The sequence below is a fragment of the Polypterus senegalus genome, chromosome 16 (assembly GCF_016835505.1).
Source record: "Polypterus senegalus isolate Bchr_013 chromosome 16, ASM1683550v1, whole genome shotgun sequence".
NCBI classification, from domain to species: Eukaryota; Metazoa; Chordata; class Cladistia; order Polypteriformes; family Polypteridae; genus Polypterus; species Polypterus senegalus.
The window spans coordinates 38,201,656-38,273,744 of NC_053169.1; the positions used below are offsets into that span (position 1 = coordinate 38,201,656).

General features: G+C 38.9%; 1 protein-coding gene across 1 annotated transcript; it reads right to left on the reverse strand.

Moving 5' to 3' along the window:
• Positions 1-39,276: 39,276 nt before the first annotated feature.
• On the reverse strand, positions 39,277-40,760 carry LOC120516675 (zinc finger BED domain-containing protein 4-like). Its single transcript, XM_039738528.1, has 2 exons — positions 40,292-40,760; positions 39,277-40,086 (listed from the first exon to the last, which is right to left on the reverse strand). The coding sequence occupies exons 1-2, from the start codon at positions 40,592-40,594 to the stop codon at positions 39,637-39,639; spliced, it is 753 nt and encodes a 250-aa protein (XP_039594462.1). The 5' UTR covers positions 40,595-40,760; the 3' UTR covers positions 39,277-39,636.
• Positions 40,761-72,089: the final 31,329 nt, after the last annotated feature.

Below are 72,089 nucleotides of genomic sequence, written 5' to 3' on the forward strand. Positions count from 1 at the left end.
GGCTCGGAGGTACATGAGGCCTCTACGACAGACGAATATAAATGACGGCGTTCTTTCTGTGTCGTCGCGCCCGAGTTGGTGGGCGTGGCTCTACGAGTTGTCGTTGTATCCAATGGTCTTGGAGTTGGTGGGCGTGGCTCCTCCCTGCGTGCGCCATAGGTATCTTACTTGTCGGCGGCTTAGTGAATCCACGCCCCTTCTGGCGTGCTTTCCATGGGTGTCTTACCTTAATGAATTATCTATACTAATAAAAGGCAAAGCCCTCACTCACTCACTCACTCACTCACTCACTCACTCACTCACTCACTTACTCAGTCATCACTAATTCTCCAACTTCCCGTGTAGGTAGGAGGCTGAAATTTGGCATGCTCATTCCTTACAGCTTACTTACAAAAGTTAAGCAAGTTTCATTTTGAAATTCTATGCGTAACAGTCATAACGGTCTATAATGTCCGCCATGTTGAACTTTCTTATTTATGGCCCCATCTTCACGAAATTTGGTAGGCGGCTTCCCTGCGCTAACCGAAACCAATGTACATACTTATTTCGGTGGTATGACGCCACTGTCAGCTACCATATTGAACTTTCCAACGTCACTAATTCTCCAACTTCCCATGTAGGTAGGAGGCTGAAATTTGACAGGCTCATTCCTTGCAGCTTACTTACAAAAGTTAAGCAGGTTTCATTGCAAAATTCTACGCGTAATGGTCATAACGGCTGACAACGTTCGCCATGTTGAACTTTCTTATTTATGGCCCCATCTTCACGAAATTTGGTAGGTGGCTTCCCTGTGCTAACCAAAACCGATGTATGTACTTATTTTAGTGGTATGATGCCACTGTCGGCTGCCATATTGAACTTTTCAACGGTCTTTGTTACTTATGGGCCCATCTTCAAGAAATTTGGTACATGGGTTCCCAACGCTAACTGAATCCTACTTACGTACATATATACATTCATAGCCTGCAACTTGGTCACCGTGTGAGGTGCCGTTGGGTCCCGCACCCCAACGCCGCCCACGTTGTTGGCTGCCTGCCTATATAAGGCCGTCCGTTGCTCCGGTCTCTACATTCCCTTCCTTGCTTCGCCACGGGATTTACGTCTCCCTGCTGATAACTATAGCCTTTTTATTAAATCCACGGCTTCTCCGCTGTTTTATTGTTCATTTATTACGATTATAGTTATTGTTTAGGTATTTTAGACTTACTTTACATTGTTCAGGTACCCATTTCCTTTATCATTCCAACCGTACCCCTATTAACATGAGGTGATCACCATTGATTAAAGAACTGTCACTTACTGAGTGGTTTCCATGCCCGGAGATGGCACCTACCTTTTCCATTCTCTGTGTTACATATTGCATGGCCATATCAGGCTCACTCTTGATATCCGGAGGAACATTGTGTCTTATGTATTGAATGACTGGGACAGGTTCAAGGTGTGGACTGATGATGGTACAGGAGATAATTATACTACACAGGGGCTTAAGCCCTTCACCTATGGTTCTGCATGTGAGTTGATGGCTGCCGCTGAATTTGTCAGTTGTCGCTTTCAAGTGTACCGAAATGGCCAAATATTTTACACCTTTCGACAACCGCCCGTGCCTCTTAAACATCTTAGACTCACAGGTGACGATTTCAGTAGTGGACACTTTGATGTTTATGAATGTTTAAACTCTCAAAAGCTGGATGTGATGTTATCAATGAAACCATTTGTTTGCTTACAACGCTTAACAGATGCCGAATGTCACTTCAACACAAGTCCTGCAAATACTGTCGTCATTGAAATAAACCATGAAACTCAAACCTATTATGACAGCAGCAATCCAAGCTGTGAGATTTGAAACAAGATTACTGTACTGTATGTTGCATGCTCAAGAGTAAGCTCCGCGCACAGCTTAGTCATATTACAATTGGAGGGCTGAATTCACAATGTGGTATACAAAGAGATCCTTAACAAATAATTATTGGTATATTTTCCCTCAGTTTAAAAAGGTTTAATTTTCTTCTTAATAAAAATTTTAAGTCAGTACTTCACCGCTGCGAAGCACGGATATTTTGCTAGTATATATATATATATATATTGAAAGAATCTCTTTGTATCATCTTTTGCCTTTTGTACAATATTTCTCTGAAGCTGCCTTTTTAGCTTTCCTAATGCCATTTTCACCATTGCCATCATATTTTCATATGTCCTACATTTCACATTGGATTTATTAGTTTTGAGTTTTTCCTTTCTAAGTTCTGTTTTTATTATTATTTTTTATGTAAAAGGATACTCTAGCACAGGGTTCTCTTTAGTTTCTTATGGCTTATAAATTTTAGAATAAACTTGTCCTGCATTATATCTGAATCAATTTTAAACCTGATCCACATCTCCAAAGGTTCCCCACACTTAAAAGCTCATTCAAATTTATGTTACTTCGGCTTTTAACATATGCTCATAATTTCCCTGCTGAACTAAACTGTTTTAATATGCAAATATGCACTGTGCCAAAACACTGTGAAATTTATTATATTATGGTCACTAGATTCTAATGGTTCAGTCTCCCCTACTCCTGATTATTACAGAATACTAAATCTAGACATGTCCCCCCCCCATCTGTGATTTAACATACTGTGTTAAAAACAGTCACTAATTATGACTAAAAACTCTTGTTCTTATGTTGTGCTATTGGTAAGGCTAGCCTAGTTAATATTTGGGTAATTAAGTCACCCATAACTATAATATCCTCCTCTAAACTTGCCTTTTTAATATTATTGAAAAGACTACATTTTGGTCTCTAACACAGTCCTAATATGAGGCCTTGATCACTGATGCTATCTAGTTGAATCCAAGCAACATGACAAACTGTAGCTCATCATCTAATTGAAGAAGATTTGTTCTCAGATTCTGAAGAAGTAACATTATAATACTGGTAATAAAAGATTGAAATGTGTGAAGAGTAATATTTGTAAACAATAAAAATGAATGGACAGGATTTAGAAAATATCTTACAAAGTTTTATAGTGTGACATAGCACAGTTGTACGTTTAGCCCAAATTATTAGCATTTTAACAGATAAAGTAGAAAAAAATAAACTCACTGAGAGGGAAACCATTGAAAAATGTTTTAATGTTTGGCTGCTCTTATAAAAACTTTCCTCAAACACCACACCTTTGCTGTAAACCCTCAAGTTGGCTTTCTGACCTTCAGCTTCCCTGCTATTATCATGCTCCTTTCTCTTTTCCTTTGAATTCCTTTTGGGTGGGATTAAAGGCCTGTCTGCATAAGATCAATGCAATAGTAGTAGTAGTAGTACTGTCACATGTACAGAGTACAGTGAAATCCTTACTTGCATATTCAATCAACATACAACACGTTGCCACTCTCCAGTGCCATGGTTAACTTCATTTCATGCACCAACATACATTTCTGTTTCAAAATGTTTTTGGAATTATATTACTGTTGCTTTTTTTCTTAAACTGAAAAAGGTGGTGGTTACTAAAATCAATCCATCAATGGCCAGATCTGGTGAATCTGATTCAGGGTTGGGGGGTCTGGAGCCTATCCTAGCACACTGGTCCCTGTGTTCTATTACCTTCCATGTGCCCACAGTTATACAGAATCATATGTAACATTGTGTCATGTCCAGAATAGGTAGTGGCTAACTTTCACATAGCAATAGTACTAAAGTTTAATAAGTAATCCAAAGTTCTGGAGTTTTTATAGGGTGCAAGCCCCATCGCTGGCTCACTCTATAGCCTTGAGGAAGTCACTTTAGCTGTCTGTGCTCCAACTAAAGTGTAAATTTTGGGTTGAAATGGTATTTAGGTATTTAAGTTAGAAATGAGTAATACAGAGTAAAACTTTTTTATGTACTCAAGTTCAGCAGCCTTCTCTTAAAAGTGAACACGTGTTACGTGTTCCCATAATATGAAAATAAACAGAAAAAGTCTGTGCAAAAAATGTCAACTGCAATGTTATATAAAGTGAGACACAAATGGCCAAAGACTATCTTTTTAAATGATATAAATGAAACAGCAAAACACTTTAAATAAATAATGTCATGGTGAGCAAAATACATTTAAAGCCAAAGGCGAAAGCAGCTGTGTCTAGTTTATCTCCTTAGTATTTAACCCTGTCAGGCCAGATTGTTAAGAATAAGAGAAACTCACAATGCCCTTGACCCCTGTTTCTCCACAATTGTTCATGATAATGTTTTCCTGTTATTTCAGCTACTTGTTTCTATTTTCATTATTATTCTCTTCATTATCTTAACACAATATACTGGACAGTTGGCTACTTTAAAGTGTGCATATTTTGGGAAACAATATCACCCCTTAGCAATGTTTCTCATATCTAATTACACAAACTACTTGATTATGTTTCGTCTCAAACCATGGAGGAAATTTACAACATGATACAAAAAAGTAAATGAGCTAATTTTACAAAAAGTACTTATGCCAAACATAAAATAAAAATAACTAGTAGTTCAAAGCAAATGTACCACTTTTAGGCCAACAGTCTTCATGTGCATTTAAAGCAGTAGAGTAGGCTCAGTTATTATGAAGTCACACGATGTTTGCACGACCTAACATTCGGGTGCGTTTGGCGACTAAGTTAACTGATATGAAAGTTGGAGCATTTCAGATTTTTTTTTCTTACTTTATCCATGAGTCAGTTACTGTTTTACAATTTTGCTTATTAAATTGGTTTGTAGGAACAAGTCATTTCAAAAGTAATAGCAATAATAGAATGTGTGCCTTTTAACAGTACTTTATAATGGACTTAAAGAAGGAACACAAATAGGCTTGTCATGGCTTAATAGCATCCATACACAGCAGGTTGCAATTCAAGTGCTGTGAAAATGGCATCGATTGATGTGTATTAGTGGTGGAGGGTCTGTGACTAATTGTTGTTTAACTTTTTTAAATATAACATGTTTAGAAGTATACCCAATAGAGTAGTATCCAATAATTAACAATTGAAAAATATCTATTAATACAAAATGATAAATGTTAGCATATGATCACTGACATTATTACCCTATGAAAGAAGAAAAACAACTGAAATATGTTCTCCATCCAGCTATTAATATTAGTTAAAAGACAGTAATTCATTCAAATTATACAAATAAGTAAGAACTTGGAAAGGAACTGATTTATTGTATAACAGGAATAGAAATAGTACATGATGGGCAAGAAGAACAGGGTTTTGCCGCCATTGTTTGTGTACAGTATATCTGGGACTGAAAGATCACGGGCTTACCCCACTGAAGCCTCCTACCTCTTGATGGCACTGTTCAATTTTAAGCCGTCCTATTTTTATATCATTTATGCAGCTGCACCTTTTGTGTGTTATTAATTAGTTCAAACATCATTTAGCTGCAGATGTATAACTTCAATTCTTTACAATAATAATCTGCAGACAGACAGTTAATTTAGTCTTATATGTATCTGCATAATTGGTTTCCCCTTCCATTTGCACTCGATTCATTTTCTTACCTAAAGCAGCATGAGAAAGGCACTGCTATGTGAGCTGTTGTTTGACTCACTTGCATTGGTCATCCAAGCAGCTGTCAGATGAGTAAAACAGGACAATATACAAAATATACAAGTTCAAGCAAGATAAAATTGAAACAGTATAATGGACTGTAAATAAAAAAAAAACCTTTTGAAAATTCAATCCACATCTCTTAATGATTGTGACTCCAAGCAAGTTATTCAATGTACCTGTGCATCACTTGTGTAAATATGGGAACATTTTTACTAAGTGTATGTCACTTGCAAATGTCAAACTCCCTTTGATCAATATACTGCTTTTATCTATCCATCCAGTTTTTCAACTCACTTGTAGGATCTCAGTGAGCCAGAGTCTATTATAGCCACAGCCGTTACAAAGCAGTAACTAAACCTGGAGAGAAGACCAGTCTGGCACAATAAACTGCATATCTTTTGAATGTCAAATGGAACCAGAGTACCTGAAGAAAGCACAAGCAGAGATATGGATAATGCCCCAAAGTTGCAGAACAGTAACATTAAATACTTTGCCAAAGAATAGCTGAACTAATGAAGTAAATAAAAGTGCATTTAAAATTGAAATATTATTCTACCCATTTTCTAAGTGTGTTTTTTACTTTCTCATATATGAAGTACAGGGAAAGTATTGTAATCGTCCAAAGATTTGATGTTGAGATTTTGATGAATTTTGACGTTTTAAACTTCCCTGACTTTCTCGTATACAAAGTATAGGGAAAGTATGAGAATCATCCAAAAATTCCATTTCAAGATTTTGATTTATCTCAATGTTTTAGACTTCTCTGAGTCCGAAAATACTATCTTTGGAATTATGTCTTTGTGTCTGTCTGTGCGTGTGTGTTGTCACAAATGTCTGGGGTTCTTACCTGGCTGGGATGCCTGGAGGGACCGGAGAGAGACATTCCAACTTGTTGGGACCCGTGGCCACCGCTAGTAGAACCTGGGAGAACTTTACTTCCGCCACACTTGGCAAGATGGCGGAGGAACCTGCCAGGGACGCCCGGAGTGCTTCCGGGGCAAAGGGCAGCACTTCTGCCACACCAGGAAGTGCTGCCGGAAGTTAGATTCCAGCCACCTGGAATGTATCAGGGCAGGAATAAAAGGGCCCGCCTCCCAACAGTCGAGGAGCTAGAGTCGGGAGAGAGAGCAGGACGAAGCTCCCCTGGAGGAGACAGGCGGCCAAGGACTGAGAGAGAGAGAGAGAGAGAGAAGCCCAAAGAGGGGTGATTATTGCTGTGAGCATTGTGTGATGTTTGGGACTGTATTTATTTTATGTTTAATAAACGTGTGATTTTTATAAAGATGTGGTCTCCGACTGGTGGTGTCCGGGCAAGTCTCACAGTGTGTATGTAAACATGATAACTTGAGTACGCTTTAACTTAAGTCAACCAAATTTTTGCGTACAAGTATTAAGTACAAACCGTAGATTTTTATCAACTTTTGGGCTATTTCCATTAATTGGATGTGGTACTTTACCTTTTGCTTTTGTAGCTGCATGATTTATTTAACTTTACTTTTATAATAGTTGTTTAATATATTATTAATTTGATTTGATTTGTTGTTGATGGTTCTTTAATGTACATAATATACAAATATAATCATTGTCTTGTGGTTTACTCCTTAAATATCCATCCCCCCATCCTCATATCTGAGTATGAGAAAGTTGAGGGTAGACCACTCACGATTTTTCTGCTACAGAGTTGAAGTAGCCCTAATCAGCCATGAGTTCACACTAAATTACACCTTTTCAATCTAGAATCTCTTCTTCATCCAATCGAATGTCCTGGAGTGTGAAAGATATAGGAACATCTGGCAGAAGTCCTTGCAAAGAGGAGGATAACAGAAAAGAAAGCCCAAGAAATCAAAGTGGATCCTGAGAAAATGCTTGTGCATATCTGTGTGTCACATCAAGCGGGTAGATCTGCAGAAAGACATAACAGAACACTAAAAATGTGCCATGTAAAGTGTTGCAGCTGTGATGTCCAGAAGCCCTACCCATTGAGGCTCCACCCACATGGCACAAGGCTCAATATAATTTAAAACAGAGTACACATAATAAAAAATATAACTGTTAGTCCACACTGATTAAAGGTATTAATTTATTGAGAGACTAGAACAAAATATGTCATTTTGGCCAAACTGGAAATCTGTCTTCCACCAAGTTGAATATCCATCCATCCATTATCCAACCAGCTATATCCTAACTACAGGGTCACAGGGGTCTGATGGAGCCAATCCCAGCCAACATAGGTTGCAAGGCAGGAAACAAACTGCGGGCAGGGCACCAGCCCACCACAGCCAAGTTGAATATGCTAACCAAAAATCAAGAACCAGGATATGTTGCACTTAGTTTGGAAAGCAGTAGAGTATATAAAGGAATAATGCGAACAAGGTTTAAGATCATCCTCAAACTCAGATGAAGCAGCAAATGCATGGTGTGGCCTTTACCCCAATGAGATGACATCACTCATGGCGTGCTTCTTGTTGTTCTCCCATACATATCACTACAACAACCACTACATAAAAATGGCATCATGAAACAACAAGATGCTGTCTAAAAAAAGTTTGTAGTTCAAATTTCTTACTACAAAATGAACATGAGAATTACATTCTCCTTGGTAAAATCAAAAAGAAAATTATTTGACTACCTTTCTGCATTTAGGAAAACATCAAAGGACATATTCCTTTTACAACTGAATACCTTTCTATATACAGAACATACATTTTTCAACTTCACATAATTTTCTCATCATGTCGGCACACATTTCCCAGGAACTTAATATTAGCTCAGTCAATAGGGTATCCTTATTGATTAATGACCCACCACAAAGAGACAAAGTCTGTAAAGTGATAGATATTCATATTTCAGTAACACTTCAGAATAGGTACACCTACTGTAAAATGTATGTGTTAGTAACATACTGCTATGCAAGAATTTTTTTAATCTTTATAACATTTAAAAAGCATCAATAAATTGGTTACTTATGCCTGTGCAATGTAGCATAAAAATAACTTCATGTTGGTGACTTAAAACAAGAATTACCGAAGCCTATGAGAAAACTTGTACTCCCTGCCCACCTTAAATACCTTCACACATCTTCATCAGCATCTTTTGTTTTGTAAATGTGTTGATCAGCACAAGTAGCAAGCAGCCTGCTGTCAGCTCTCCCAGCTCAAGCCAAGGTTCCTTATCTGCATGTGAGATTCCTGAAGTTGTATAGGGTAAATAATACAGTATATTATTATTTGAAATACATGCATTTTATGTGTGTTCCCTCTCTGGAAAGATTTGGGTAAGTGTAAGATGAAAGGGAATGTGAAGTAAGAAATGCTGAACACAAACCTAAAGTGTTATTGTGCATGATGTGTGGGCCTTAGTGAAGAAGGCCCAAAAGAGACTCTACTTCCTGAGGGTGCTCAGAAAGAACAACATCCCTGATAAACTGCTGGTGACCTTTTACCAGCTGCACAGTAGAGAGCATCCTGGTCAACTGTCTCTGTGTGTGGTTCTCCAGCTGCACAGTAGCACAAAAGAAAGAGCTCCACAGGGTCATTAAGGTCACCCAGCGGATACTCGGCTGTCCTCTCCCCTCACTAGAAGAACGACATAGTTCCTATTGTTTCAGGAACATCAAGAAAATTCTTCAGGACCCATCACACCTAGGACATGCATTGTTTGAACGCCTGCCTTCAGGCAGACGTTTCAGATCCATAAAGACTAAGACAAATAGACTGAGAAACAGTTTCTATCCTTCAGCCATCACCATGCTGAATGTTGCTAAGTGGTCAATCTGACTGAGTGCACCTTCATTCTAAGTTAACATTAGATAAGAGACAAGTGCAATATAATGTATGTATGTGGAAAACATTGTTCTGCTGTTATGGACAATTTTGGATACTTATTTTATTCCCTTATTTTAGTTGTAACTTGAGTAACTTTGTTCTTGTTTTTATTTGTGTTTTGTTTATTTTAGGAAATCATGAACACATACCTAAAGCAGAAACTTTACCATGTTAATAATAATTTTTTTTTAATTTTTATTTTATTTTTTCTGCATTGGAAAATTGCACCTAAAAATTTCATTGTACAATGACAATAAAGATTTTTGATTTGATTGATGATACTGAAAATGCAGACAGAGCGGAGTACAAGTAAGATCGAAAAAATGCTATGCTATTTGAACATGAGTTGTCATATGAATATTTTGTTTTTTTTTAATCAAATGATTTTTTTCTTTAGTTATATTCTTGAATAAAAGTGCATGTGTTTATTTGATACTTGGACTAATGTCTTCACATGTTATACACTTCACGTCATTATTATCATACCATGGAACAAGTTTCTGCTTTAGGTATGTGTTCAGCATTTCTTGCCTGGCATTCCCTTTCATTCTACTTTTACCTAGATCTTTGTAGACATGGAACACACATGAAATGTACTGTATGTATTCCAAATAGTGATATAGTGTATTATTTATCCTGTACAACTCCAGGAACCTCACATGCAGATAAGAAGACTTGGCTTGAGCTGGGAGAGTTGAGCTCCATCAAGGCTGGGAATGGGACAGCAGGCTGCTTGTGCTGATCGACACATTTACATTACAAAAGATGCTGCTGGAGAGGTGCGAAGGGATTTAAAGTGGGCCAGGATTATGGGTTTTTTCATATGTTTCGGTAATTCTAGTAACAAATGGGTGACACTGTGTTTCTTAGTATCAAATTATTTAGTATAAAGCTTGTGAATACTTACATAATGCTTAATAAGACCAAATGAAGCACTCATATCCAACCGATCACAACGTATCTACAGTATATGTCAAACTGCACTTAGATTAATTACCAATTTACTATTGTTTTGTAAGTTTTATTAAGACTGAGGAAATCTTTTTTAAGGTTGTGTTACCTAACACTACATGGATAATGCATTCATTATACAGTAGCATAGTACAGTGATACCAAACAGAAGTGAGAGACTTATACTATGGGAATATGGAGACATTAGCAAAGCAAGAAAAGGAAATTAAGTTTATCAAGCCAAATTCATACCAAGGAGCAGTAAAGAATGAAGGCCAAAAATAAAAAAAAGGTTAAGCACAAAACTGGAAAAACTTTTACAATGTTACTAAGCAACAATGTAAAATGTAAATGGCAATTAAGAGGTCAAAACCACTTCATTTAGAGTCAATGGCAGATGCATTGTAAAGACTTATAAAGGAGTGAATTACATTTATGGTCTCAGGTGTACAAAGTGAAGAGAAAAGATGACAGGAGTGTTACTTGTGGTGCTCCAGTGTTGCTCACACAGTCCTTGAGTCTCACAAGCTGCAGTCTGCTCGACAGAGATTCCATTATCCAGGACACCATAGGCTTGTCAACTTGCATATCCTTGAGTTTGCCCCTGAACAGGAATGACTGGATGGAATTGAAGACACTGGAGACAGGAAAAACATAATTTTCGCACTGCCGCCGGTTTTGTTGAGGTGAGAATAAGCCTTGTGGAGTAGATATACAGTATAATTGCACCCTCCATTCCAGTCTTTGTCTGATAGGTAAACTGAAGTGGGTCCAGGTGGTCTACCACAAGAGGACTCATAGTCCAGGACCAGCCTCTGAAAGATCTTCATGATATGAAATGTAAGTGCCACTGGTCTGTAGTCATTAGTGAATGAGACCCCTGCCTTCTTTGAAACAGGAAATATGCATGGTGTTTTCCACAGCAGTGTCACTTTCTGAAGCCTTAGGGACAGACTGAACAGGTGACAGAGGACACTGCAAAGTTGGTCAGCACAGATCTTAAGAACTCAAACACTGATTCCATAAGGTTGCGTAGCTTTTCCTGTGCATGTAGCTTCTTCAGTAGTCTTGTTACTCAGTCTTTAGTTGTGGACAACTCATACTGATTGTATTTACAGCATTTTTTTATTACTCATTGCACACCCAACCTACCTTGAAAGGTGTCTCTTTCTGAATTGCCTGAATTGCCCAAGATTTATTCCATTTTTTTGAGGGAAGGAGGTTTCATGTCTTCCTGGGGAGGCTGTCAAAAACAGGGCCTGTTAAAGCCCATTACAGCACTCCTTGTGTGATTTTGGGATATACAAGAAATAAATTGTTGTTGTTAATGGTCCAAGGTGGACTTGTCACTGTCCATTCCAGTTGGCGTGTTAGGAGTTGTTGATATAGTAGGGATGGGGAGACTGGTCATTGGAAGAAGGTGGCAGTTGGAGGAAAAATCTATTAAAAATGGTTCAGGATATTAGCTCTACCTGTGTTCTAATAATCAATATAGCATATGTAGAATAATTAATGGGACTGAGGACATAACATTTGCTTAATTAAACGTCATACACTCAGATGCATTTATTGTTAAAGTTTTTAAAACATATCTAACAAAGTGGTACTCTTGGCCTCAGTGGCACCTGTATTGTCAACAGTAAGTCACTGAAGGCTGCTCAGTTTTTCCAGTGGAGGTTCTGATTTGTCAAATGTAGGAATGAATATGTAAAAAGAGTGCTGTTTCTCTTCTTGCATGAGATTAAGCCAATAAATTTAAGGAATTTTTTTGAACAAACTCCAATTGAAAAGTACTTCACAAATCGGACAGGAAGCAGCTGTTCTCATTATTTCACACAAGGATATGAGTAATGGGTGCAATGTGCACTCCTTGTTAGGAGAAGAGGAGACAACAACACCCATTCCTGTTAAGAGCTTGCTGATCATATAAGTTTTCTTTGTTTTTCATGAAAGATAAAATATATCATTTGCTTGCCTGCATATTTGGATCAGTTCAGTTGTGACACATTTGCTTAGATAAACAATAAATATTATTGTATCTATCCGTACAATATATAAAGTCAGTTTGACTCACCCTGATTGTTAAAATTTATTTTGAAAACAACAAACCCTAATGTTTAATTCTGTATCTGCAATATAAATCAGTTCTACAAAGGATATTCAGTGATAATGCTCAGTGTTAATTATTTTGCCTTATCTCAGCAGTAAACCATCTGTTGATTATACTGTTGTTTCATAAGCAATGATAGGATCAGCAATTAGAAACTTTCCATTATTGTATGTGCCATTTGTAATATATTATTGTTAAAAATTGCTAAAGCATGCAGTTCAGTGCTTTGATGAAAGACATTTTTTGAATGAGATCAAAGAAAGATATAGATAGAAAATAAAATGTAAGAGTTACATGCCCAAGTCGACATATTTCCTAAACTTCAGAGAAAGTGATGATGATGTTATCACCATGTTTCACTTTTACTCAGGAAGTAAATGTCACATTCACTGATTGCCGATGCTTTTCATTAGTAGGCAATGAAAAATTATCCCATGATTGTGAAGAACTGGAGCACTGATTTTGTGATAATAAACTGGGTCTCATTTCTGTTATACAGTAGATTTGTTTATTGTGTTGCTTTCTAGAGGTGGAAGGTGGTTGCTCCTTATTTCTTTTTTCACTGGTTGTATACAGTATATATATATATATATATATATATATATATATATATATATATATATATATATATTATAAAGAAACAAAGACACAATCATAAAGGTTTGGGGTTTCCGGCCCTGTATACTGTAAAAATCAAAAAGATATTGCAGTTATTCGTCACGGTCAAGTACATGAAATAGTACAGTGTTTGACAGTCCAAAGATGGAGGCGGAGGAGTATTTATGTAGAAGGGGCCGGAAGTAGGTATGCTGGGTAGGAGCCGAGATGGATGATGGGATTGACGACGTCATAGGTAGTGGACAGAGGAAGGGCGGAAGTAGCGTACTGCGGGAACTGTTGAAGGTAGGCTCATGGCGGCAGTGCGTCTTTTTTTCTGTAAGAAACAAAGAGAGAAAGGTTAGTACCCCGCTACTCCCTCCTGGCAAATGACTTTCCGATCTTATGTAGGTCCGTCCGCGGCCCCCTACTCGCATATGCGTGACAATATATATATATACATATACACACAAACACATATACAGTATATATATGTATGAGTGTGTATATATGAGTTGTCATTTGGACATTTTTTTTTTTCAATCTTGCCTATACTCTATGGTATAGCATTTTCAAAAAGTGATGTTTTCATGTATGAATGTGTGTGTGCGTGAGAGAGGTAGAGACAGATTCGATCTCATTCAAGTGGTTTGTGGAATATAAAATACAATTTTTGCAAAGGTATAACGAAACAAGTGTTCTTTTATTCAAGTATAAAAAAAAATTCAAGTGACAACAAGAAACCCGGCACATATGATTCATAAGCGTTTGTTTGTCGGTTTATATCCCTTCAACGATGACTTTTACAGGTAGTAAAACTGGCTGTTACAGACTGAAATCAAATGCTTCTTCTTTCTGGGCGCATACACCATCAGCATGACACTGCCAGATGTAAAGAATAGTGTGGCAAATTGCTTGTTTACTAAAGTGACTGTAGCTGCAGATGGAAGACCCATTTTACTTATGGTGCCAAGCAGAGTTGTGTTGCAGTGCAGCAGTCTATTAGCCAGCGAAAGCGCTGTGAAGAAGTTGTTTGTTGTTACAATCCTGCCTTTGTCCAGTCTGATAGCAGTCACGGGACATTGTATCTTTGATTGCCGGTACAACAAATAGCTCTGAACAGGCATTAGTCACAGTTCCCACTTTGGTCATCGCTGCTCTTGTGAAAAGAATGGAGATAAATGCCATCAACTCAGATAGGGAGAGGCAAGTTTGTTGTACCACGTGAACGTCATGGAGAGAATAAAACTGAATAATAAAAAACAAGCTCTAATTTTTACAAGTAGCCAAAATTTACACTGGGTGTTACAGACTCAAATCAAATGTATGTTTTTATTATATTATATTAATAACTAACAAAATACCTGTGCTTCACAGTGGAGAAGTAGTGTGTTAAAGAAATTATGAAAAAGAAAACATTTTAAAAATAACGTAACATGATTGTCAATGTAATTGTTTTGTCACTGTTATGAGTGTTTCTGTCATATATATATATATATATATATATATATATATATATACACATACACACACACAAACACACACACATATATGTATACACACATCTACACATACATATACACACACACATACATATATACATATACATATATATACATACACATACATACACACACACACACACATATATATACATATACATATATACATATATATATATATATATACATATATACATATATTATATATATATATACTGTTAGACTTGCCCGGACATCACCAGTCGGAAACCACATCTTTATAAAGTTCACACGTTTATTTAACATAAATAAATACAGTCCCGAAACACCACACAATGCACAAAGCAATAATCACCACAATTAGACTTCTTTCTCTGAGTACTTGGCCACCAATCTCCTCCTGGGAGCTTCGTCCTGCTCCCTCTCCCGACTCTAGCTCCCCGACTGTTAGGAGGCGGGCCCTTTTATTTCTGCCCGGATGCATTCCAGGTGGCTAGAAACGAACTTCCGGCAGCACTTCCTGGTGTGGCGGAAGTGCTGCACTTTGCCCTGGAAGTACTCCGGGCATCCCTGGCAGGTTCTTCCACCATCTTGTCAAGTGTGGTGGAAGTAAAGTTCTCCCGGGTTCTAGGAGGCTTACGGCGCCCTCTGGCGGTGGCCATGGGTCCCAACGAGTTGGAATGTCTCTCCTCCTCTCCAGTGGTCCTCTCCTGCTCCAGGGCGGTTGTGTCCTCCTGACCCGGAAGCTTTTATTGCCACCTTCCGGTCCTTTTAGGCATCCCGGCCGGATAAGAACCCCAGCCATCTGTGACAATACATATATTATATATATACATATATTATATATATATATACATATATTATATATATATATATATATACACATATTATATATATATATACACACACATATATACATACATACATACACATATATATATATATGTATGTGTCTATATGAGTGTGTGTGTGTATATATATATATATATATGTGTGTGTGTGTGTATATATATATATAGCTGATTACCCATTGGCTTCGCTCACTGAATGCAAGGGAAAAAAATAAAATGTAGTCTATAAGTTATTAAACAGTAAAACATTAACACAGCACTACTGGAGTGGTTTCAGGTAAAGTACATTTTAAAGACGGTATAACATAACAGGTAAGTAGTACTAACAGCAGCTAAAATGTATATGGATCCTCTCTCGGTAGTAGATCCCTTTTGAAAGGCGCTACACGACGGCTGTGTTATAGAAATTACATTTTCTATGTGAATGTCCAAATTTCTGCCTGTGGTAATATGCCTTACCGGCATTACCAGCAATTAAAGAAAATTTGTTTTGTGTCCTCTGCAGTGTTAAGAGAGAAAGGCTTTGGTTTGGGATAAAAGGAAAAAAGATGTAAAGAAAGGAAACTTGCCTTTTTCTTTTATATATTGTAGAGAGACGTCTTTGCTGACGATATGAGCGCCTTTTGGGGAGCATTGCGGCGGGTCTCATGTAGACTGGAGAGACGGCCCTGCCATTAACCGGCCGGCATGGCACTGTCGGTCCTCCACTCCTGTGCATGTCTTCCGCGACCTGATAATAATATACGTGCAAAAGAAAGTGTGAAGTGCCTTAATATTAGTTTGACGCGGTCTGGAAAAGGGAACCCGTGTTTGCAGTTGTCTGGGCTATAGCTCAGGGGAAGGAGGAAAAAATTAAAAGTGCTTACTTTCACTTAAGGCAGAAGCGCAGTCAGCGTCACAAAGCCCGGCACAGCTACGTGCGCACGCCGGCTGCTCGACTTTTATAGTATTTTTGCAGGGCAGGAGACACCACTTTTTGTAGACACGTTCACGTGATCAAAAGTCTCCGCGCTCTTTGGAGGTCTTGCTTGTTCTCTGCGTACTGCGTTCATAGTCAGTTCACGTGAGCCGCTCAGAGTACATGCATCGAAGGTTCTCAGCTGTGCTTGTGCTATCTCGTGCGATCTTGCGATGTCCACGGCTTTATTTAATGTTAGCTAAGACCCAGCACTTAAACGCGTTTCTCTCGCACTTCGCTGAGTTTGTGCCAAACACTAGTCTATCCCTGACCATCTCATCTTCGTTTGCATAAGCACAGCCCTTCACCCGCGAATATTTAGCAGCAGCGTGTCTATTGGATTGCTGCTGACTGACGGCCTTATATGGGCAGGCACTCAATTACGTGGGAGGCGTGATGATGAGGGATGTAACTCCACCTCACTGCGACCGAGTTGCAGGTTATTGCCGTATATAAGTACATAAGTAGGTTCCAGTTATGACTGTTACATGTAGAATTTCTAAATGAAACCAGCCTAACTTTTGTAAGTAAGCTGTAAGGAATGAGCCTGCCAAATTTCAACCTTCTATCTACACAGGAAGTTGGAGAATTAGTGATAAGTGAGTGAGTGAGTCAGTCAGTCAGTCAGTCTGTCAGTGAGGGCTTTGCCTTTTATTAGTATAGATAATAATAATAATAGCAGATCAGACTCAAAATGCGGAGCGTCTGGGGCCTCATGCATAACGCCGTGTGTAGAATTTACACTATAGCATAGTGTAAGCAAAAAAGCGGAAATGTGCTTACACACAAAAAAATCCAGATGTATAAATCTGTGCAAACACCAACTTCCATGTTGTTCCGCTCCATAAATCCCGGTCAGCTAGAAAAACAACCCTCGTGCACGTGCCTGCTGTCCCACCCGGTCTCCTCCCAGAATTATGTCTTTTTTCAGTCTGCAAAACCAAGCGCAGAACTTGCGTACGCCACGGTATGAGCTACCACGGAAATGTGCGTGGCTTTACTCCAAGTTTAAGTTTTATACACTGCGATTTGAACGTGGAAACGTTCTTACGCAACATTTTGCGTACTGTTTATACATGGGGCCCCGGTCTTAAACCCAGGCCCTTTGGTTTATAAGGCAGCAGTTCTTACCTCTGGACCATTCCAGAACACATGAAAAGTCCATGTCAATTAACATTTGAGCTTGGGTTTTTAACGCATTGCCAGCAACATGTAAATCAAATGCTTTTTTTTTCTTTGGTTATACTGTATTCTTGAATAAAAGAGCACACATATTTATTTGATATTTGCACTAAAGTCTTCACATATTATACACTCCTTGTCATTAATTATTATTATTAACATGGTAAAGTTTCTGCTTTAGGTATGTGTTCATGATTTCCTAAAATAAACAAAACACAAATAAAAACAAGAACAAAGCTACTCAAGTTACAACTAAAATAAGGGAGTAAAATAAGTATCCAAAATTGTCCATAACAGCAGAACAATGTTTTCCACATACATACTGTACATTATATTGCACTTGTCCCTTATCTAATGTTAACTTAGAATGAAGGTGCACTTGGTCAGATTGACCACTTAGCAACATTCAGCATGGTGATGTCTGAAGAATAGAAACTGTTTCTCAGTCTGTTTGTCTTAGCCTTTATGGATCTGAAATATCTGCCTGAAGGCAGGCGTTCAAACAATGCATGTCCTGGGTGTGATGGGTCCTGAAGAATTTTCTTGATGTTCCTGAAACAATAGGAACTATGTAGTTCTTCTAGTGAGGGGAGAGGACAGCCGAGTATCCGCTGGGTGACCTTAATGACCCTGTGGAGCTCTTTCTTCTGTGCTATTGTGCATCTGGAGAACCACACACAGAGACAGTAGACCAGGATGCTCTCTACTGTGCAGCGGTAAAAGGACACCAGCAGTTTATCAGGGATGTTGTTCTTTTTGAGCACCCTCAGGAAGTAGAGTCTCTTTTGGGCCTTCTTCATTAAGGCCCACACATCATGCACAATAACACTTTAGGTTTGTGTTCAGCATTTCTTACTTCACATTTCTTTTCATCCTACACTTACCCAGATCTTTGTAGACAAGGAACACACATGAAATGCATGTATTCCAAATAACGATATACTGTATTATTTACTCTATACAATTCATGGCACTTTACGCGCAGATAAGGAGCCTTGGCTTGAGCTGGGAGAACTTTTTGCCCAAGTTGAGTTCCGTCAAGGAGGGGATGGGACAGCAGGCTGCTTGCTGCTTGTGCTGATTGGCACATTTACTTGATTTGCTTGAGTAATTGTGTTTTGTTTTTGTTTTTATTTTATTTTTTTCTGCACTGGAAAATTGCACCTAAAATTTTGTTGTACAATGTATCATTGCTATAATGACAATAAAGATTTTGATTGATTTGATTGATTTACATAACAAAAGACGCTGTCGGAGAGGGAAAATAGTGGGCCGGGATTACAAGTTTTTTCGTATGCTTCAGGGATTCTAGTGATAAACCTAATGATGATTTGGAGTAAATAGAATTAAAACAGCTGCTTCACACAGTGATTTCAGACAGCATATTATTGCACTCATAGTTGACGTGCACAACTTTGAGCATATGCATGAACCACAGGATTCCTAAATCAAGCAAAGCACCCATGTCTACTCTGTGGATGATAAAATGAATAAATAAGTAACAAAGACATATTCTGTGACACATTTATTTATTTACACTCCCATTCCATGCTTTTCTCTTTATTTATTGTCACTTTTCACAGCACTGTTATTTATTTGTGTATTTATTTTTTTATATATTTGATTTTGTGTGAAATATTCCTCCATGGTAATGGACCCTTAAGGTCTTTATTTTATTATTTCTTTCAGTGATTTTTCACATAAACAGGTTTTATCTATTATTTCACCTTCAGCATGTTATGTATGGATCTGCATTTTTGTGTAGTTTATGTTTTATTGTTTTTTAATTATTATTATTTTACATACTGTTATGTATTTTCCATTATGTTTATATTTATATAATGTGTCTTTAAATGCGATTCCACTCCTTGTACAAAGTACTTTGTGGATGGAAACCACTGGAGGGGAGGCCACCCAGACATCACTCCTGCTGGCTCCTCCCTCTGTCTTTATCTGGATTCTCGAGTGAGAGACCCAGCCAGTTAATCATTGTGAGTTGTTTATTCGAATATTGTAAATATTTTCCTTGATTACTTCTAATGTTGTCAGTTCTAGACTAGTGTTTCAGAACTTCTTTACTTAGGATTGCCTTTTAGGTAATTCCTTTTTTTACATCTTTTTGTTCTTCTGAGCATTTTGTTACATTTTTTTAATTATTATAATAAATATTTTCTTTGTAAAGATTTTTTGTGGTTCTTGTCTCTACTGGTCAAAGTTTTTACAGCTTCTGTCACTAATAAGGCAATTATGTATATTCTGGGACATTTGGTGTCGTTCTGAACATTTAAAACCAGCTTCCCATTTTGGGTCCTGCTAGGCCAGAAGTCAGCAGGTAGTTGTCAGAGCCAAGCTCATCTGAAGTTTGCCTTTTTTGGGCTGGCCAGAGATGAATGTTCCTGATCTGCTTTATGGTCATTTTGGAGGTTTTTGCCATGTCTGAGTCTAAAATCCACAACACAGAACGTTTTGAGTCTTAATGTCTTGTCTGGTATGGAATGGAAGGGCCAAAAGGTCACAAAGAAACAACCTCCTGTATCACAGAATAATCTGGCAACCATGAAGAAGATGGCATTATGAGGGAAAGAAAAGAAAAAGAAACACTAAAAAGGTGAGCAACATTTTCTGAACTTTTTTCCTGCTTGCGATACTGAAATATGTCTGTGTTCATTTTTTCTTTGCAACCTTTCCACTAATAAGTGAAAAGACTTAGCCTGTTCCCATTTTATTTGCCTGTTGCATGACACCACATTAGAAGGGAAGGCAGGCCATCTCATATCTATAATCAACAGAGATTTGGGGAAAAATCAATGCAAATAACAACAACATTTATTTATATAGCACATTTACAAAATGAAGAACAGAAAAATAAAAGACACAGTAAGAAAATAAAATAAGTCAACATTAATTAACATAAAATAAGAGTAAGTTCCAATGGCCAGGGTTGACAGAAAAAACAAAAAAAAAAACTCCAGACGGCTGGAGAAAAAAAATAAAATCTGTAGGGATTCCAGACCATTAGACTGCCCAGTCCCCTCTGGGCATTCTGCCTAACATAAATGAAACAGTCCTCTTTGGATTTAGGGTTCTCATGGAAGGACTTGAAGATGATGGTCACGTAGACTTCTGGCTTTTAATCCATCCATCATTGTTGGAGCATCATGATGTTTGGAGTAGGTGGTGGTGGCGCAGGCCACCTGAAAAAAACGGAAAAAGAAACAGAAGACAGAGTAGGGGTCAGTACGGATTTTAAAGCCACAATGAATAGTTATTATTAAAGTAATGTGTTTTCAGCAGTGTTTTAAACTGCTCTACTGTATCAGCTTGGCGAATTCCTTTTGGCAGGCTATTACAGATTTTAGGTGCATAACAGCAGAAGGCCGCCTCACCACTTCTTTTAAGTTTTGTTCTTGGAATTCTAAGGAGACACTCATTTGAGGATCTGAGGTTACAATTTGGAATATAAGGTGTCAGACATTCCGATATATAAGATGGGGCGAGATTATTTAAGGCTTTATAAACCATAAGCAGAATTTTAAAGTCAATCCTGAATGACACAGGTAACCAGTGTAGTGACATCAAAACTGGAGAGATGTGTTCGGATTTTCTTTTCCTAGCTAGGATTCTAGCAGCTGCATTCTGCACTCGTTGTAAGTGATTTATATCTTTTTTGGTTATTCCTGAGAGGAGTGCGTTACAGTAATCTAGTCGACTGAAAACAAATGTGTGAACTAATTTTTCATCATCTTTCAGTATAATAAGAGGTCTAACTTTACTTATGTTTCTTAAGTGAAAAAATGCTGTCCTAGTGATCTTATTAATATGCGATTTAAAATTCAGATTAAAGTCAACAATTACCCCTAAGCTTTTTACCTCCGTCTTGACTTTTAATCCTAATGTATCCAGTTTATTTCTAATAGCCTCATTGTATCCATTATTGCTAATCACTACGATTTCAGTTTTCTCTTTATTTAACTTGAGAAAGTTACTATTCATCCATTCTGAGATACAAGTCAGACATTGTGTTAGTGAATCAATAGAATCGGGGTCATCAGGTGCTATTGATAGATACAGCTGTGTGTCATCAGCATAGCTGTGGTAGCTCACGTTGTGCCCTTGAGATAATCTGACCTAACGGAAGCATGTAGATTGAGAATAACAGCGGACCCAGGATAGAGCCTTGTGGAACACCATATTGGATATCATGTGTCTTCGAGTTGTAATTACCACAACTAACAAAGAATTTTCTCGCTGTCAAGTAGGATTCAAACCAATTTAAGACACTGCCAGAGAGGCCCACCCATTGACTAAGGCGATTTCTAAGAATATTGTGATCAATGGTGTCAAATGCAGCACTCAGATCTATGAGGATGAGAACAGATAAATGGCCTCTGTCTGCACTCACTTGCAAGTCATTTACTACTTTAACGAGTGCAGTTTCTGTGCTGTGATTTGTTCTTAAACCCGACTGAAATTTATCAAGAATGGCATGTTTATTAAGGTGGTCATTTAACTGCATAATGACTGCCTTCTCCAGAACTTTACTTAAGAAAGGCAGGTTAGAGATGGGTCTAAAATTTTCAAGAGCCGAGGGTCAAGATTATGTTTCTTAAGTAGGGGTTTAACTACAGCAGTCTTAAGACAGTCTGGGAAGACCCCCGTATCTAATGACAAATTTACTATGTCAAGAACATTATCAATTAGCACGCCTGATACTTCTTTGAAATAATTTGTTGGTATTGGATCAAGGACGCAGGGGAGGATTTTAATTGAGATATTATTTTTTGTAAATCAGGTAAATCTATCCTAGTGAAAGAGTTTAATTTGTTTATAACAGGATGCTGGGGTTTAGGAGGATCCTTAGTGTTGGAGGGATATACTATGTTATTTCTAATATCATTAATTTTTTGATTGAAAAATACAGCGATAGCCTCACAGGTTTTACTGGAAGTACTTAGGAGGCATTCCTTTGAGTTACCTGGTTTAGTAGGTGATCGATTGTAGAAAATAAGACTCTGGGATTACTAGCATTGTTATTTATAATCTTAGAGAAATAGCAGCGCCTCTCAAGACGGACAATTTTGTTGTATTCTGTTATTTTAACTTTTTCAGAGTGGATAGTTAGTTTAGTCTTCCTCCATTTACGCTCAGCTATATGGCATGTTCTCTTTAAATCCGACACTCTTTGGGTCTTCCATGGTATAATAATTCTAGAAGATTTTTTAACTGTCTTTTCAGGTGCAACTCTGTCAACAGCAGCTCTCACTTTAGTATTAAATCTTTCCACCTTACTATTTACATTATCCTCGCTATTATAGGTGGCACTATAAACGGACTGATTGCTTAGCATGTTTGTAAGTTTTAAAGCTGCTGCTGAGTCAAAGAAGCGTTTTTTAACAATATGCTTCTCATGGGTGTTTTTTTTATCATTATTTCTATATTAAAAAGTAGAAGAAAATGGTCTGATAGACCGATATGAATGACCTGCTTTATATCAACTTTTAGTCCTTTAGTAATCACTAAGTCTAACGTATGACCTGCTTTATGTGTAGGCTGATTAACAAGCTGTATCAAATCAAAAGAGTCCAGGAGGTTCATAAATTCTTTTACTTTTAGGTCACACTGATTATCTATATGAAAATTAAAATCGCCAACTATTAGAAGTGTGTCATAGTTCGTAAATTAAATTTGACATTAAGTCAGAGAATTCCTCAAAAAAAGACTCGTTGAATTTTGGAGGTCTATACACGGATAATACTAGAACTTGAGAATCTCCATGGATAACAATGGCGAGATACTCATAGGACTTGAACTTACCAAAACTGATATCTTTACATTTTAATCGGCTCGAGTAAATGTTTGCCAAGCCGCCCCCCCTTTTCCCCTGGCGGTCTGCACGAGTAAAACTGTAATCCGGAGGCACAGATTCGATTAATGAGTTTTACAATATTTTTCATCATGATATATGAGCAATACACCAAAAATAGATATTGATATTTATTTTTATTTTTGCAGCATTTGCAGCACTTACATCAAAATCTGTGCAGCAGTGTTAACATTTGTAGTACAGTGAACCCTCGTTTATCACTGTTAATCCATTCAAGACTCTACCGTGATAAATGAATTTTCGCAAAGTAGGATTCTTTATTTATAAATCGAATATTTTCGCAGTTAGAGTATAGAAAACCTGTTTACGACCTTCTAAATATGTTTTTTTAACATTATTAGAGCCCTATAGACATGGAATAACACCCTTTAGTCACCATTACACTCGTATTACCCAATATATTAGACAAAATAAGAGAAAATAAGACATATTAGACGTTGCAAATATCATATTATTACTAGGCTCACCCGCCTTTTAAGGCGACCGACTTTTATCCTTAATTTGTGTGCGCTCCATGTGTACATCAGGTATGTAAGTGTAGAAATGAGAACATTAAAGTGCCCATTCATAACATCTCCCGAAAACCTATGTTTTTTTTATCCCCTCGAGTGCCTGTTCAAAGACGTACAATGTCAGCCCGAATCTGTACCGCTAAAGATGGAGTTTCATGCACTAAATAAGCTATAGATGAGAATAAGCAAGCACCATCTCCCCTGATATTTACTACGCTGTGAGGTATTTGTTCTCCATCAACATTAATTATTTCCAGAGACATAATTTTGTCTATTTTTCCAGTGTATCGCGCACAAAAGCAAGGGAATGATGGGAGCACCAGAACTCTGCTCACATCGTGTCGCTTCATACTGCAAGCCGCAAGTAGTAAGTCTGTGATAAGCGGAATACCGCTACGCTTTGCACTCACGGGAAGGAAGGACAATCCCGACCGCTTTTATATAGTAGATTATTGTACTGTACATTTAATTACACACGCAGTTCTTACACACAACCACTAATCTATGAAGGCACGACCTCAGTAGGAGAGTCTTCAGGTGGTGCAGTATCTTCAGCAGGTGCATCGTTGTCTTCTTCCACTGAAGGAGTACTAGGAGTAGACAGTGGGTGTCTGGGTGCGCGGCTGAAGAACATCTTGATAGGCAGTTGCTGGCGTTGTCTTTTCATATGCATGAGGAGGTTTTTGTAGGGTATTGCCATCTTTGATCATATCCAAGAGTTTCACCTTCTCCTGGATAGTAAGCATCTTCCTCCGGCACTTAGTTTCATTGTCAGAAGGCTTAGAAAAAGCAGCACGTTTAGAAGCCATCGTGGGGCTTAGATAAATGTTCTCAGAAAGCGCATGCGTAGTGACGTAAGCATGTATGAGAAAAAATCGCGATAGAGTGAAGCCGCGAAAGTCGAAGCGTGATATAGCGAGGGATCACTGTACACCTTTTTTGGAATAGAAAAACACCATTAAATATGGTGAACTACAAACATTAGTACTGTTGCAAAGGTCACTATGCTATACCAAATGCCACATTTAAATTTGGGATAATTGTGGTTTTCCATTGTTACAGTACAGATTAATATGAAATATGTATTTTGTAAGCATTGTTGTTTTAAAATCCAGTACTCCAAGACGTTGTAAACAATTTTTAATGCCTTTAAGTTTAGCTGACTGGAGCAGAGGAATGCTGATTTATAATGAACTTTGAATTCACAAACTGATGTAATCAAAGAAAAAATGGAAAGGCAATAAACTTCAGGTGAAATTATTCATCATGTATAAGTTCGAGAGGGAGATGCAATAAAGCTTGACTATCAAAAGAAAAAGAGACCAATTTCCTTCTGTGTAAAGCAGATCATCACAGAATTTTGTTACATACAGGTATATCTCATTGCAACGTACATATAGGAAGCACCTAAAGTATTAAACACACATATTCAAATAATGATTTAAATCTAAAGTATTCTAATGTGAACTATTTGTAGACAGCACCCCTACAAACATAAGTGGTGATCTCACAAGGACTCACCCAGCATTAACGTCAGATTATGAACAGATGTTTGTGTTATGGATTGTAATTGAACATTTCCAGTCTTACTCTGGAGGATACTAAGAAATTCATTTCTACTATTCGAAAGAAAAAAAAGTGGGATGAATGGAGTCAGGAGTTTCCAACAAGATACTTGGTATATATATAATTCTTACGGTTATAATGTAAAATAAATAAATAAATATACACCTCTAAGCCAAGACTGGCCAGAGCATTACCTCCCCCGGAGCGGTAGATGGCAGCACCACTGGGTTGCAGTGGTGCCTAGGACTCCCGCAGGGCTCCATGGGAGTTGGAGCTTGGTGTAGCCCTGTTCGGATCTGTGGGCGCCACCAGTGGGTGCTGCAGCATCCACTAAGCCCTTATGGGCAGTTCTTCCGCCACACCCAGAAGTGCTGTTGGAAATACACCATCAAGAAATTGGAGCACTTCTGGGAGCATTATAAAAGGGGCCAGCAGACACTATTCTGTGAGCCAGACACGGGAGAAGGGAGACAAAGCTTGCCGAGGAGGAGTGGAGGGGAAAGAAAAGAGAGAGATGAAAAAGAAAAATATTGTGTGTGTTTGTGCTTAGTGGGACTGTGCTGTGCCTGTGGGAAAGAGGGAAGGTATTTCCCATGAGGTGAAGAAAGATAAAAATTTGTGTTTTTATAAGGGCCTCTTGCGTCTGTCTGTGTCGGGTTGAGTGGCTGCTACACACTCTACATTTGTCATAATATACAGTATATAATTTCATTAAAAAATACTTCCCTTACCATAGTGCTCATGACACAGTCACCTTGTCGCCTCACCTCACACACTCATGCTCACATAAATTAGCTGATGTCTGGCCAATTCAGAGTCACCAAATCTCCTAACTTCCATGTAATTTGGATGTGGAAAGAAAACCAGAAGGCATGGAAAAAAAACCAACAACAGAGACAACAGATATAATTTACTGTGCCAATGTACTTCTAAAAGTAAAGGTATCAAAACATTTTTTTTTACATAAAAATATTTCTTGAACCCTAATCTGTACCTGTAAAATAGAGGATTGTGAAAATTTTCCTTCAAGCAATGTAAATTATTATACATATATTGTTGACACTTGAGAGTATGAATGCATAGGGTTTTAAATTCAATTCTGTTCAATAAGTTCAATTAACTTATATAGTTCTCTTCTTTGAGTAAATTGTATATATGAATGGCGTATTGTGTGTAATATGTTGTTAACGTAGATTGGTGATTCTTTTAAAATTGACCAAGTAAAGTATATTATGTTTATTATAAAGTTTATGCATATTAGTTAAACACATGGACCAACGGTCCTTTCATAAAATGCTACGAAAAGCTAAACATAAACAACAGTAAGCTCTCTGGTGTTGTTTGCAAATGCAACAACTTAACACTTATTATGAATTCTGAACACGTATGCACTGTGTCCTGGGGGATTATCAATATATGGGCTTGTGAGGACTGTTCTTTAACTACAAAAATCTTGTCTGTTCTCCACTAATGTGCTGCTACCTAAAACATTTTGATTTTCCAGCGCATATCAGGCCATAAGCCTCCTAATAAGACCAAGATCAAGGTTCTAGCTCCACTAGATTGCATATATATAGATTGTATTAAATGAACTGCATTGTGATAGTGTCACTGGATTAAGCCATAAAGTCAGTCCACTCAGTGTCTGATGAGGCAGAATGGGCGCAGCTAGATGAGAGGCTGTCCTCTTTTTCATCATATTCAGCACCCATGTTGTTTATCTTTAGCAGCTAATGAATGTCACTGAACCAGCAGACTGACCCATGTTTGGTTTTTGTGCTGTGGCCATATCTGTCACGCACAGATCACAGGACCATCTTACACATGGACCTCCCAGCTAAATGTCAAGATTCAACAGGGCACAAAATGGTTCAGCCATTTCATTTACACTATATAATCCAGATCAGTCAGTCAGTCATTTTCCAACCCGCTATATCCTAACACACCCACAATTAAATAAGCTCCATGGCCAAGACCCCATTCCAACCGAGGTATAACTCCATTTCAAACCATTGTGATTCTTTCTATTATACTGGAAGGAATGTAATAAAATACGCTCAGTATATACACTTTGGCCTATAGTGTGCTCCACGTTTCAAAGTGTTAACAGTTTGGTTTAATGCATCTGATTATTAGCTTGGAAAGAGGAATTCCTACCCTCAACTTCTAAGAAAAAACAGCTACAGACGTGACAGCTGAGATGAATTATGAGGAAACAAAGACAAATCCGTGGGAACTGATTTTATTTTTGGAAAAATCAGAATGTATACTCAATTCCCAATGCTATACTCAAATTGCTGTGACTTTTTACTGATGTCTGTGAGGCAGTACTTTAAGAATGATCTATGACCCGGTGCTGGATGATGACTACTTCTGGAAGTATCAAGCTGGCGAGAAAAAACCTCTGCATACATTGCTAGTGTGAGTTATCTTGCAAGTCTACCTCACATGTGTAAACATGTGCAGGCTGTAATGGGAATAAGAAAGAAAATTCAAACTTACACAACAAGAAAGATCAAGGAGGTGATGATGGGGTGAGGGAGATATGTCTAACTGTGAGAATTTAACTGTATTCTTAGCAAAGGGACTGTGTTTTTCGGGCACCTGGGATTCTTTGCACTGCACACATTTTGAACATGACTATTGCCTAAAGTCATTCGGATTTAATGTCTCTGAGTCACATTTTCAGGTTTCGGTTCCACTAATTTTAACGGTTAATAGAGAGCAGTTGTTTTTTCGATTTGGATTTTTAACATTTGCCTGAAATGAACTGCGTTAGACTTTTTTGGTAAGCATTCATCTTTCGTGACAGTTGAGAAGGCAAACAACATTCTAGGCTGTGCACCCTGCAAGAGCATAGTGCAAACCCATTAAAATCAAACTTAGCATGCTGTGACAGGAGTCTGGATGCACACCCCAGTGGTTTTGCTTGGCCGAAGTTGGCTGAATTTGTAACTTTTCTGGTTTTGTCTGTATTGGTGGATGGGGACTAACAAGAAGTAGCAAAATAAGACCAGTCCAAACATTTTAGAGTGACTTAGTAGTCCCCTGAATACTGATTTCTAAGAATTAGAGTTTGCGGTAAAATAGATTCTGACAACCTGTTTATCTTTGTTATGGAGAATGAACAGGGGAAAAGCATAGTAAAACTTCAGGCTTTGATGACCTCAGATACACAATAAATTCACTTCATGGTATTAATTAGGATTCACAGGTATTTTTATTTCAAAGGGTGCGACATAATGACACACAATTAAAATTAACATCTTAAATTCTCCTCTAGCCTGATTTTGTGACCTGGATTAACTCACACATGACAGATGTACTTAAAATCTAAGAATTCTGAACTCTTTTTTTAGGGAACCCTACTCCATCTAGAGCTCCAGTTCCTATTCTAAATAAAAAGTATAAATGCCAAACAAAAGGTGACTTCTTTTTTTAAAAAAATAAACAAAATCACCAAATCATTTTTACTATAAAAAATTAAAGGTTCATTTTCTCTTTTTAAATTCTTCAGGAACTAGGAACATCTCTAACGTAATGCCTGGTTAAAATAGCAAACCACAAAGGCAAAACATGAAAAACAAGACATCAGAAAGTAAAGGACTTTCTTTAGGGACTTATCCAGAGGTTGTGGCCTAATAACAGGCAGCAGACAGTGAACAGAAACCATAGACCAAAGTTAGAAATGACAGCCAAAATTCACAGTCAATAAAAAATCCTCTTCTAATATCCTTTTTCTAAATAATGAATATATGCAAAAGCTTTTAATTGAAAATCTGAAGATTTGGATGCATTACATTGCACACCACCATCTGAAATAGTGATGCTAAGATGACATCAGGGGTTGTGACCTTGTGCGATCATGTGATTGCCAACAATAGCATGGCCATGCCCATGACAAAATGCTACATAGCAAAAAAAGACAAACAAAAGTATATCTATATATGGACAGTATTTTACTATATCTCTGTGAATTTATGAGTGTTTTGTGTATGTCTTTCCTCTTAAACCAAGATATTCTCTATCTGTCCATCTATCTATAATTACAATTATATAGATATATAAATATATACATAAACTATATAATTTAGAATTTATAAATTAGAAGCTTCTCTATAGAAATACATGTTTTGTCAAGGATCTTTAACATATTAACCATTTTGGCACCTTTAGATAATATTTAAAAGATAGGCTTATTTGAAGAACATACCATTTATCTGTGTGCTGATTGGTGGGAGAGATAGGGAATTTGAAAAGGGAAAATATTTTGTGCTTTTTACTTTGTGCTGTGTAAATCATTTCGCCTGTAACCATAGAATGACTACCTGTAAACGACAGTATTCATAGGAGCAAAAATATTTACATATAAACTTATTTTTTGAATAAACTATAAATTAATCACAATTTCAAGTGAGCTTATTTTGGAGGCATTTTCATGTTCTATGTTATACCAAAACAATCCACTGGTTACAACACAATAAATTAAAAATATTACATTAAGATAAAAAAGAAGAAATTTGTTAAAGTATTGTACAAAAGTCTGAGTACGCTGTCTGTTGCGTCATCACGCTCACAGGTTATGCGTGAGCGTGCACACGTGTTGTTTCTGTATCTGATACGCAGAAAATGCTGTACTTTCAAGAGTCTGCACAAACCCGCATTTATTCAATTGTTTATTGACTTTGTGTGCGTCTGTTTGATGTAAGTTATGCTTTGCTGTTTATTTTATTAGAAATAATTTTCTGCAAGTAATGGTAAAGCTCGTAACGTTGTTTTACTAACAAGTTCAGAGGACCCTTTATGTCAAAGTGTGTTCAGTTTAACGTTCAAAACTGTATAAGTACATTCAGAAATGTTGCTTTTTTATTAATATATAAGAGCTTCTAGAAAACAGACTTGGTAATAGTTGCTTAAGTAGTGATTTGTCTGAGTCTGTACAGTGCTAACATATTTCGTAAGTTTTATTTAGTGCCTTTTGTCAATGACAGCACATCATACCGCTCTGTTAATTTCTGCTGCCATCTACTGACCTTTTTTGGACATTACCTGTTTAGCGTTCTCTGAGCCTTTATTTTGTGAGTGATTTTATGTTATTGTATTTGTTCTGTTTCAGAAACCACATATAAATATTTGTCTGCAAATAAACGTTTAGTTCTACAAAGTCATTGCAACTATTACTTCCTTTGCAACGTTCAGCAGTTAATTGAGATATTTCTACCTTAATTCTGGTCTGCCTCATCCTTCTTATTGAGGATTAAGATTTGGTGCCACAGACACACACCAGTTTGATGCACGCACTGTTTAACAAAGTGGTCCTTCCAGCCGGAACTTGTGTGCACCAGCATCCATGGCAGCATCCAGAAAGACAAGGGAGGAGCCACTAACACGTAATCCCCGTCCAAGCCGGACCTGCCGCGTCCCAGGACATCTGGAGGACTACATACTCGGTTACAGTAAGGACAGCTCTAGATATAAACAACATATTGCAAACATATTGTATTTTGTACAAAATCTTTAATTGCTAACTGATGTCAGAAGTAACCTTCCTTGATGATGATATAAGAAAGGAGGAAATGAATGTTTCTAATCTGCAGTTTCCAATCAAAACTGTTAATACATTAAAAAAACCTTATGAATCTAAAAAGATCCATCACTGTGCGGTCAGGGTGACCACCAAATTTACATCCTTTAGGTAAATGATAACTCAGGTGGGCTTAGGATAATTATTTTTACAGTCTGAGCCACATTTTCTGTCAGATTTCCGCAGGAACAGTGCGAATGAACTGTCTTTTTCATTTCTAAGGTGCACATGTTACTTAAGTGAAAGAGAGGCTTTCTGAGATAGCCATGGAAAGAATCCTCAATAAACAAGCTGTCAAGTTCAAATAGAGGTTGATGTGACAAAAATTGGAAGCCATGCCTTTCAAACCGTAAAAGACCATAAAAAATAAATAAAATAAATTTTTAAGGTCTACTATATCATTGTTCATTCAGTCCAAAATATAAGTATAGCCAAGACCGGGAATTTCTATCAGATTTAAATCATTTCAAAAAAGCAGAACCAAGAACATGTCAAGGGCAAAACCAAAACCAATATATCCAAAAAAAAAAAAACCCACTATAATATAACAGTAGCTGTGCCACAGGCGTGCAGTTTACAACTTTTAAACTATCCTAACCCTGATAGGTTACATCACAAACAATGTGTATATGTGCTCAGGCGCATAAGGGTATTCACTTCAAGGTGGGAAACAAAGTCACAGAAAACTCTGTACACAGTCGTCAAAAAGGACTTCATTCTCATATAGGAAAAACTGTCTGAGATGCTGCTCATGGTAATAATGTCCACAAAACCAAATTTTCGGCCCATAGAATGTCTACCAACTGGGGCCTATATATATATATATATATGACATTCTTAGTTCTGAATCGCAATCTGATTATTTAGGTGGTCCGAGGTTCGATCCCCATAAGGGGATGCAAAAAGTGCGTACACCCGACAAGCCCCAACAAGGGCGAAACACATGTTGTGTACTTTGTATTATTTGGCACATACTGTATATGTATATATACTGTATATGAGGTGTTTTACACTGTATATATCTACTATCAGAATTCAGTTTGTGAATGTCTTAGATGCAATCACTGGTCTCAATAGTAGTCTGTTACGTTGTGCATGCAAGATTATACACAGAAGGTTTTTGATTTGCATCAGCCAGCACAATACTATGTTCAAAAACTATGGGAAAAAACCCGTGTGGAAACTTGGAGAATATGCAGGCCACTCAAAATAGCTATGCTGACCTTGAATTGCGGCTGCAGTGAAGTGTTTTGTTTTCTGTACACTGGCTCTGCAAATGAATGATTTTTAAGCGTAAAAAAACAGAAGTGCCATAAATGCTTCATTGACAGGTAAATCTAACCTTTTAATTTTAAAGCTGAGTTGCTCTATCAAAGTCTGACACCATTATGTGAATTCTGCAAAGTGTGGCTGCCAATAGTGCTTGCCAGTTTAGCTTTTGCCTCTATAGGTCTAATCTAATACTTCAAATCCTGTGTCTGGCAGCACATTCCCCTAGTCTCTGCTACTCCTGATTCAACATTTTACTGTCCAGTTTGTCTAGCCAAGAAAAGCACAAGACAAGCAGAGCCGGATGAAATGGAATCTTTTCAGCTCCTGGAAAATAGAGCTTCTTTCCAGCTCTTGCAGCTGCTGATATCTTGCTCTGTAAGCAATAGGCACAGTTGGAGACTTTATAAAATGTTTTAAAACTACGTGAAAGAATAGAAAAAGACCCACACAATACACACAAGTTCCAAATTTGCACCTTTTATCTAAAAATAAAGGAACATTAAATTAGGCTTGTTTTATACTGTACAAGTACTCCACATTAGCCAAATGAAACTAAAATTCTACAAATTAACTAAAATTACAACACCTGAATCTCTTATAATTGTATTTGAAAACTTGCTCTGGTATTACCAATCATCCACCCAACCAAGCACTTGCCTGTTATCAACTGAGGTGATGTTCATTTGTCGGGAATAATCCTTCTAGAGGATTCCACCACTTGGTAATCCATTCCAAAGCAAAATGTCTACTGTGGACAGTGAGACGCTTTCAAAAGAACTTCAGCATACAGTTGTGGAAAGGGAAAGTCAAGAGACAGATATAAAATTGTTTCCAAAGCTTTAAGTGCCCCATGGGGCACAGTCAAGAGCATCATTAAGGTGTGGAAATCCATCCAGTTTGGATAACTGACAGCAGAGGAAACTGATCAGAGAGGCTGCCAGAAGGCCCATGGTAGCTTTGAAGATCCCCCTGGATTTTAAGGCAAAGGCAGGACTTTGTGTGTGGGTAACAACAATGGAAGAAGTGCTCCGAAAACTTGGCTTGGGTGTTTAAAAGCCACAAGTCTTGTTTATATTTTGCTAATTTGCACCTTATGATTCTTTGGCCAAGTGACAAAAGGTCCTTTGAAAAGAGACCAAAATCAGACTTTTCAGCTGAATCTAAAATGTTACATCTGGTAAAAACCCAATAGATCTTAAATTTAAAGAATACAATTCCTACAAAAAATTTGATCCTTTTGTGGGGCATTTCTCTTTATCAGGGCAGAACACTTGTCATAGAAGGTGGATGGTGAAAATATTTGCAAATTATTAAAGGACATTTGTGTTGTGTTGTTATCAAAATGCTTCCATCAAGTGTTATCTTTTTTCAAATTTGTGACCAGGTTGTTTCAAACCCATTATTATGATTCTTTTTTACACTCGGAGGTTACAAAGTGTATCAATAAAACAGGAATATTTTTAAAGAAAACTGGGCTTCAGGGCAACACTTTAAAAAAGACAGTGACTTGCTATATTCACAAAATGTAATTGGTAGGGAAATGCTTTTTAAATTAAAAGAAGAGTTAAAATCAGTGTTACAAATGAATCAAAATGTATGTCCTATATTACAACATGCTTGAGAGAGTCTGGCATGTGAACAGCCCAATTCTCTACAACAAGACTGAGAAATATAACAAAGCAACGATCTTGGGTAAGCTGGGATCATTTGCATAACCCAGTCAGGAGACACATTAGTTTGCACCAATCAGCATACAGATAAATGGTATAATCTTTTAACACCTATATCTTTAAAGAGGAATTTCTTACAGAGAAATTGTTAATGTGAACAAAATAAAAAGTATTAATTGCCATTATTACCATTGGCCACATAGTTTTCCCACCAATTAATTCTTGTACATCTGATTTAGTACCTCCAATTTTACAGTAATGTTGTAAATGTTTGCACCAAATGATCACATTTCTGTACTCAACTTATTACTAATCTAAAATGATTATATTTTCTAGGTACAACACTTCTGTCTCATTCAAGCCAAAGTAGACTTGCCAAGACTTTGGCTTCCCACAAATGAAATAAACAAATCACCATCTTTGGACAGAGTGAATCTTATTGTCATTGCATAAAACACATAAAAACAAAGCTGGAAAACAACAGCAAGACAGGTAAAAGCAGGAATGTGGAGATACATCAGAAAGGCGGTAAAAGCAGAAACGTGAAGATGCAGCAGTTACTGTATGTAAAGTTAGGAAGGTGTATAACAGCAGGTAAATGAGGAAATGAAAGCAATGTCGGCTTTGTATGTTGTATGTTGTTATCACATTTGGATATACATATCTTAAAGAATTTTCCAACGGAACAAAAAAGAAACACAGGGCTGTGTGCCGATTCTGTAACAAGGCAGTTAAAGGGAACACCATCAAATTTCTACAGGCACCTCAAAATGAACCACAAAGGCAGGTAATATAAAGCTTTTATCAAATAATACATATACTAAAAATCTGTGACTTAGTAAGTCAGTGCTAGCTTTTTATTATTTTTCCAGCTTGTGTAAAATAAGATTCAACATATTCGCTTTCCAGTGGAAGTCCATTGCCTTCTTATGCTAGAGAAGAATTGAAATTGATCACTCACGAGTTAGTGTAGCATGAATACACATACAGAGTTACAAATGAATCCCGTGTAGAATATCTAAAAAAAAACAAAAAACTGTTCAACTGTGTTTCAGAGATGCTGAGTTACTGAAGCTGAGACTATTGCATGGGGATTTTCAGAAGAAAACCAATCTAAGCAACAGCTGCAAGAAGAGTCATCTTCATTCAAATACCCAAGATTACTGGCTAGATATCAAAGCCATTAAAGGAAGCAAATGAATGATCGAGAATCCTCTGTACATTGTGAGTACAGAAATACTTTGAGAAAATCAAACACCATTATGATGAAGATGCTCTCAACTTTTGAGCGAGAAATTAGGATAAGCTTCCTGGTCTTCATCCCCTTGTTCTCAGAGTACAGTCTAATCCTGCAACTTTGGCTCCTGTTGAGTGTGTTTTCAGCAGTGGGGGTCTTATCTTGACACCACACCGTGCCAAAATAAGAACCAAAATGTTCACAGATTTAAGGTTAAATTATGCAGTGTGGATGTAAGATGACAAGTTTTAAGAGCTTTTTTTTTCTTTTAAATGCAAATGTTGCATTTAAATATTACTAAGAAACTGAAAAAACTGTTAAACCTGGAGAAAGTATAATAAAAAAATTAATGAAGAAAAACAATCATTCATTTTCTTTTATTTCATACTAGCCATCCCGCATAGTAGTGAAACAGCACAGTGAAGATGGCCCCACCCGGCTCCCTAGTCCTGACGTCACACTTCCTCCTCCCCTCGGCCTGCAGCCTCTGTCTCGAATTAGTGTGAATATATCGCTTCAGCAAGTGAACTATGATACATAGCGCAATGAGAGAAGTAGCAAAATCAACCGGAATGTTCAAGCAAATTACAGAAAAAAACTCATTCTAAATCCGTTAAGTAGTTCTCTTGTGAAAAGAGGACAGACATAAAGACAGACAGACAGGCGTTGTATTTTACATATGTAGAGATAAATATGTGCATTATTATTTATAGTATGTGAACATTAAAGTTTTTCAATAATAGGGTCTTTTGGAATTACATAAATGAAAATATAGCCCCAACATGGGTGCGCTCTACCAAAAATATATATATATATATATAAATTCTGATTGTGAATTTTCAATTCTTGGTCTCATCTTGGCCTTGGTTAGGACAGGTCTTGGTCTTGACTTTGTCTTGGGCTGAATGAGTCTTGATCTTGTCTTGATCTCGAAACAGATGGTCTTGAACACATCAGTGCTAACCACCTGCCCAAACTGAGCAATTGATTGAGAAGGTCCATGGTAAGATATGTGACCAAAAAACCCAATGCTTACACAGGCTAAATTCTAGAGAACCTATAAAGAGATGGGTGAAAGTTCCAGAAGGGCAACCTTCATTGCAATACTCACTAACCTGGGCTTTATTAAGAGTGGCATGACAGAAGCCTCATCTGAGCCAAAAAAAAAAATACACATGCAAACCTGTGCTGAGTTTGCAAAAAGGTATCCAAAGGACTCTCAGAACGTAAGAAACAAAATCCTCTGGTGTAACAAATAGATATATTTCATGAAAACCTGCTTCTGAGCTGTCTAGACCTCTCACTGGGCTGAAGGTTCGCCTTCCAACAGCGTAATGATTCTGTGCACAAATCCTTGAGTTGCCCTGCCAGAACCCCAATCAAACTTCTCTTAGGAGATCTGAACAACTGTCCAACCGTTGGTCTCCATCTAACCTGATAGAGCTTGACCAGATCTGCAGAGAAGAATGGCAAATTCTTGTCAGACCCAAGATGATTCCAGGTTATAATTGATGGCAGAGGGGCTCCAAACAAGTGCTAAGGAAAGGGTCTGAATATTGGTGTCCAAATGATATTTCTTTTTTTTTTTTATCTAAACATCAAAAATCCTGTTTTTACTTCGTCATTCTTGAGCACTGTTTGATGTGGGTAAAAAAGGAATTTAAATCATTTTAGCACAAGGCTGCAACATAACAAAATATAAAAAAATGAAGGGTCAGAATACTTTCTGAAGGAACTGTTTGAAATTGGGAAGTAAGCTGTCACAAGCAAAGAGGAAGACAAAAGAAAGAATTGAGATAAAGAGAGATAAATGTTAAGGTACAGAGTGATACTTTAAAGTGAGCAATCTACACAACTTGGCAGACAGAGATCACCACCTATTACAGTAAAATAGACTCAGAGTCCATAAAGAAATTAAATATATATAAAAGGTGTATCTTAGAAAATATTTTTAAAAATAAATTACATCTTTCCAAACACAGTATGTTTAAAAATATGATATTATCTTTATATTACCATCTTAATATAACTTTTTGTAATGGACATTACAAAAAGACAAATGAATTAAAATCAATACAAACTTTTTTTTAATAACCATAATATATTAGCAAAAAACCAATGGATTTTCTTGATGTAGTATGATACAGTCTAAAATAACACGGTAGAGGAATAAATTGCACATATGTTGATTTTTAATCCTGTTGTAATTTTTTAAGAGCAAAGAATTCTTGAAGGTACAGAAAAGCAGCCAATTAAAATAAGACTTTAGTGAAGCAGGAAAGAAATTCCGCTTTTTTGGTACATGCGCCAAACTCCATTGACTCCTTACTTCCAAGTGACACTAGGTGACTTCCTTTATAAAATATGTCCGGTGGCTAGACTTTCTGGGTGACAGAGGTGCAGCACTTGTGCAGCAGCTTTCAAAATTGAAAGTGTTTTATATCTTTGTCCTATATTTTGTTTAAGCAATCAGTCCAATTAAAAATGTCTAAAACGTGTTTTCTTTTTTGCTCTGTTTCATTGGTTACAATTAAAGTTTTCTCATTTAGTTCATCTTCTCTCTTTCCTCTTGTAAGAAGTCCAACAAGGACCCTCATAAAACATGTCCTTGAGCTAGCTATATTTTCTCTCTTCCTCTTTCTCCCTCTCTTTCTGCTTTTGTTTTTATGCCTGTTATCCTCATTAATTCCTTAGTTGACAGAGTCTAACTTGAAATAAGTTTTTTTCACTTACAAGTTGTTGTTTGCTCCATCTCTTTGCAATGCAGATACTAGGAGCAATGGGGCTACAGGTATCTCAAAGCCTACACTGCTTTCCTGGCAGGGTGGAAGTGGGGGACCATATCACACCTCAAAATGGAGTCTGAAAGTCAAGGTGGGCAGGCATCTCTGTAGGAGAAATCACTGTAACAACAGGACAAGCTCTTTTCAGCCACTACACTCTGGAGGTATAAAATAAGGCAAATCCAAACAGAGATCAATAGAGGAGATGGGTGTAAGTCATGACAGTAATATTTTTCATTTTAACATACAAAAATATAAAAAGAGCTCATGTACAGCCATTTAATGGTATATTTAGTTTTGTATGTTCAGTAGGTCCTGATTTAAATTATGTTTTTCCAGCATGGTATGACGTGAGGGTTTCCTTTGCAATGAGAGCTCCAAATCCATCTATCCATTTCTAATTTCTGTTTAAGTTTTGGATAGAGAAAGTTCCGGATGAGAGGATTTAGTGCAAGGACCTCATTTGGTGAGCTAGTGGTTTTACTTGAACCGCATGATGACATACGACTGTGGATGGATTAATGAGCTAAATGTGTTGCCTCATACTTGTCTAACACCTTGTCCTCTAAGGTATATAGAGAAAACCATTTATTAATTATACTTGAAGGGCAGGGCATTGTTTAAATAGTTCAGCCAAAGAGAGTATAGTTCATATTAGAAATTGTTTATTACAAAGGTTTACAAAATGTTTTTGAGACATTGCTTGAACACCATGATTGAAAGCATGCTTTACTTTCTTTATGGCCTTACAAAATATGGAGTCCTCTGAATCTCATGTCTGAACATTGCGGAAAGTGAATAATTTCTATTTCAGCTTGACAGAACATAGCATAGTAAATGAAATGTCTTGATTCTCTGTTATATAGTATATAGAATGATTGTTCTCACCCTTGAACACAAATAATATTTAATCACCAAGCTTACATTATCTGAAGTAGTAATAGCATATCCAGAAAGCGTTCACAGTGACTTTGCAACATAACATACCATTTTCAGTTCTACTTCACCCAATTCAAGGATGTGAGGAGCTCTTGCACCTTGTTAGGTGCATGGTGGGAACTAATCGTGAACATAATTTCTTCTTTCTCTATGACCAAATTTTTATTGAATCCAACAAAATGCAAAAGAAGAACCAATCACAACTATTCTATAGGGGTGTGACTAGACGCTTTTCCCACGAGACGAGACGAGACACAAGACTGGGTTCACGAGAATGAGACGAGACTTTTAGACATTTTTTTAAAGAAATCCTCAAAGTTTAAATATATAGCAAAAATAGCCTTTTATTTAACTGAAAAACACAAAATGCAAAAAATGCATGTCCATTTTGAAATCAACTTTATGAAATAAAACTTCTATTTTGATGAATGATATGCAGTAATAACATGTAAACACTGCAAAATATTTTGCCACAAAACTGACAGGCAATTAATTACATAATAAAATTAAATAGTATAAATAAAAATAAATAATAAACAACACAAATATCCCTTTACGTGCAATTAACCATAATTAGTGTAACTATCAAAGTAGTGCTGTCTTAAAACTCAGAGTGCAAAACAATGAAGTAAATTTTCTTAAGCATGGAAAAAGAGCTAAGACCTAGGTAATGATGTAATGACCTATACAGAACAGCCTAAGATATGGTCATGTTCTTTTTTAAGAATATAAGCATGTCTACATTTTCTGGCAGCAATTGTGACCTCTGGGCAGTGACTATGTCTCCTGCAGTTGAAAAGACACGCTCACTTGGAACAGAGGTTGCAGGAATGGAAAGATATTCTTTGACAAGTGGAGACAGCAAAGGATATTTGGAGCTGTTTTCTCTCCACCATGTCAGAGGGCAGCAACTAAGTGGGATAGATGCCTCTCTTCTGTAAAGTTCAGTTTCCCTCTCAATTCCTTTGCTGGGCTGTTCTGTCTTTGAGAAAGAGTCCCCTAGCAGATCCTCAAGTGCTGTCTTCTTGGAAGCAGGTTCCTCTTCTGACTCAGCTCCACCTTCAGCTTCAAGAGCCCCCTCGCCCCCATGTGTGGAACAATGAGCTGATGCCTCTTCCTTGCGCTCCATACTCTTCTCATCTGTGGGCTTTAAGCAGCAGAAACACTGGCTTTAACATTAGCAAGCATCAAATCAGTCCCCCTCTCTCTTTTAACACAAATACACTCACTCTGATGCTCTCGTGTTTACAACACACAGACACACACAAAAACAGCATGAACCTATTAAATCCATTAAAATTTGGTACTGGAAACATAAATCTTCTAGGGAAAAAAAATCAAGTCAATGATACCTGGTTTTTCTGCAACTGTTGCACCCTTTTCTGTATCCTTTGAAAGACTGCCTCACGCTGGTTGCAATCTATCTGCGGTAGAGACTGGAATCTTGGGTCCAGCGCAGTGCTCTCCAGCAGGTAGTTGTATACATCCCCACTGTATCTGCCTGAAATATAAATGTCGAAGATATCCAGTGTGTCAATGTTTCGGGCATTTTGTCTTATTTCTGGGCTGGTGAGCGCTGCTGCTATAGCAGCCTGCTGCTCCAGGTAACGAACCAGCATATCCAATGATGAATTCCATCGCGTGGTGACGTCCATTATTAATTTGTGCGGTGGCAGTTGTAGCAGCTTCTGCTTAGACGTCAGTACCGCGGCAGCTGTCGAACTCCGGTGAAAAAAAGCAGTTACACGTCTCACCCGCCCGAGTAAATGAGCGACACGCGCAACACCGAGGCCAGCCTGTGTAGCAAGATTTATTGTGTGCGCGAAGCATTTGATGTGCGGCTCAAATCCTGCCTCGCGCACAGCCACATCCATATTACGCGCATTGTCTGTTACAATAGTGATGCAATGGTTTGACCCCACTGTGTGACAGCTTCTTGTAAAACTTCAGCAACGTGACGTTTGCCCCTGTGTGTGACTCAAAAAGTGGGCGCGTCTGCAGTACAAAATGTACCATTTCCCAATTACTGTTAATAATGTGTTCTGTTAATAAAGAGAAAGGCTGGAGGAGCCTGGCCTTATGGGTTAACACTTAAGTTTCTATATTACTAACCCCTTGCTACTAAGTTTCTAATCACCTCAATTACAGTAACCCACTTGCTGACATTGGCAATGGATGGTCCATTGATTCACAGAACAGAGAGTTTGTGAAAAACAAGATTATAAATAGAGGACTTCAAGACGGTAGTAGAGAGAGATGTTGGGGATTTGCAGTGAGAGATCTGAGCCAACCTGGTAACAATGGAATCCATTGTGAAAAAATCCTCCACTGTAAAGAGGTATGATAGAGAATGGTGAGAATCAGAAGGAGAAAGAGAAAACAATCACTGTTGAGTTCCAAGTATACTGTATGCAGTCTCCAAGTGACTTAATGCGCATGACAATGAAGCGTTGAATATGTCTTAGTCATCTTAATCCAATGTAAAGTTATCAGGAGCAATATAACAGAATACTCTACCTAATACCACATATTTATATATTAATCTTTTCAACAGATGTTCTCGAATAAGATGATGAGTCCCTGACTTAGTAACTCTAGGACGTTAACATTGTTTTTATCCTTGAGTAGCTTCAGTTTTATGTTTGGGGTCACTGACTTGCTGAAACACTGCATCAGGATTTCCTTCTGGATTTTTCCTAATTTTGCTGCAGTCTACCATATGTCCATTGGCAAAGTCTGAGATGGTGGACTGTTTTTTTTTTTTTTAACAGTGGCATTCTCTTTGCCTGTCTCCTGCAAAGCTGAAACTGGTGAAGCACCAAGCGACAGTTGTATGCACAGTGACTCCTTTGTACCTTGGAACTCCTTCAGAGTTATCAAAGATCTTTTTGTGGCCTCACTCATTCATCTCCTTCTTGCATGAACACTCAGTTTTTGTGGACTGCCTGCTGCAGACAGATTTACAGGTGTGTCATGCTCTGTCCATTTTTTAATAACTGATTTAACAACATATTTAGTGACATGGGTATTTTCTTGTCTCCATTCACGAGATTGTCTCCAATCACATTTTCACAACGTTGTTAGGAACGTTCTTTTGTTTTCCTTTGTATAAGTTTGGACAGGAAACTGACTCGCCACAGTTTGGACCTTCCAAATAAGGTGCATTTATACTACAATCAATTGGAACAGAAAGGTGCTGTCCATTGAACTAATTCTGTGACTTGTAAAACTAATAGGTTATATGCACATGGTAGTGCTGACGTACTTCTGGTAAAATCTCAGCCAGCTCAGTCACTTCCATTGTCCATACTGCAGTTATTTAGTGGTTTAATGTCAATAAAAAAAGATGCTTAAGTTTCAGCATACAGATGAACATTGTTGTGTGTCTTTATGTTGAGCTTTCCGTAAATAGAACAAAGGTATTTTGTTTTCATACATTTCCTTCCGATTCAGACACACAGTCTAAATGAATCATCACTATCTGGAAAGAGAGCTTTACAGTTAGTCCCCATACCCGAGTTTGTATCCAGCATTTTAAAAAGAGGATTTTTGTGAGCCAGGGTCTGGGACTGGGTGCCGACTGCTGAAGAAGGGAGCAGTCCCTCTGTTGTTTGAGTGGGACACTTTTTCCGTTTCACTTTTCAGACTGTGGTTTTGGGAGAGGAGAAAACAACTGACAGAGGATGACACACCGGATGAGGAGGAAGATGATAAAATTCTCAAGGACCACAACTACGCTTCAAGCTCCGGATCCAGCAGTTGTCAACCTAGCACTTGATGAAAACATGTCTCTCAGAGAAGAGATCCTCAAACTGAGGAAACAAATTGAGATCCTTATAATGAATCCGTGGTGTGGCATTCATTTTTTTTTACAGGGTAACATGCCCAGCAGACTTATATGTATTGTAGCATCTGCGCCACATGTCACAGTGGATGAATTCTCTGCTATTTAAGGTTGCTCACTATCCTTAAAAGGACTGTTTTCCTTTTGCCACACTAGTTGGAAAAAATGCGTGTAGAATTTTATAGGCACTCCTCATATTGATGATGGCATGCCAGCTCAATCTTTTGGTGACACATTCCTGGCTGATATAATTTGTCCAGCACCATTGCAGTATTAAGCTTGCATACATATTCACCTGTCCCTAGATAAAGTTTAATGACAAATTATTGAAATTCAGTTTTTTTAAAGAAGCCTAATGTAATCAAATATTTGTCCCATGCGAGTTCATAGTAGACACAAGCTTTTAATACGTTTTCATCTTACCTTCATAATTGTGGATATAGCTTAAAATATATCATTTGAAGCTCTTCTCCTTTTAGCTCCTGACGTTTGGCACAATATTTGAATAATGTGACCGTCGTTTACCGGAAGTCTGGGCATGTTTTGACACAGCAAACCTTCTGGCAATGGTATGTATTGATGTGCCATCCTGGAGAAGCTGGACTACCTGTGCAACCTCTGCAGGGTCCAGGTATCACCTCATGCTACCAGTAGTGACACGGACCGTAGCCAAATGCAAAAATAGTGAAAAGACAGTCAGAAAAGATGAGGAGGGAAAAATGTCAGTGGCTTCCACCTGTTAATCGATTCCTGTTTTGGGGGTCGTCTCATTGTTGCCCCTCTAGTGCACCTTTTATTAATTTCATTAATACCAAAGCAGCAGAAACTGATGAACAACTCCTTCTGCTACTTAACTGACCAGATCAACAGCCCAGAAGTTTCACTGACTTGATGCTATACTCTGAGTAAAAAGTGTTCCTTTAACTTTTCTGAGCAGTATATTTACATTTTACATTTGCTTGCTTAGCAGTCCAGGGGCTGTTTTTGAACAAGCATGAATGGACAGATTTCAAACATAGATCAACACAAGTGAAGAGTTATATAAAAATGTTTTCATGTATTGAGAATTGTCAATTAACAATTGATATTAAAGCAATAAAAGTTAGCCTAACAAAAGATCATCAATAACAATGACATATCCTTAATTATTCACAGAACAGTAGGGGTTTCATTCACTTCTTAACCACATTGAGGATATCGACAATTCTGACAGAGGTGGGCAGCTTGTTTCACCGGGTAGGAGCTACACAGGAAAAGAGTCATGGTTGAGATTTGATATAACACTGAGGTGGCATCACTTGCTGTTCATTGGCAGACCTGAGTGAGTAAAAAGCACCAGAGGACCTCACCAGTGTCTTCATATATCCAGGTGTCAGCCCATTGACTACTCTGTAGATAAGCATCAAGGATTTGAATTTGATGCTTGATACTCCAGGGAGCCAATGTAGCGACCTGAGATGAATGACATGTGCCTGTCTTGGCTGGTTGAATACAAGCCGAGTCGCTGTGTTCTGGACCATCTGCAGTGGCTTGATTTTGTGTTTTATGGTTGTTTCTCACTTTGACATTAAACAGTGTTTTTCTGTTGATCAATGTCAAAAAAGGCAAATATAATCCACTGCTACTCTGTATTGTATAATAATAAAATGTGAAAACCTCCAAGTGGGTGTAAAGTTTTTATAGGTACTTTAGGTGTGTAATTTAAGCAAAGATATGTACCAAGCATATGGGCATCATAAGAAAGACCAACACCAAGAAATAGCTGTTTAAACATTTCTTAGTCTGTGATAAACAAAGAAGTTGAATGGTTTTGTGTTTCTTGTTCCAATTACACAAATGCTCAAATCCAAAGACAGCTACTAGTAATGTTAATGTCCCATCCAGTGATACATATATTAGGGTGCAAAAAAACATTGGGAGGTCACTTAAAACATAACCCTGTAGTCATGAAAAAATCTGAGTAATAATTATATTTTGAAGGGATTCCAAATCTTGTGATAAATGCCAAATCAAGAGACCTTGCATATAATTTTGAATATCAGTGTTTCCAGAAAGACAAAAAACAACTATAGAGCATCATTTATAATGAGAGGTTTTCCAATGTCCATTTAATGGCTTCATTTCAAATTGTGATTGTGCTAGATATTGTAAGAGGTATTTGGACCTTCCATTTTTTTTCATTTTTCATGAGGTGCCATGAATCAGTGCTTGTCTTGTTTCCTTTAAGTTACTGTAGGATGGCTGGGAAGAGCTGTTGGCTCTAAAGACTAGTAAAACCGAGTATATGATATGTAGGGTGTATCCTGATGGCCAGGCTAAATTGCCCACCTCAGCCTAGTCATTCTGCCTCCCTAATCACCCCCTGTCACTAACTGGCTAACTATCGCTCACCACTTCACCACCTAACAGCTAATGTGTGGGGAAGGGTACTGCCTCAAAAATGGCTACCGTTGCATCATCCAGGAGGATGCTACACATTAGTGGTGGAGAAGTGGCTCCCCATTCACTAAGTAAAGTACTTTGAGTAGTGAGAAAAGCTATATAAATGAAAAGAATTATTAATACTATTTGTAATGCTTCTGACTATGATGCTAGTTTGAAAGAAAATCTGACCAGTACTTAGGGAAACGTACTTGCAGCTCAGGGTTTGGCTAGGGTGTGTCACCTCGAAATGAGTATATACAAAATATTGGTATTAGTCACTCGTCTCAGTCCAAGGCTTCAGTTAACTAATAGAAATAATAAAAAATGTTAAATTGCTTACATAAAAAGTGTGCTATGTAAAGTACATGTACTATGACTGGGGAAAACTAGAGTCTCAATGAGATGCAGCATTCTTATTGGTCCTTAATTTAGTTTAACTTGTAATCAAACGTGGGAGGTTCCCTAAACTCCCAAAATGCTTCTTTTTCTTAATTCAGTAAGGACTTTTTAAAGATATTATAACGTGGCATTATTGTTAGCTTCACTTAATCCAGTTATCCAGTCTAGGTCTGGACCCTATTCCAACAGTACTGGCCATATTGCAGAAAACAGCCTTGGAGATGATGCCAGTCTACTGTAGTGACCACTCATGCACACACCCATGCGCACACGTGGTCAGTTTGAAATCAACAGTTAGACGTAGACACTTATCTTTGGGAATATGGGAGGAAAGCGGGAGAGTGTAGGAAAAAAAGAGACAGACATAGGGAGAAGATACAAACAAGAGATATTGAACCTGTAAGGCAGTGCACTAAACGGTATATCTTCATTCCAACCCAATAAATAAACCTTTCAAAATTAAAATCGTGGGCAAAGACATTTCCTTCCAATAGCGCATTTTTGTTATATACATTAGATTCAGAAAGTATTTCAGACCCCTTCACTTTCTGCACACTGTATTGAGTTGTAGATTTCATTTTAAATGGATAAATTTGCCATTTTCTCCAAACCATCCAAACTGAGCTAACCCTCTAATGTACTCATTTCTAATCCTGTCCATCCTCATCACACCCAATGCAAATCTTAGCATCTTTAACTCTGCCACCTCCAGCTCTGTCTCCTGTTTTTTGGTCAGAGCTACTGTCTCTAGCCCATATACGGTAACATAGCTAGTCTCATTACCGTCCTATAGACCTTCCCTTTCACTCTTGCTGATACCCATCTGTCACAAATCACTCCTGACACTCTTCTCCACCCATTTCACCCTGCCAGCACTCTTTTTCAGTTCTCTTCCACAATCCCCGTTACTTTGAACTGTCAGAAACTGAAATCTCTCATTCCTATACAGTAAGTATTCCAGCCCTCTGCTGTGGTGCAACAAAGGGTGGTCAGGTACATCCTCTTTACTTTAATTATTCTTGCGATGTGTCTAGAACCTGATTAAGTGGTAAACTGAACTGACCGAACATCATCTAGACAGGCACACACCTGTGTGTACAAGGTCCCATAATTCACACTGCCTGTGAGGAGAAAAGCCAAGCCATGAAGTCCGAAGAAGTCTTAGTAGACATCTGCAATAAAATTGTGGTAAAGCATAGATCAGGACAAGGGGATAAAGCCAGTTCTAAAACTGAGTGTTCCCATTAGCACAGTGGCCTTTATAATTGTGAAATGAAAGAAAACTGGAACCAACAGGACTCTTCATAGAGTTGGCTGTCTAGCCTAATGGAGTAACCAGGCAAGAAGGTCACTAAGAACCCAATGGCCATTTTAGTAGATAGCTTCAGAAGTCCTCAGCTGAGATCGGGCAAGTATCACAATCTCAGCAACACTCCATCAATCAGGCATTTGACAGTTTAAAAGACCCTGTGAGTATGTCTGATGAAGACTAGGCATTGCTCATCACTTGCGTACCGTGGTGGTTGCAACATTATGCTATGGGCTGCGTTTCAGTGGCAGGGAGAGGGAGACTGGTAAGAATTAAAGGAAGAATAAATGCTGCCGAACACAGAGAGGTAATTGAAGAAAACCTGATTCAGAGTGCACTTGACCTCAGATTGAAGCAATGAATCACCTTTCATGGTGACAATGACCCAAAATCATAAAGCCAAGACAACACTAAAATGACTTTGGATCACATCTCTGACTGTCCTTGAGTGGCCCAGCCAAAGCCCAGACTTAAACACGATCTGTGGATAGACATAAATATGGCAGTTTACAGATGCTTGTCATCTAACCTAATGGAGCCTGAGAAGGTCGGCCAGGAAGAACAGGATAAACTGCTCAAATCCAGGTGTGCAAAGTTTGTTGAGACTTACCTGTAGTAGACTTAAAGCTGTAACTGCTGCCAAATGGGCTTCTAGAAAAGTTCTGATTTAGAGGCCTGAATACTTACATCAGTGAGAGACTTCAATTTTTGATTTCTAATACATTTGCAAACCTCTCTTTAAACAGGTTTTCACTATGGATCACTGAATGTAGATTGATGGGCAAAAATTTAAAAAATAATCTTTATCACAATAAAAATGCAGAAAGTGAGGGGGTCTGAATACCCCATGAATTCACTATATTTTCTTACTTGCTTTTTTTATAACATCATTGCTTGAAAAAAGCTTAATATATTAGTGAACTTCTCACAGTTTGGAAAATAATGAGCACCACCTAGTGGCTCTTATGCCATTAAGTTGTTTTTGATATTGTACTTTATGGCAACTGCAAAAATCCAAACTCTTGACCTTTTCAGGATTCATATTTTTTTCTTTAAAAGCTGTTCATGGGAAAAAAGTTTGAACTTATCAAAATTTATGATGCTTGGCCATAATTCAGAATGCATTTGAATGAAATAGAGAAGACAAAGGAGCTGCTTTGGTTTAACTTTCCATTTAGGCTTCCAGATGGTAGTGAAAACATTTTTTTTAATACACTGTCCTCATTTACTATCAGCGTTCTTGAGCAATTCATTGTTGATTCTGCTTTAACTCTGTAAACAATGCAGAAAGTGGACACAAGTGCTGCTGCTGCCTCAAAGCACTGAGATCCTCGGTTCACCTCGCAGCCTGCTTACTGTTTGGAGTTTTCATGACCTGCCAGCTTGTGTTAGGTTTTCTCCAGATTCTGCACTCCCATTTCCTCTCACTTCTCAAAGCGTTTCGGGTTAGTCTAATTTGCAACTCAAAATTGGCTACTTATGACTGACTGAGGGTTTGAAAGTTAACATGTCATCTGCAGAATGGTTGTTTCTGTGCAACAGATCGATGCACCTTATCTTTCTATACTGAACCATAATCATGTTACCTTTGTAAAGTGTATTGCGATGGTTATTTAGTGAAGGCTGCTCTTTAAATACTCTAGTGTTCCACTGCAGTTTGAAGATACAGTGACACAGTTATTTGAGTGCCATTTGTTCTGCCCTTCATCTTGTCATTTATTAACACACCACACTCACAGTGGTACTATAAAAGTCTATGAAAATCACGTAAAGCACGTAGGTCCCATAATAAACATTTGAATACAATATACCCCATGTGTCTCACGTAGGCGCCCCTTTATCTCTTGTTTTGGTCACGTCTAAAACGTATCCTTAGGGTATATAAACCCCTGTGTCTGGTTAGTTGTGGTACGCAGCAATTTGAACCTCTGTCTACGCACTTCTCTTCATCTTGATACAACGGTGGAAATCACTCACCTCGTGTCTTTTAAAGTTTTATTGTTTAATGTACACTGTCTGTATTGCTTTATAAATCATTCTCTATTGTCTTTGATTGTACACATGTAAATGCCTGTATGTTTCTTTTGTATATATTTCAGTTTACAACGAGGTACGTCCAGTAAAAGCCTTCAACAAAGCTCGCTCATCCCTTGTCGTTTTTTATGTGGATGTGCCGAGTTGTTTAAGCTCTCTGCGGCCGCATTGCACGGACAGTGCGGAGTGAGGCAGAAAACCATTGCCGTGTAGGTGTTTGTCAAACTTCTGTCATCTTGTGTTGTTGGTCATACATGGAATGGCAGTTACACCACTAAGACCCGTGGCCTGGCAAACTGAGGAAAATTCAGACCAGACAAGCCATACTTCTTCCACATAGCTTCCCCAATCGACAGTTAAATAAGCAAAAGCAAATAGTATCTTTATATATAATATGCTACCGTGGCTCTTTGTTTGTCTGTCCAGGATTTTAAATCACCTGTAGCTTGTAAACCGTTTAAACTATTGACCTGAAATTTGGTACACATATACTGTGCGATCTCTACTGTCCGCTTTAGAAAGGTAATGAATTTTATTACTCTTTTTATTTTTATTTTATTTTATTGTAGAATCAACTCTCTGCAGCGTGAAGCAGGGTCGGCCGTGTGGCACATGCATACGGGTGCCATTCTCATCCCTACAACCTTTGCCATCACTTCCTCTACCTCTTCATATCTTAAATCGTTATTGAGACAGATTAAACACTTAAGTGCCAACTTAAGATACACAGAACACTCAAAAACACACGTACAAGTCCAAAAGATTAGGCGGGGGATGATGAGTGAATGTAAACCATGTCCAGCTGGAAAGTGTCCTACGGTTATTATATTTGAATGAAATTGTTGACTTGCTCCTCTCCCCCAAATGACAAAAAACAGTCTCACCATATAATCCTCCATGTGTCTGTCAACTCCAGAACCCTGAGGTTTTGCGTGGCGATGATAAAGTTGCTACTGTCCGTCGTTGAAAGCAGCAAGTGGGAAAAGGTGTAAAATGATTTGAATCGTTGCTTTTTCTTGGCTCTTTTTCATCTTGTGAAATAACAGTGTTGTAGGTGCATCTTTTTCCTTTCGTCCTCATGTTTAAATAGCAATGACCCGGATAGAATTGGTGGGGTGGACAGGGAAATCTAACAGGAGGGGTCACGGTTCCATGGCGTTATCCTTGCACCTTTGATCCAGGGGACAATATTTACACAGACACACACAGACCATATAAATGAACAACGCTATGAAAGACACAACTCAGCACAGAACATATTTAAGACATTGCTATTCATGTAGCACCGCTACAAAGCAATCTGTTACAATATGCAGTATGTGGGTTCCCTTGCAATATTTATATACTGTACACTGAGAGCAAACAATAATCTTGTCTGAAGAAATGTAGAAAAACAATAATTCTCTTCTCAAAGTGCAGACATCTTTTTTTAAATACAGGTATGTGTGTGAATCCTGGGAAAAAGTTTGTTCTAGTGCCCTTTGGCATTCTCACACCTCCATAATTGAAATAGGGCAGATCACCTCTAAAGCTAATGTCAAGAGGTACTATCTTTATAAATGTGTCTGCTGTGTTGTGGTATGTGGTATCCCAGTTTTCATCTATGCTTTTCAATTATGTTTTTTTTTTTAGTTACATTCACGTATAATACAAAAAGCACATATTGCAAGAGATATATCCCTCTGTCCACATGAAATAACTTGACTCCCAGGGAACTAATTTGTAGAAACAATTCAATGTTCATCAAGATATCTTGAATACAGTATATTGTACACATTTCAGAATCTCCCACTGAAAAGCATTGGCCAACTTGCAAACACATCTATCTTAAAATAAGGAAGCATTTCATGTGATTTAATCTACAGATTAGTATACTGTTTTAATTTTACCTTAAGAGTAATTACTTCAACTTATATTTTTTATATTTTTTCTTGAACTCATTCAACACCCAATTCTGATGGCACAATGATAAAACACCTGCAATTGTGTGTGCTGAAGCAAGTACACCTTGCTGCAGGACATGGGATGGGGCGGGGTCAGATGTAGGTGGGGTTGGATGGCCAAGTATTACCATACTAGCAGAATACCCGCGCTTCACAGCGGAGAAGTAGTGTGTTAAAGAAGTAATGAAAAACAAAAGGAAACATTTTAATAATAATGTAACATGATTGACAATGTAATTGTGTTGTCATTGTCATGAGTGTTGCTGGCATATATATATATATATATATATATATATATATATATATATATATATATATATACACACATACACATACACACACACATATAAACATATATATATACACATATATATACATATACATACATACATACATATATATATATTGTAATAAGCGGAGGCCAGAGACGTGGAGAGGTTTGGGGCAGCCACCCGTTTAATTCGGTTTCCCAGCTGCAAACGTCTTTGAGGCATTTTAACAGTTGTTACAACAACAGAGTCCAAAACAGAACTGCCTGCCTAAGCAAAGGCAGTGAGCTTTATAGCACAGAGGGCGGAAATGATGTCGCCCTCTGGGCCGGAACTGAAGTGACATCATCCTTGGGGCCGGAAGTGACCTCATTCTTGGGGCGGAACCGGAAGTGATGTGTCCTTCCTGGAAATGGCGGCTCCTGGTGGGATTTCCGGGTAAGACCTGCAGAGAACTCAGAAAGAGCGTCAGTGTCACCCGCCCCCCCCTGGGCAGATGTATAAACAGTATTTTCTAAGCCCTTCAGCTGCTGCCCATGCACACGTGTGTGACAAGACTCCCCCCTCAGCCCAGACCCGCCGGGTCGGGCGACCTGCACCGAGGTCGTGGGCCGGGAGAGGGCATCGGCGTTGGCATGAAGAGACCCCTGTCGATGAACGAGCGTATACTTGTACTGCTGCAGGTCAAGAAACCACCTCGTGACCCATGGATTCGACTCCTGTGAAGGGCCATCCACTTCAGAGGTGCATGATCCGTCACCAGAGTGAACACGCGACCCAAGAGGTAGTACCGCAGCTGAGTCACCGCCCATTTGATCACCAGAGCCTCTTTCTCCACCGCCGCGTACCTGGTCTCCCTGTCCAACAGTTTCCGGCTCAGGTACATAACGGGTGTTCAACACCGTCGGCGCTTTGGCTCAACACGGCACCCAAGCCTGTGTCCGGCGTCCGTCTGGAGGATAAAAGGAGAGAGAAGTTAGGGGAGATTAAGATAGGTGCTGAAGTCAGAGCCCTTTTTAAGTCACTGAATGCAGCCCCCGCTTTATCAGACCATACCACCGTATTAGGAGCTCTTTTCTTTGTCAAATCGGTCAAGGGCGCGCTCTCGAGAAGCGAGGCACAAACCGGCGGTAGTACCCGCCAAACCGAGAAAGGATTGGACTTGCCGCTTGGTTTTGGACGGGCCAGGCCATTATGGCTTGCAACTTGGAACACTGTGGCCTCACAGTACCCCGCCCACTAGGTAGCCCAAATATTTGGCTTCTCTCAATCCAAAGAAACATTTCTTGGGGTTGATTCGGAGCCCGGCCTCCCCCAATGTCCGTAATACTGCTGTGACCTGCTGTATGTGTTCCTTCCAGGTGCTGGAATAGATGACAACGTCATCCAGATAGGCAGCACAGAACGAGTTATGGGGCGGAGCACTTTGTCCACCAGACGCTGAAAAGTCGCAGGCCCGTGTAACCCGAATGGAAGGACACGATACTGCCAGTGTCCGCTAGGAGTGCTAAACGCGTTTTTTTCCTTCGCGGACTCCGTTAAAGGAACCTGCCAGTACCCCTTTGTCATGTCAAGTGTAGTCAAGAATTTGGCTGGTCCCAGTCTCGAGGAGGTCATCCACGCGAGGCATGGGATAAGCATCAAATCGGGAAACTTGGTTAAGCCGACGGAAGTCATTGCAAAACCTCCAACTGCCGTCAGGCTTAGCAATCAAGACGATGGGACTGGACCAGGGACTACTACTTTCCTCGATTACTCCTAGTGCCAGCATTTGCTTGATTTCCAGTTCCACTTCTACTTTCTTTGCCTCCGGGAGTCTGTAGGGTCGCTCACGGACGATCACCCCCGGGTCAGTCAATATGTTGCGCAATCAGAGAGGTCCGACCTGGTTGTTCACTTACCACCTCTGGGACAGAGCGGATAGCTGCTTCGAGCTCTTGTTTCTGTCTGGGGGATAGCTGCTCGCGAAATTAAGGGAACTTACTTCGCAAGAGAGAGCAGGGCTGTCCGGAGGAGGGATCGGGATCCCTCTCCTTCCACGGTTTCAGCAGGTTTACATGATACACTCGCTCAGCTGGTCGGCGATTGGGCTGTTTCACCAAATAGTCAACCAATCCCTTCCTCTCCTTAATTTCGTAGGGGCCTAGCCAATGCGAGCAGTTTAGAGTGAGAAGTTGGTACCAATACCATGACGCGATCCCCGGTTGGAACTCCCGGAGAGTCCACGGTCATAAAGGCGGGCCTGTGCTGATTGCCTCCTCTATATGACTTTTAGAATCGGTCTTATTGCATCAAATCTATGCGCAATTTGCGATATATTCCAAAATATTAGTGGAGGGCTGTGCCTCCCCTTCCCAGCCCTCTTTTAAAATATCTAATAAACCCCGGGGTTGTCTTCCGTACAGTAATTCAAATGGAGAGAACCCCGTAGAGGCTTGAGGAACTTCCCGTAGGCAAAGAGGACAAGGGGGAGGAGTTGGTCCCAATTCCTCCCATCCTTGCTGACTACCTTACGTAGCATTTGCTTGAGAGTTTGATTAAATCTCTCCACTAGCCCATCGGTTTGAGGATGATACACCGAGGTTTTTAAATGCTTTATTTTCAGTAACTTGGCAGTCTCCTTGAACGTTTCCGAGGTAAAAGGCGTTCCTTGGTCCGTCAGGACTTCTCTAGGAATGCCTACCGCGAAAAGACTCCTACTAGTTCCGTGCAATATTTTTAGTGGTAGCCGAAAGCGAACGGAACGGCTTCAGGGAATCGGGTAGCATAATCCACGAGGACAGTATATATTTATATCCTCGGGCTGAGGGTTCTAGGGTCCTACTATATCAACCCCAATCCTGTCAAAGGGAACGTCAATAAGGGGAAGGGGAACCAGAGGAGCACGGTCCCTCCTAGGAATTTGCCGCAGTTGACATTCCGGACAGGAAATGCAAAAGCGGCGAACCTCCTCGTTAATCCCCGGCCAGAAAAAACGGAGCTTAATTCTCTCTAATGTTTTATCGGGCGAGATGGCCTCCAAGAAGGTGGGAGTGTGCTAACTTCGCAAACCTGCGCCGGTAGGTCCGCGGGACTAGCAACAACTTCCGGACCTTCCCCTCATGTTCAGCGACCCGATACAACAATTCATTATCAATGACAAAGTGAGGTCCCTGTGGCATGGGCAAATGCGTCGTTGGCGTTAACGAGAACCACTGCATTCTTTATGTGTTTCAGAGAGTCGTCATTCCACTGTTCTCTCTTGAAAGAAGCCGGTGTTGCTCTAAACTGAAAGTGCAACTCAGAGAGGGGTCCGGTCTGACCTCAAGGGCGGAGATTCCTCCTCGCTGCGGGCGCTAGTGGATGACGTAGTAGCCCGCGACGGTCCGGGAGTGTCTTCGTCACTCTCTTGGCCTACCGCCCCACTCCCTGTCGGCTGATTACGGTGTGGAAGCAGCTTGAGATGAATCGTTGTCATCTATAAGAGGCCATAAGTTTTTCGGGAATGCTTTCTAAACTACGCTGTTACTATCAGACCAGTCCCGCCCGAGGATTACGGGAAGCGGAGGATCCGGATGCACCGCCACGGTAAGCTGTCGAAGGGTTCCTCCGAGACATATGTAACACCGGGCGGTATTGTATGCGGATATCTCCGTGTATACATTTTAGACTGGTCTTCTTCTTAATCCATTGTTGCGGTAGAATAAAACGGCGAGCAACGACAGACACGTTACTGCCGGAACGAACAGCGCTGTTATTTATGTCCATTAATAAGAAGCTCCCCGTATGTGTTATCCGCCAGGGGATTGCTAAGGGCACACAAACAACCCCGCCATTGTCCCCTACGGTCCGCCTTGTTCCCCGACAGGTCGCAAGCCAGACGGCCCGGCGACTTCGGAACAGGCTCTGGATTGCGTGGAAGGGACTGCTTTAGTAGGACATAGCTCCCGGGTAGTCCACAGAGCGGCTGTTCTGCCCTCCCAGGTTTCACAGCCGGCCTCTGGGTTTGCAAGAGCTGTAGCAGCTCGTCCATAGAATGGAATTCGCCCCAGGCGGCTGGGCAAATTCCTGGGGTAGCTTTTAGCAGCAAAAACAGGCCACTTGCTGCACTATTTGTAAGGGGTCAACTCAATGGCGTAGCCACTCACCCACCTGTTGCCAGAGAGCCATAGCCTGCTCTGACAGCCCTTTGCTTGGGTTAAACTCCCAGTTTATTATTTCCTTCACCTGCCGGCCTGGGGACAACCCATCGTTAACAGGGACCTTGGTCCCGATGGGCAGCTCGGCTTTCCTGCCAAGGAGAGCATACTGAGCCACTCGTGTGTGTTCCCCAGAAGCCAGCCCACGCCTGTGGGTCCCCTCTACCTTCTCCACGAGATGGGTGGTCAACCCCGGGTTATGCTCATGGAGCAGAGCCTGCACTGCGTCCTTCCTGACCCTCCGGCGCACTCCCTGCCCCGAAACTCGGCCCGGTACTCACCCACCTGGTTCCTGAAGTTCGTGTCCCGGTTCATCGGGGACACCATCCTGCCGACTACGCCACTGTAATAAGTGGAGACCAGAGGCGTGGAAAGGTTTGGGGCAGCCACCCGTTTAATTCGGTTTCCCGGCTGCAAAAGTCTTTGAGGCATTTTAACAGTTGTTACAACAACAGAGTCCAAAACAGAACTGCCTGCCTAAGCAAAGGCAGTGAGCTTTATAGCACAGAGGGCGGAAATGATGTCGTCCTCTGGGCCGGAACTGGAAGTGACATCATCCTTGGGGCCGGAACCGGAAGTGACCTCATTCTTGGGGCGGAACCGAAGTGATGTGTCCTTCCTGGAAATGGCGGCTCCTGGTGGGATTTCCCGGGTAAGACCTGCAGAGAACTCAGAAAGAGCGTCAGTGTACCCGCCCCGGGCAGATGTATAAACAGTATTTCTAAGCCCTTCAGCTGCTTCCCATGCACACGTGTGTGACAATATATATATATATATATATATACATATATATATATATATATATATATATATATATATAGCAGAATACCAGCAGCAGTGAAGTAGTGTGTTAAAGAAGTTATGAAAAAGAAAAGGAAAAATTTTAAAAATAACGTAACATGATGTAATATGTACATTAATGATGTATGATGTACATTAATGTAATTGTTTTGCCATTGATATGAGTGTTGTTCTCATATATATTTAAATGTATATATATATTTAAATGTATATATATATATATATATATATATATATATATATATATATATATATATATATACATATATACACACATGTGTACATATATACACACACACATATACTATGGGGTGCCAAACAGGCAAATAAATAGATTTTGTGAATATATAAAGTCGGCGTCAGAATATATAAAGTCAAAACTTGAATATATAAAGTCATTCCCGGATATATAAACTCAGAACTTGAATATATAAAGTCAGCGTTGGTATACATAAAGTCAAAACTTGAATATAGAAAGTCAGCGTCGGTATATATAAAGTCAAACTTGTTTCTGAATATATAAAGTCAAAATCTATTGATTGAAACGACTCTGAACTGAACTAAGTGAACAAAAACGTATTCAGAAAAATAAGTTAAAAAAACACTGTTCAGTTAATGTTTTGAAAATGATGCATGTGCCCTGCCCAAGATTGGTTCCTGCCTTGCGCCGAGTGTTGGCTGGGATTGGCTCCAGCAGATCCCCGTGACCCTATGGTCGGATTCAACGGGTTGGGAAATGGATGGATATTCCAGCGCTTACTTTATATATTCCGATGCTGACTTTATATATTGAAGTTTTGACTTTATATATAGCAGCGCTTACTTTGTACTTTATATATTCCGATGCTGACTTATATATTCAAGATTTGACTTTATATATTCTAGCGCTTACTTTATATATTCCGAAATATTCCAACGCTGTTTTTATATACAGTAATCCCTCCTCGATCGCGGGGGTTGCGTTCCAGACCCCCGCGAGGCTTAAAATCGAAGTAGAAACCATATGTTTGTGTGGTTATTTTTATATATTTTAAGCCCTTATAAACTCTCCCACCCTGTTAACATTATTAGAGCCCTCTAGACATGAAATAACACCCTTTAGTCAAACGTTTAAACTGTGCTCCATGACAAGACAGAGATTCTTTCTCACAATTAAAAGAAAGCAAACATATCTTATCTTCAAAGGAGCGCCGTCATAAAGGAGCGCCAGGAGCAGAGAATGCCAGAGAGAGCGCTCGCAAAGAAAAGCAAACAATCAAAAAATCAATACAACAACAACAACAACATTTATTTATATAGCACATTTTCATACAAACAGTAGCTCAAAGTGCTTTACATATTAAAGAATAGAAAAATGAAAGACATAATTATAAAAAATAAATCAACATTAACATCGAATAAGAGTAAGGTTCAATGGCCAGGGGGGACAGAAAAAACAAAAAAAACTCCAGACGGCTGGAGAAAAAATAAAATCTGTAGGGATTCCAGACCATGAGACGCCCAGTCCCCTCTGGGCATTCTACCTAACATAAATGAAACAGTCCTCTTTGGATTTAGGGTTCTCACGGAAGGGCTTGATGATGATGATGGTCACGTAGACTTCTTCCTTTTAATCCGTCCATCATTGTTGGAGCATCATGAAGCTTTTGAGTAGGTGGAGGTGGCGCAGCCACCACCACAAAGAAACCGGAAAAAGAAACAGAAAAGAGAGTAGGGGTCAGTACCGATTTTAGAGCCACCATGAATAGTTGTTATGATGAATTGAACATAGAGTATCAGGATTAAGTTAAATTACGATTAAAATGAATACATGCTTTTAAGTATACAGAAGCACCGCGATAAAGCGGCATTTTGTAGAGGAGCGTCCGTGTCCTCTGTGCAAACACAGCCCCTCTGCTCACACCCCCTCCGTCAGGCAGAGAGAGCGAGAAAGATAGAGAGAAGCAAACAAGCACAGCGTGGGAAGCATATCTTATAGCATTGAGGAGTTTTAGTTAATATGCAATACATGCTCTGATTGGGTAGCTTCTAAGCCATCCGCCAATAGCGTCCCTTGTATGAAATCAACTGGGCAATCAAACTGAGGAAGCATGTAACCTAAATTAAAAGACCCATTGTCCGCAGAAAGCGGCGAACCAGTGAAAAATCTGTGATATATGTTTAGATGTGCTTACATTTAAAATCCGCGATAGAGTGAAACCGCGAAAGTCAAAGCGCGATATAGCGAGGGATTACTGTACTCAGGTTTTGACTTTATATATTTGGGAATGATTTTATATATTCAAGTTTTGACTTTATATTTTCCAGCGCTGACTTTATATATTCAAGTTTTGATTTTATTTATTCCGACAGTGGCTTTATATAATCATGTTTTGACTTTATATAGTTAAATGTAGTCATCATTGCATAACATTTTCTTTACCATAGAAATTTAAAGACTAAATTCAACTTCCATTCCTAACAAAGATATTTCTGGCGACTAAATAGAACCTACTTATATCCAAATTCGAGCTATTGAGCTGTCACCCGCCTGCCTGAATAAGTCACCCTCGCTTCTCTCTTATTTTTTTACCGTTCATTTAATTATGGCTAGTGGCGCAAAAATTATAAAATGGAAGGAGGATTACTGAGTATGGCTTTACCAAAACAATTATTGATGGCGAATCGATTATTCATAAAGCTTCAATTGGAGATCTGTTTTCCTGTGTTAACCATATATTTTTTCATACTTCTCAAACCAAGGGGGTGCGAGGTTTAAATGAATCGGGAAGCACTGATCAATGTAATCGGTGTACCAGGAAATCATGCATTGAGAGAAGTTCCCCTTTGCTTGGAATGCAAAGTGTGATTAAATGCGTGATTTTTTAACGCGGTATGGAGCACATGCATCGAAGCTTCTCAGCTGTGCTTGTGCTAAGAAAAGGAAACATTTTAAAAATAACGTAACACGATTGTCAATGTAACCTTTTGTAAGTAGTGCATGGAGGATTCAGTGTGGAGAAACTGTAGAGACAGCGTATGTATTAACTTGTGGATTTTTCTGTGAGTATTTGGTGGCAGCGTCACAAAGTCGATTCCGTAACACTGCGTGCGTTAGCTGCGGAGCTCAGCTCAGAGCGAAATGAGGTGAATGGGAGGGGAGATGATGACGTGACTCCCCCACCCGGCTTAACTGTCAATCCCCCACAAACACAGTCTCTTGGAATTTGCATAAGCACAGCCCTTCACGTGCAATTTTAACTTAGTTATAAAGTGATCAAAACTCTCATTTTTTTCCTGCGTGCTCTCATTAAACTTGTATCCCACATTACCCGTGGGCATGACAAACACCAGCGGCAGCCTGTCTATGAACTTAATTTAAACTTCATTCGCTCGCTTCTTATTGTTTCGCTGCCTTCTCAATTGTATAATGCATGTTTTCTTCAGTGCTTTTTGGAGCTCTTCCTGGTTTTCTATGCACTGCGTTGACAGTCAGTTCACGTGATTACGTGGGAGGTGTGATGATGTCACACGAAACTCCGCCCCCCACGGCTTTCGAGCTCAACTCCATTACAGTAAATGGAGAAAAATAGCTTCCAGTTATGACCATTAGGCGTAGAATTTCGAAATGAAACCTGCCCAACTTTTGTAAGGAAGCTGTAAGGAATGAGCCTGCCAAATATCAGTCTTCTACCTACACGGGAACTTGGAGAATTAGTGATGAGTCAGTGAGTGAGTGAGTGAGTCAGTGAGTGAGTGAGTGAGTCAGTCAGTGAGGGCTTTGCCTTTTATTAGTATAGATAAAAAACATTAGATGTGTATTAATGTATTGGATTTGCTGATAAAATTATTTTTTGTTTATTCAATACTATAGTAAACATATTATTTATTCATTTATCACTATACAAGATCCCTTATACTACCAGAATGCAGTGGGTAGTCTCATTATATGCTATAAGAATGCCTGATCCCGTGTTTGTCTCTGTGGTCGTGAGACGTCTTTCATGAACCTCAGTCACAGCAACTCACTTCTCCTGCTCCTTGAAATTGAAGTGGGTAAGTGACATAATGTTCATTTCCATAAAGGTAAAAATTAAAAGTAAGTACCTCATGCAGAAATGTATAAAAGATGGCACCAAGACACTTTATAGTTCAATGATTAAAAGTGCACTCAGTATTTCTCCAACAACAACCTCACGGCTACGTTATCTAAACATTATAATGATTCAGCATTTCTCTGACACTGTAATTTATCAGCAAAGTGTCACAATGATGCACTACCTCTGAAGTTCAGGTACAGCCAAGAACTTTATCTTGAGACTTCAACACAGATTTTCTGAAGAGAGGAGTTAGGTGAGCCTGTCTCTGCTGGTTGAACACCAGATGTGTTACTGCATTTTGAATCATCTGCAGTGACTTGGTGATATAGCTGCGGCAGTTCAGATGTGACAAGATCAAAGCCCTGACCAAATTTTGTGCTGGATACTGCTTCAGATATGGTCTGATCTTGCAGATATTGCGTAGAGTGAAGGCCAAGAGACCATTGCAACATGGTCAGTGAAGGACAGCTATGTTCTGATCACCATCCCAGGACTGCATACTCACTTGGCAGGTGTTAGCGGTAATGGGGTGTTGAATAGTGAGTTGTAAAGTGTCTGCACTTCTATCCAAACTATACCGAATGCCACCAGAATTTTGTAGTTTTAATTCAGAACTTCATTGGCTCTTATAATCTATAACTAAACAGGATGATTCTTCTGTTTAAGATATGTGAGAGAAATGATTTGTAACCTTTATATGTGCAAATTGCTGTTAAGGAACCTGACTTGGTCCCCATGCAGCCCTCTCTACTCAGATTTAGAAAGGTTTCTTTCTCTGAGCTAGTCAACCTTGGAAGGCTCCTGTAATCCCGAGATTCACCTGGTTGCTGTCTTTTCACGGCTTTAAGTGCTGCCATGTCTTTTTTTGTACTGCGCTGCTCAGAGCTGCAGACAATACTCTGGACGCAGTCTCACTACCACATTACAAGTCCAAACATAATATTTCCTGATTTTGAGTGAACACTTTTTACAATATAACTTGACATCATTCATTTCTTTAAAATTAATCATTGTAGTGAATCTTTATGAATGTCTAAGTAAATTATGTCTTATGCTTTGCATGAGGCAAACACCCCAGCATAAAATAATGTACAGTGTTAATAACACATATTCAGTGCTTAGATCAATTTTTTTCAGCAGTGTTTGGGCAGGTGAAGAAAAATGTCACTACTTTAAATTCTGAGCTCACAGGATATGACCTTTATTTAATCCTTAAGTGCTTTCCCTCAAAAAGATCTCTAAATGGCACTGATTTCAAATACTCATAATTCACTATAGGTAATTTTATCTTGGTTAACAGCAGATACAGCTGCTAGTACTCTGTTTTGAGGATGTGAATGTCACCACAATTATTCAGCTTCACTGATGTCCGCTCACACAACCTGACATATAGAAACTTACAAGTCTAACTGATCATGACTTGGAAATTTGGTTGGTGGTCCTGAAGCAATTTGCAATTTCCTGTGAAAGAGCTGTAGTGATTGCAAAAAAAAAATAAAATCTTTTTTCCAATGTTAGTATTAACATGTATGAGGAGTCATTGTTAATCAACCCAATAATTTAAAAAATGTGTCAGAAGGTGTTAAACATAGACGAACGACAATTATATTTTACCAGCCAGGGGCTGTAAGTAGTGATGGAGATCAAGGCACACAAACTATAGCTACACGGACCTTACAAAAATTGAAAAATATGTATTGTCATTCTAATCAATAAATATATAAGGACATTGTGATAATAAAATATAAGTTTGTCCATCCATCCAGATATGTAAGTCAGAATGTTACTGACACACCCAAATACATCATTCACATTTCTCTAAAGTTGTTAGAGTTTGAAATTTAAACAAAAATAGATAAGAAGTTTATTCACTGTTTTTGTAAAGAATGGCTCCATCATGTCAGACTCAAATACAGTTCACGACTGGTATAATATAGTGTACATTTCACTAAGAAGTTGAAGAAAGTGTCATAAGTATGTTAGCTTCACTTTGACAAAGGCCTCCTTCAAGTTGAACATCTAGACTAGGCACTAGTTCTGAGAAACCTGCAGTCTTTAGCACAGATACTGTGCATATTATCACTGTAGATGCCATGTTGAGAGTTGAGCCAATCCCTTGATTTATATTTAGCATTCCTAATACTATTGTATTTGCTTGTAGCTCATCTTCTGCTGTCTCGCATTCTTGTTATGTTCTTGTTTGGTCCGCACTTCACTTGTTAGCTGTGCTTTATATATTCTGTCCTGGTTTTCTCTGTAATGTATTGGTATTTAAACAGTGTTTTCCTCAAGAGGTGTTGTAGCGAATCCCAAACATGCTGAGGGTGACAACAGATGATGAAGCTGCTATGTTTTTAAAACAAGGGACGGATGGAATCAAGCCAACACCTAAGCCCTACAGTATTTCCTCCCTAACACCCGAATATTAACAACACACACCAGAAAAATGTCCAAATAGATGAAATATATTCAGCAACAAATATACAGTATATTAACTATATACTATAATAACTATTTACAAACACAGCAAAGAATGACAATGACAAAAATACAAAACGAATGGCACAAACAAACCCCATGACGATTTTTAAAGTTTCGGAAAAATCTTTGCTGTAAGTGATGAGTGTGGATCCTGAACAGCAAACAATGGTTAACAGAAGGTAAGATGTGATGGAATAAATCCCCTTTTGTAAATTGCTTAATGGAAACATTGGTAAAGAACACAGTCCTACCACCTGAGTCCAGAAAGTGAATGATCTTCTGAGGCGCACCTCTTCACAAACAGCAACTGTAGACAGGATTGGGAGAAAAGGTACCCACCGCCATCCCTGTAACTGATAGTCGTGCAAAATCCTCATCTGCTATGAACATTCAGTTCAAAAAGGGGTTTAGGTGCTGCTGATGATGAAGCTGGTGGAAAATGGATAAGTCAAAAAGTCCCACCACATCCTTCAGTTCCGGTTTCATATCTACAGTAAGTACAATTACAAACTATAAATCCCACAAAACCCATCCGTGTAAATCTGTTTAAACATACAGTGTTGTTATTAACATTTAACAATCACCAAACAGGACATGCATACAAAAATGAAAACCCCCTATATTGAAATGCTACAGTGCTAGTCACTTGTCTTACCCAGATGTCATTCATACTGAGTCAGTTTAACTTTTCTTACGGCATGCTAAGTAGGTTAAATCTCAGATGCAAGACTGAGGTGATGTTGTCAAAATTATCTAAACATATTATTTATAATGGCATTGGGATTACAGATAGATAATTCATTATAATTAATTCAAAAATAGAATTCACAGGTCAAAAGTTGACTGGATGTTGAAAATGCCATCTAGAAAAGTGCTTTCAGACTTTCCAACATCTCAAATTGTCCATGTACTGATTGGTGTGATAATGTACTGTACATGGTGATTTGTCAGTTTTACCACTATTGATTTGGTATTTTTTTTTTCTTAAAATGGAGTAGCACTAAATGAAATGAGAAAAAACAAATGTGAATGCTATAGTTAAGCTCATAAAAGCCCACTGTAAGAGACGTCCGGCAGCTAAACCCTCCCGGGAAGCCTTTGAGATGGAAGGATGGGGGAAGGCAGCTTTTTTAAAACACTGCCTCCCCCAAGACACTAGATGGTAACTTCCCTGGACTGCAGCAGTGTCCCAGATTCCAGCAGGGCACTATGGGACATGGAGTTCGGCAACACAACCCTACTGGGTACCGTGAGTGCTGCCAGGGGATGCTGTGAGACAAGGATGGGAGGCAAAGTGCTTGCCTATCCGGGAAGTGCTAGAAGGTCACGGGAATGGAACCCCAGATGTATTTCTGGACTGAAGAAAAACTTAAGTTCTCTATCCGACCCAGAAGTGCTGGCATGTCACGTGATTGGAAGGACAGTGGAACCCAGCATGCAAGCCAGAGTTGGGTGGAGGTTGACGAAGCTTGCTGAGAGGTGTGTAGGAGAAAGAGAAAGAGAGAATCGTGATTATTGTGTGAGATTTATTTGTGTTATTGTGGCTGTGGTGCTTGAAGGGCACTGTAAGAAGAAAAGTTAAAAAATAATTAAACTAATTAAAAAATTAGTTCTTGACGTGTTTACCTTGTCCTTGCGTGTCTGCCTGTTGGGTTTAAAGGGCAACAGTGCCACCTAGCATCCAAACCACCTTTACTTGTAGATACACATAAACAAAAAGTAAATTAACAGGTAGGGAGGCACAATAGTGTATTAGTGGGCGCCTAACAGCAGACATTTCAATTCAATGTCAACCCTGGCTACTGTACGTTCTTACCATCCTGACACGTGTTTTCCATGGATGTCCCAAAGATGCCAAAGATGTTCATGATTTAAGGTAATTGCATTTGTGTTTGTGTATGTGTGTGGTAGTAGTTAGATCTGGTCAATCCATTAGGTGCACCATTTATGACAGTTAAGGGACATGTACTCCAGACACCAACACCACTCGGGTTGTAGAAATATGATAATAACTAGCTGCATGTGGTCTTTGGGACAAAAAACCAATCTGAAGACTCTCTAGCACTTTTAGTATATTCCTGAACTTGGAGAGGCGTCACCTAATTCTTAAGAATTACCAAGTGCAGAGGGCATGGACCCTCCTGTGCTTGCTGCCCCACTGACTTTAGTAAAAAGACATTAATGATACCATATCTTGACATGAGTCCTATTTATCTTTGTCTCGAGAAAATACTTCCAGATATACAATGTTTGTAATGAAAACTTCAAGCCTTGCCCCCTGTTGCTGAGGTGTTTCACTTGCACGTTGTTGAGCCATGGCATTTGTTTAATTTTGACATTGTGTCTCTTCATCTGTGTTTTTAGTACAACATCGCTTTGAGTGGTGGTGTTTGCTGCACACAGTTTTTGTAGTGAGAAGTGAAGTGCATGCAAGCACCGAAAAAATTTAAAAGTGCGTGGAGGGCCATCTAGTTGCTGTAGTTGAGCGTGAGGAGAGCAAACTGCTCCATACACACACACACTGGTATTTTGTTTACATATGTCTAATATGATATGTACATAAGAAAGCATTTGTTTTTCTGAAGGCACTCGCACTCCTCCCTGTTCAACAAACTCTGATGGCAGCCTCAATCAACCCAACTTAGAGCTTCAACTGGCATTGATATAAGTAGTACTTGTAGTATAGGTATTGTCATGAGCACCGAGTACAGTGAATTTCTTACTAGCATGTCTGACAACATGTCATTCCTCTCTGGTGTCATGATAAAAAAAGAATGTATTCAAATACACAACTTTATTTACTCTTTTAAGTTTTTTTTATTTATATTAGAAATTATAGGGGCCACATATTTTGATTAACTTGCTGAACTTAATAATGGTTGTGCTCACTTTAAAGAAAAGCTAAGCCATTTAAGATGTCAACCGTAAAATATTTCATTATTTTACTGGTCAATGTGCTTTACTCAATTGTCACAGAATACAGGCCTGCTTCCTGCTTTATGGTATGCCATCCGGGAAATATGTGAAGTGATAGACAGGTTAAAAAAGGGATAGATAGGAGCTGGGCAGGAAACCCAGGAAGAAGGCACTGTTAAGGAAAATAAAAGTCAAGACTACCAACCAAATTTTGCAAGATGGATGTCATTTAATACCATTAGGATTTCAGTTCTTTTTTAATTTTTCTCAGGTTTATAGGAATCCAGAAAAATCATCATCACGGTAATGTTTTGGGAATTTTAACATCCAAGTAATCCAATTTGGCAAACAGAATTGTAATTAGAGTGTTTATTTAAAATTGATTATTTTTTATCGTCCTTCCTGTCACCATTTTGGTTTGACTATGGGCACCGTCATTTTGTGGCTTTTGTGTCGCTCATTTCTACCGACTTACTTCTTTGTGATCTTGATTACTGGTTATTTAAAACAAAGCTGTGTTTTTTGACCCCAATTTTTGTTTTATGATTTGGCTCTGATGTTTATTAAGCTTTGGGGATTGTATAAAGCAATTTGCTGTAGTTATGTGTTATTGTTATTAATGTATTGTAGGCCTGCATGACTGGGAAGTTACTCTGCTACCATTAAGGCCACCATATCCTATAGTTGTGTACCGAGTCCTGGAAAAGACCCCAGGCAAAGAGGAATAGGAAGGAGAGTATGGTGCAACAGGATGTCTGTTAGAATCCCTCTGTCTATAAGGTGGCATTTATGCAATACATAGCTTGCTGCTACTCATTATAATGGACAGACAACACAGAAGTTACCAAGTCCTTTGTTTAGGAGCATGGGTTCAGGATTGTAGAGATCTGGCAGTAATCAGGGAGGGCTTAAGAGCGGTTTTCCAAAGTTTCAAAGGCTCTTCCAGACTCTGGAAATTTTTTTTTAGAATGTCCTTTGTTGTAGTTCCTGGCTGAGGCATAAAAGCTTTTTCTGGTTATAGGCAAAGTGAGCTTAAAGTTGAAACATTTGTGGTTATAAGGTGCTCAACTGGTGGAGGAAGAGAGGCCAGAGGAGATTTTAGAGAATTAAAGTGAGAGAGCAAGAGAAGGTACAAAGACATAAACAAGTGGACCAGCCACTTTTCTTTATAGATGGGATATCAAAGAAATGTAATGTCATTTGTATTTTCCTCCCTCTGTCTCTAATACTTTATATTCATCTGTCTGTATTAGGTTTTGTAAAATAAACCTTTTTCTGTTTACTTATTGTAGTACTTCTTTTTCATTATTTGGATTTTTTGAAGACTGTAGACCCTAACCCTAACCCTAATCTTGGCTGGGACCTAACTATTTTTGAGCAGAAAGCCAAGAAAAATATTTTTATTTTCTTACAGTTTTGTCATGGACAAAAAAGACAGTTCTTTCATATTCTGAAAATTATGTAAACGTGACTGGGACAACACCAATTCAATATCTTGTGTAGCTAAATGAAAGAAAGATATTGGAAGATGAAGCAATTACAAACAAAAAGATTCTCCCAGTTAGTATGCAAAAAAGAGATTGAAGGGCAATGCTGTGACTGAAATGAAAGTTCTCAGTCACTGGGGTGCTGGCCAGGATGGATTGGAGTCTGCTCACCACAAGGAAGATGGTGATGTTAAGCACAGGATAACAAGACCAACGTAATCCTGGGAAAGACTGACAGCAAAGAATTCATTCTCTATTTAGTAACTGGGGGTAGAATTACAACAGGCAACTGCTTAAGAATAAGGTTAGACACTTCCAGAGAGGAGATGATAAATAGCAGAAAAAGTAATCACAGGGTTATTGGTGCACACTTTGCTTCAGCGTCTCCCTCTTCTCGATCTGCAAGCCTTAGTTTAGCTATTCAGATTGAGCAAGTGGAACAACAAATCAGCAGTGAGGGCAACCTGCATCTACATCAAGCTGGAGCTGGTCACATTGTTACACTCAGTTTCGACTATAGGTAAAGTAGGAGGTGCAAGAACTGTATCCTTAAAATGAAGGAAATGTCATTTAAAGTTATTCAGCCCAAAGTAACCAAATTGATGCCCTTCTTCAGTCTTTGACTTTAATCACAATAGCTACAATTAAGGCATTGATATTATGACATAAGTGTATATATAATTGTTTTGCATTTCAAACATCCAAACAATACTATTAATGATGATAATCATGATACATTTTTGTAGTTTAATCCCACACTCCTTCCAGATCCCCAAAAAGTAAAGTAACACACAAAAGAAAAACAAATAAATAGTAGACCTTAAATCACATGCATCGTCAACAAACTTACTGCAACACCCTTAATCTTTCGGTTCCTTCCTTTTGACTATAATTATAATCTTAGCTTGATGAAGAAAAGAAAACGTTCAGAAGGTGGAATGGAGCCATAAACAAACAAATATCTCTCACATGTCCTCCAGATGGATTTATTTCAACCCTTGTCCTAAATTGAGATTTGGAATAAAATTGCTAGTTGGAAGTCCAACCTCTTTTTATGGCAACCTTTTCCAGTTCCCTCTCCAAGTCTATTTATTCAAATCCCACCACTTGGAACAAATGAAATGTCAATAATGGCGAAGTCTTCCCCTATTCCTCCAAGTAGTTGTTTGCTTTCTTTTCTTTTTTATTCCTTTATTAAAGGTGTGTTTCTTTTACTGATGTCACACTATGACAATTATGGCAAACCCCAAAACCCAAAAATACAAGGATTAAAATATTGCATGAAAAACAGCCTTACAATTCAAGGTGATAATGTCAAAAGCAAATTTCCTCCAACACTGCATTAAGAAATAATTTGAAAGAAAAATTCAATGGAACAGAAAACATGACAGACATTAATATGGCAATGATGCCATGTGCCCATTCAAGGCCTGCATCTTCACCAGGACTCTGTTAACACCAGAACAATGCCATCACAGCAGTTACAGGTGGGTGAAATCAAGGTTATCTCCATGAGTGACTGCCTTGAAAAAATGGATCAGTTTTGAAATGGACACTGAGTATTGTGTAATTGCTAAATGAAGATACAGCTGCTGTGTTGTCTGAAGTGTCTGACTTTAAGTCACATAAAAGTAATTTACAGAGAAACTGTCTTGTTGTCTAGAAATTAGAATCAAGTAGCTTTGAGTTCTACATATGGAAGAAACCACCACAGCTACAAAAATAGGAAATCACAGTAAATATATGTTCACTTGTTAAGCTGGTCCAAGTAACTCTAAAAAAAAATCCCAGCAGAGCCTAATTAGAACTGATATGTGATACAGCATTGTGCACACCCCCAAAGAAGCAATTAGTTCAGTTTGAGACCATATCAGGAAGAGGCAGCTGAAGACAATGACTGGTCTACTGTCTTGAAAGCAATTAGTAAGACGGGAGGGTCTCTGGTAAGGACAGTAACAGATGAAGGTGATATGATGGGGGATTTAGTTTGATTCCTTAAATGCTATAAGAAAGGAAGGTCTTTGGAAAACCCCTTCCCCAAAGGCTTTGCATGTCTAACCTGGGTGTCATGAACGGAGAGCAAGTTGATTGAAGTTGGTGGAAATAAGGAGGGAGCTGAATAGGGCCCAGTTGCTCTTTGAAATTCCCAGTAATGTAATTTTCCACCTATCAAAGGGGTGCCTTTTCAAAATATCCTCTTATTTAACCTGTTTAGTCTGCCCAGGAATCAAATGTGCGTACATACGGTAGTTCTGCTAAGGTCCAGTGAGTTAGATAATGGCACCTGAGGCAGGGCACATTGTTGTAGCACAACTCCCTTATATTCTCACTAGGCATGAGATGAAACATTTAATCAGCATCCAAGGGGGGCCCAAATATTACAGGAATCATTCAATGGAATGAGAGAAGGGTGTAGTTATCAAGTATGCTGCTATGTATTATGTAAATAAATACAGGTCTGGTTAATCAGTCTGCTAAGTGGCATCATGCTGAGTTGATCGAGTGCGTATTTCTGACGTTTATTCTCCAATTGTGCTGGTGACTTTGACGTTTGTTTTTTTTTTGTTTGTTTTTTACTTCAAGCCGCCATGCTAGATTTTCAAGAGACAATGATGATCAAATTTGTTTGACAATGACAGACTTTGTGAATGCTGGCCCGGCACAGACAGATGGACAACATGTTTTCACCCATCACACCGTTTATTTACACTATATACAATATTTACAATGTCCAAAGCCACGTGCACTCACACCCCAGTGCCTCTGCACCGATTTCCCCAAAGTCCAGGGCCCACAGTCTTTGTGCCTTCCTGGCCGCCTCCCGTCCTCTCTCTCCAGTTCAGTCCTGCTACCTCCCGACATCCACCAATGACTGGAGGGAGGCGGCCCCTTTTATGGGAACCCGGATGGGCTCCAGCTGCTTCCCGGCACTTCCGTGTCTCCCCAGTCGTCTCCCCCCCGGCACTTCCTGGTGTGGCGGAAGTGCCGGGCTCCCGGGATAAATAGGCACTGGGGCGCCGCCTGCCGGTGGCCATGGGTCCCTACAGGGCTTGGCTTCAAAGCCCCCTACCCGAGGCCTCCTGCATAACCAGGTCGGATGCCCCTTCTCGGTCTGGAGGAGGCACAGGCCCTCCTCTGGTCCTCCAAGGCGTCCCGGCTGGGCTCCAGCCTCGGCCGAGGACCACACGGGATGAACTGGCATCGGGGCGCCGCCTGCTGGTGGCCACGGGTCCCTACAGGGCTGGGCTTCCAAGCCCCTTACCCGAGGCCCCCAATATAACCAGGACGGACGCCCCCTCGCGGTCTGGAGGAGGCACAAGCCCTCCTCTCCTCCTCCTGGGCGTCGACCACAACTTGTTCATAAAGAGTTTGCTCCCTGTTGACAGACTATTTATTAATCAGCAGCATTACACTGAACTTCTAAGACTCTAATAGGAAAGCATCAGAAAAAAAAAAGTCTGGAGAAGTGGCCTACCCATTGCACCATGAGAGAGCACCTGCACACACCACATTGTCAGTCAAAGAGCTTTAGACCAAAAACAATGTGCTCGTTACTCTGCACCCCTATATTCTCCAATTCTCACTCCCTGTGATCTCTTTTTGTTCCTGAAATTAAAAATTGAGACTGAAGAGAAGATTTTTTACTCTGGAAGAAATTCAGGAAAAAAGTGCATAAGGCTCTCTAGACACAGTTAACAAAAGACAAGTACAGGAAATGTTCTGAGGAATGATGGAAGCGTTGAGATAAGTGTATTGCACCTCAAAGAGAGTAGTGTGAAGGTGACTAAAAGGAAATTGCTGGAAGTTTTATAATAAATGTGTTTATTTTAACAATTCTGGAAAGTTTTGGGATCCCCCCTCATATAATACATATTTTTATGCAGTGTATTCTTGGAACAACAGACAAAGTAATAAATAATTAAAAATAAATATTTTTTGTTAAAAATGAAAAAGATTAGCTTAGAAACAATAAATCACATACAATAGGCATTAAGAAATAAAACTGTATAAATTCTTCCCAGGTTCTGTTTATACACTCCCAAAATATTACTTTTATTGAGTTTTGCAGCAGTGAAATTGACTGCAAAATGAAATTCACTAATCCTGCAGGCTTCCCTAAATACCCTGGCAGTTTCTGAACTCTCCCTTACAAGCTAAAGGGCACTTGCCATTTTTTAATTAAAAATACAGAGTAAGAAAGATCCCTCAGCATCCTTCGTAAAAGAGCAGGGTGTATCCTGATGTCCAGGCTAAATTGCCCACCGTGGCCTAGTTGTTTTGACCCCCTAATCCTCCCCTGTCTCTAATTGTCTCTCTCACTCTCTCTCCACCTCACCACCTAACAGTATGGTGAGTGCACTGGTTCAAAAATGGCTGCTGTCGCATCATCCAGATGGATTCTACACATTAGTGGTGTTTGAAGTCGCTCCTTACTCATTGAAGTGCTTTGAGTAGTGAGAAAAGTGCTACAGTATATAAATGTAAAGAATTATTATTCTTGTTATTGGTATTATTATTAGACTTTGTGCCTGTGACTGATACTTTAATTACATTCCAGAAAATAACAAATAGCAAAATAACATAATCAAAAATACACAACACGATATGTGAAAATCGGGAGTATGAACAAAAATATCATGCTAGGATCCTGGAGCTGTGAGGTAGCAGTGCTAACTGCTGTGCCACCATGCCACACTAATTTAGTAATAGGACTACAGAATTCCAATTTCTTCATACAAAAGAAGCACATGTGACACTGCAGAGTGGAGGTAGCAAATAAAAAGGTTTTTTTTATCAAAATTCAAAATAATATTACATATTAGGGTAATTTTGAAAAATTAAAATTGGGAATGAGGAGTCAATTTATTATGTGGTTGTGTTTATGAGCATTGTGTAAGATTCTGAGTGTGTCTTGATTTATGCTGTTTCGGTATTTTGTTTCTGGGTCCTTTGCATGATTTCTTCTTTCATTGCTGAAATTGTTTG

Coding starts and splice junctions, on each gene's coding strand:
- LOC120516675 (XM_039738528.1), bottom strand. CDS start 40,594: ATGGACGTCACCACGCGATGGAATTCATCATTGGATATGCTGGTTCGT. Junction 40,087..40,291: donor AACAGTTGCAGAAAAACCAG/GTATCATTGACT, acceptor TGCTGCTTAAAG/CCCACAGATGAGAAGAGTAT.